This window comes from Medicago sativa, chromosome 4, assembly GCF_051527215.1.
Source record: "Medicago sativa cultivar Bolivia chromosome 4, Bolivia_mono, whole genome shotgun sequence".
NCBI lineage: Eukaryota > Viridiplantae > Streptophyta > Magnoliopsida > Fabales > Fabaceae > Medicago > Medicago sativa.
In genome coordinates this window covers 19590738-19662826 of record NC_140752.1, presented here as the reverse complement: position 1 = coordinate 19662826, position 72089 = coordinate 19590738, and the positions used below count along the sequence as shown (strand labels likewise).

Below are 72089 nucleotides of genomic sequence, written 5' to 3'. Positions count from 1 at the left end.
GGGCGAGCAAAACATGCTCTCTGGAACTCTCAAGATTGCTTGCTCACTGTGGCGAGCGACTTTACTCGCGGTGGCGAGCGGCCTGGTCTTGCTCGCGGTGGCGAGCGATGAATGTCAGCTCAGGCAGAATGCAGATTTTCACGAAAATTCACCTAATCACATGGTTCTAACCTCAAAACTACTTCCAATTATCACCCTATGGATTATCTAAGGTCTGTACACAATTTCTACTTCAATCTAACAACTTTTCATCGTTTAATCATCAAATCTCTCTCAAACCCTAATTCTTATTTCTCACAAAATTCAACCTACAACATGTTAAACCTAATCATCAGAATCATAGACTTAATAATATTGAAAGTTAGTCTCACCCTTACCTTAATAGATGAAAATCGCAGCTCTCTCTCTTGCTTCTCCTCTTCTCTTGACTTTTCTCCCTTTTTCACCAAAAACTGATCGTACGTTTTATGTCTTTCTAACCTAACTTCTCTTATTTATAACCCCTCATCTAATTTATCTTATTTCTTCTTTCTACCACCAACTTTCTAAATTGACAAAACAACCCCACAACTTAATATTTATTTTATTTTCCAATCTTATTTTATTAAATAATAAAATAAGTTACAACATCTCATAAAATCTCTAAAAATCATATATCTCACATAAATCTTATAAATCACATTAAATCACATATAAATCGCATAAATCTCACGAATCACATAAAGCATATAAATATATGCTAAAACGCATTAAAATAATTAAATAATTGAAACGGGCGTTACAGGTAACCTCGGGGGAAACCTACGGTCACCACGTGTCTACAATACAACCTGGCAGTTGATTATACGTGTGTGGTCATGCTTTCCTAGACGGTCATGCACACTAGATCCGTCGTAGGTTCATCTTACTTGTCATAGGTCTTTACTAACATCATACGTGTCATGGCGGTTTAAGGGAACCTAATATCGCTATGCCAAGATTCTCTAAACGCATCGAGGCCTAAACATAACATATTCATGACACGGTCCTAAACTAGACGATCGGGGAATCCTAAATCGTCAATGGTATAACATTCATAACTTATTCATGGATAAAATCATATCATAATCATAATCATCTCATACATAGTCATATTCATTCATTCATTAGGTTAGCGTTGAACAAACAATCATTATATTGATTCATTTTACGGAGAGCCCTGGGTGGAGTAACCCCAAGAACAATCCCATACATACCGATGAAAACCAAGCTAAGGCACATCGGACTCCCTCAGTGACGTGCGGGCCCCCCTTGCAGAGCTTATCCTGTTCTCACGACACCTACGTCTTGCTTACTCAGTGAAATGCGGGCCCCCTTGCAGAGCTTATCCCGTTCCCATTCGAGAACCCCTTGAGATCCCAACCTTGTGTGGACCACAAGAGACATGACACCTACATTATTCATTTTAGTGATAGTCTTAATCATTCATGTAAGGTTAAACCTATACATGCATACTCATATACCTCGGATCCGGGATCGATCCGATTAGCGGTAAACTACATACTTAGTCATTCATGTTCATACTTTTCCATAGTGGAGAGATTAACTTAACAACCCACGGCTTATCATGCGTGCATAATCATTCTTAATCGTGTGCGAAGAGAATATACTTCACGTCTTAACTTACATAGGATTCTAGCTTAACATTCTAGTTCTCGACAAACTATGTCGAGACTCTACATTCATACCCATTCTTAGTTCATTGCTACCCCATCATGCTTAAGATTCTCTAATTCAATCCTTGATCATATGTTAATTTAGCCATGATTTTCATTTCAAGAATCATTCGATGTTATGTGCATTGCATCGATGTTGTTTTGGGGTTATAAAATTGTAAAACGATGAAAGAAAGGCTTCAGATTGAACCACCGGCCCTAAAAGGAGCAAACAAGCCAAACAAAAGTTGGTCTAGGCAGAGGGAGTCGCTATTAGCGACCTGCATTTTCTGGGGAATTTTGCTATTAGCAAAATATTTCGCTAATAGCGAGTTTCTTCGGGTCTGTGGTGCAAATTTTGCAATTTTGACCCAAAACTCGTCCAATTCGATCCTGCAATGCACCGTAAACATCCAGCAACATATAGAGACATTTTTAAACATATTTCATAGCAATTTAACATATAATCAACAAGAATCACTTTGGGGGTATAAAAGTTCATCAAAACTAAACTAACATAAATTATGTTTTCCTTGCCAATTTAAGCACATAATCCCAAAGGTAGGTTCTATCTAAGAACTCACCTTAACATAATCTTTCAATATCTTCAAGTTCCTAGCTCTCCCAAGACCAAACCCTAGTCCAAGAATCCAAGTTCAATCCACTCTCTTTGTTGTTTCTTGTCCTTGAAGCTTCCATGATTCATGCTTGATCACCAATTTCATGTATTGGAAAGCTTTGATGGCTTAAAGAGGGAAGGATGGGGGCGGTCCTAGAGAGAGAAAGAGAAGTGAAGAATGAAGGACGAGAAGAGAAGAGAAGAGAAGTGAAGGAGGATAGAATTTCTCTTCTCAAAAACCTAGAGAGAGAAAGAGAAGTGAAGAATGAAGAATTTGTGCCCAAATAGGATTTTATACTACTTGCGTGCAAATACCCAAAATGCCCTTCGTCTTAATCGTGTTTAGCCTGACACTGATACTTAAACCCAAGTCTGACTGACATCGTTTAATAAATATTCTCTGTCATACTCGCTTCCCATGAGCATTGGTCCTCTGACACGTTCTTAATCTGATAACTCATCTCGCGTAAAACTGACATTGCATAATAATATCTTCCGTCGCACTTAACATTCTTCATCACTTAACCTCTGATACATCCGATGGGTAAAATTCTTATTGCTGAAGAGCGGGATTTTACACAAAGCAAGATTGGTTACCAAAGGCTATAACCAAGTTGAGGGACTGGACTATTTTGATACCTACTCACCAGTTGCTAAACTCACTACAGTCAGAACTGTTATTGCTTTGTCAGCTATAAACAACTGGCACATCCATCAGCTTGATGTGAACAATGCATTTCTCCATGGAGACTTACAGGAAGATGTTTATATGACTGTTCCTCAAGGTGTTATTACTTCTAAACCAAATCAAGTTTGTAAACTGCAGAAATCTCTCTATGGTCTCAAGCAGCCAAGCAGGAAGTGGTATGAGAAACTCACTTCATTACTTCTTGCCCATCAATATACACAATCAACATCTGATCATTCCTTGTTGATCAAGAAATCTGCTACTACCTTCACAGTAATGTTAGTGTATGTTGATGATGTGATAATTGCTGGTAACTCATTGCTTGAATGTCAACACATCAAATCCATCTTACATACTGCATTCAAAATTAAAGATCTTGGGCAATTAAAATACTTTCTTGGTTTGGAGGTGGCACACTCTTCCAAAGGCATCTCATTGTGTCAGAGAAAATATTGTCTTGACCTTCTCACTGATACAGGTCACTTGGCTTGCAAACCTGTATCTACACCATCTGAACCCTCATGTAAGCTTCATCAAGTTAATAGTGCACCTTACAGTGATGTCCCTTCCTACAGAAGATTGATTGGTATGCTGATATATCTCACCAACACCAGACCAGAGCTTCCCAACTGCTCAATCAATTTCTCTCTTCCCCAACTGAGAAACATTTTGCTATAGCTACTAGAGCTTCTTCTCTATGTCTCTCAGGGTTTTCAGATGCTGACTGGGAAGGGTGCATAGATTCCAGAAGATCAATCTCTTGTCAATGCTTCTTTCTTGGCAGCTCTCTCATTTCATGGAGGACTAAGAAGCAATTGACTATTTCCAGATCCTCATCAGAAGCTGAGTATAGAGCTTTGGGTGCAACAACATGTGAACTTCAGTGGCTTTTGTATTTGCTCAAAGAACTTCATGTTTCACTCATTAAACCACATGTGCTTTATTGTGATAATCAGAGTGCCTTACATATAGCTGCCAATCCTGTTTTTCATGAAAGGACAAAGCATCTTGAGATTGACTGTCACTTCGTTAGGGAAAAATTGCAAGCAGGATCCATGAAGTTGCTACCAGTTTCCTCCAAAGATCAATTGGCAGATTTCTTCACCAAACCACTTCTTCCTCAACCATTTCACATTTTACTATCCAAGCTGGGAATGTTTGACATTTACCATGTCCCAGCTTGTGGGGGACTATTAGAGAATAAGGAGAAAGATAATAATGCAGTTGCTTGACATACAAGTAACTGTGTTTAGTTCATTTTAGTTAAGTTTACTTGATTTACCAGTAACTGATTTTGTATGATAATAAGTGTGATTAGCATGTTGATTAGGAGTTGTGTAACACTATATATCCTTGTACATGTTGATTCAACTACGAGAAATGAAAATTATTCATTTTGCACATTTCATAACATGTAGTATCCTGAATTGATACTACCAACTTTTTTTTCTCTACAAGTTCTTCATTGGCTTATGGAACTATTTGTTTTATCCTCGAAAATCACTTTACATCGAGACGAAACTCTCATGGGCTGAATATGTTCATCCTGATGAACTTGATAAAGTGTTTGACACATTTCCAACATCAAGATCACATGATATGGTGAGAATGAGGTATGATAGGATTTGAACGGTTGCATACTTGCAGTAGGATTCAAACTACCGAGGTTTACGTGACTTAATGTTTGCAGACTAAACTCTTAGAGATGTGGTTTTGGTGACAAGTTTGTATGATTTAAAACATACTAGGTTTAGGAACAAACTACCTTCTGTACCAAGTAATTTCTTCAAGAAGCTCCCTTCTAGAACAGAAAGCTTACTGTAAATTTGTTTTACACAGTTTTATTTATTTGTGTGTTGCAATTGCATACACATATTAACAATTTTCAATTTATTCATTTCCTGCTTTTATCTTCTTGCAAATTACGACTTTAATGGAAATTTATAATGTACTAACTAGCAAAAAATTTCTCTTTTCACCATCTTTGCCCCTCAAATGCTCTATCAAATCATTGCAGGGTATATTCAAACCGTGAAGCACCCATGTGAGGGGTACAATTCAATACAATTTCAACTACTCCTAAAGATGAGTCTTACAACAATATCTTTTAAATCAATTATAATTCAATCATAGAAGCAGCTGCAGCAGCATCCAATCCACATAATAAGACTTTTCTTGCTCAAACCCGTCTTATTCTATTTTTGATTTGTGCTATGAATTTGACCTCTCAACTCATGTTGTTTCTGATTCTCATCCCCCAGCTCATTCTGCTTCTGATTCTGAGCATTGTGCTCCATTCCCAACTCATGCTGCATTGAAATATTACCACACTTAGCACCAAACTCCACCCTCAGCTTTCCATTACTTGTCATTTTGAAATTACATCCCAACCTTCCCATTCTTTCCTGTCCTTTGATGATTGCAGTTTCCATCATGTACTTTTCAGAAACAGGTACATCTTATGGAACAATATATGCCTTCAATTTCCCTTGAGATTCATCCAAGCTTATTGGCATTGTATCTTTCTCTATACTCTTCAACAAATCTTCCACTTCAGGATCCAAATACTTTACATTACTTGAGCTTGAAGCTTCCTCTACAAAACAATTTTGGCATTTCAACAGAATAACAATATTTCTCACCCTCTCCCAGAAGGTTTCTTTCCCATTCCAACTTCTCCAAACAAGTGGATCTCCATCTTGTAACTCAACGCTTCCCCAATAGCGACGACTTGGAGCTGAGACTTCATGTTCGGCTCCTTTCCAAAACAAGCTCTCTCTAGTTCCTCTCGGTTTCTCTTGACACATCTCTTCATTGTGTACATCCTCTCTATGTGCTTTCACTCTTATTTTTTTTTTCTGCTTCTGAGGTAGAAGGGTCTGAGAGGATTCCAATTGTTCTACTAAATCTGTACAAAGAAGACACTCACATTCCTCTAGTAAAATTGGTATACTCATATTAATATACAATGCCTCATGGCCTTTTTCCTTCACATGTTGTGCTTTTATTGTCAATAAATCTACAACCAATTGGCCTGCACTTTGAACTTGTGCATCACAAATTAGATTCGCCTCACTCCTCATCAACATCTCCAAAATATGTCTCACATACCACACATGTTCTGCGTGTTCTTGTATTAAACTTGTCCCAATGACACAGGCTGAATGAGGTTCCCCTTTGACATCAGCCATAACATACCTGCACCAACCCAATAGTTCATCTGCAATAGAGGCACATTGTTATGATTTAAAATTATTTAAATAATGGCCAAATGTTTCTACTAGATCAAGATTTTGTATATGTCTCATTTTCTGCTTTGGAGATGATTTTGGAACCAGAAGTGATGATGGCACTGTCATATAGTCTGTTGAATAAGGGAAACTGAAGCGGATATCATTGGTGTTTGTTTTCTGTTTGTACACATGAATTCCAAATGATTAATAATCAAATGTGATTCACATTGAACCTGGATGGTCTTTCAATCATGTCCAAGACATGCATCAAGACTTTTCCACTCTTCATCGTTGATCAAAGTCCTGAGGTCACACATTAATACATGATGTTTCCCGACACTGCAGTAACAGAAATCTTTGCGACATATTTCTTGGCCTTCTATATACAAATGGAGATCGATGATGTAGGACTTATCTGACATCAATTTAGGTAAGAATCTCGAGTTTAATAAAGTGTTCATCTTTATCTCATCACTCTCTTTGACTTCACCGAACTCGAATGCTAATGCAACGATTGGGAAGTACCGACGAGCCCAAAAAATTGGATTATTTTCAATGCAAGCATAATCAAACCAATTTGGAATTTCTGTTTTTGGCATCACTACTTGTATTTTATCCTTCTCTTCACAAACCTGTGATTTTAAAAAGGTAGCATCCCCAAAATCAGTATTAGAATATAAAATATTCATTGTATAATTTATTAATATATTGTATATTAGTTAGAGATAATTGAGGCACAAGTTAAATTATTTCCAAGGTAGACACAATATCTAGATGTAGATCTTCGCGTATCTGGGCACCCGCCCCAATCAGCATCTGCATAACTGATGAGGGTATCAACTGGGGAAGGAAAGAGGTGTAGTCCATGATGAATGATACCCTTAATGTACCTAATAATTCGCTTCAAGGCAGTCATATGTTGCGTGCGAGGATCATGCATAAATAGACACACTTGTTGGACGGCATATGCGATATCAGGTCGTGTGAAAGTTAAATATTGCAATGCACCTGCAAGACTCCAAAATTTAGATGGATTATGATAAGGGTTACCTGAGAGACCACTGAGTTTTGCTTTAGTGTCTACAGGGCTAGAGACCGGTTTACAATATGACATGGAAGCTCTCTCAATTATCTCTTCGACATATTTATGTTGAGAGAAAAAGAGACCACCTGAATGTATAGTAACTGAGATACCAAGAAAATAACTAATAGGGCCTAAATCTTTCATGGGAAATTCACAACTAAGGTGAGACATGATGTAATGACGAAGAGTATCGGATGAAGCAATAAGGATGATGTCATCAACATATAAGAGAATGTATGCTATGTCATTACCATTGTTATAGATGAATAAGGAATGATCACATGCACTATGTGAGAAGCCCAATGTCGCAAAACATTTAGTGAAGCATTGGTACCATGCTCGAGGGGCTTGTTTAAGGCCATATAGTGACTTCGTTAGTAGACAAACATAATCAGGATGGTGAGTATCACGAAATCCGGGAGGTTGATGCATATAAACAGTTTCATTAATGTTACCATGTAAGAATGCATTCTTGACATCCAATTGATGTATACACCATGATTTTGAAATAGCGATACTGAGGACTGTTTGTATAGTTGCTGGTTTTACCACCGGATTAAAAGTGTCTCCATAATCTACACCAATTTGTTGATTTTAACCATTTCCAACTAGGCGAGCTTTGTATCTTTCAAAGGAACCATCTGATTTTTTCTTATGCCTAAAAATCCACAAACTACGAATAACATTAGCATTAGCTGGACGTGGTACTAAATCCCACGTCTTATTTTCAATAAGAGTATCATATTCCTCTTTCATAGCCATTTTCCAGTTATGATCTTGTAATGCATTTATAGGGTTAGTTGGCAAGGGAGAAATGATGGGTGAAGTAGAAGTGTGGAGATTAAAAAGTTGTTGTGGTTTGAAAATGCCATGTTGAGCTCGGGTGGTGATTTGAGGAGATAATGAAGGATTGGCTAGAGACGAAGTAGGTGTGGGGATAGTAGGAGAGGATGTGGTGTTAGAGATAGGGGTTGGTGGATGATTTGTGTTGTTGATGGTATTGTTAGGCATTGAATATGATGGGGGTGAGGGAGGTAGGGGGGAGGCCGAGGGGATGGGTGGTGGAGTAGTGTTGATTTGTGGTGTGTTAGGTGTAACAGTTGGTTGTATTGATTGATGAGTGGTCGAGGTAGGTAACACGTGATAAGGAAAATGATAATTGCTTGGATCCAAAAATTCATAGCATGAGGAGGCGGGTGCAAGTGAAGAGGAGAATGGAAAGACAGTTTCATCAAAAGTAACGTGTCTAGAAATTATTATTTTGCGACTAGACAATTCAAGACACTTATATCCTCTATGATTGGAGGGATAACCTAAGAAGACACATGGTGTTGACCTTGGTTGGAGTTTATTTCTATTGGTGGAAGGGGAATAGGAAGGACGTTTTTGGTAAAGAATTGTAGTTGGTGTTTGAAGAGCTAATTGTTTGGTTGGAAAAATATTTAACAAATAAATAGCCATATGAAGAGCATGATGCCAAAAAGAAGGTGGTAGGGAAGCATGTGCAAGAAGAGTACAGATAATATTGTTAATAGTATGAATTTTTCTTTCGGCTTTTCCATTTTGAAGTGAGATGTGAGGACAAGAAAACAGGAAGCTCATTCCATTTTGTTTACAGAAGTATTGTCATATTCTTTTCCATTATCACATTGAAAACATTTTAAATCTCTTTCAAATTGTGTTTTAATGTGATTGCGAAAATGAAGAAAAATGGAATAAACTTGGGATTTGTGTGCAATAGGAAAAGTCCATAAAAAATTTGTAAAATCATCTAGAAATAAAATATAGTAACGATGACCACCAGAACTAAGAGTTGGTGATGTCCAAAGATCACTATGCACAATATCAAACGGTAATAAAGTGTGAGACAAAGATTCATAAAATGGCATTTTTATTTGTTTTCCAAATTGACAAGACTGACAAACGGAATTGTGCTGAGACTTCTTACAAAAAATAAAATTATTTCTATGAAGAGAATTTAAAATAGATGCTCCCGAATGTCCTAAACGATTATGCCATAAATTATTATTGGATAAAGCAATGAAAGAAGAGGGTGTTGAGAGTTGAGTCGGAGGTCTGGTAGTAAGGGGATATAGGTCACCCGAGCTATCACATCTCATTAGGGGCATTCCTGTCTGAAAATCATTCAAAAAAAATGGTATCAGAAAGCTGCGGTATTGATCTCTAATCCTAGTGTCGGTCCCCATAATCCTAATTTCTCAATCGAAGCTCTTTTCTCTTAACCCTTTACGATTTGCGGTTGCAATTCTTTTTCTTAACCTTGCGATTTCATCCTTGCCTTGTTACGTGGCTGACTTGCCTTGCTTTGTCCCCTTGTGGCTGTGTTCACCTACCTAGTCAAATCACACCTTTCTCCCCTTCTTGTTTTGAAGCAATATTGAAACATATTTCCCCTTGTTATTTATATATTATCCCCTTATTGTTTCTCTCTCCAAACAATTTTGAATCATCATGTCTGAAGTTACATCACCCGAAACCACCATCACCACCACCAATCAGAAGGGTCACACATCCAACCATCGACTTGTTACACGACCGGACAACATCATCAAGATAATCATAGAGGTAAGCTAATATCATCCATCTCCACGACTACTTCCCAATCGCATTCAAGTCCACCATACAATCTAAATATACCGTGTCAATGTGTCTGTTCGTCTTAGTGAACAACACACTCCCGACGAGATATAGAAGAAAACTCCTCACACACCACTGCCTCCTCATATCTCTCTCCACCTGCTCCTCCCTCGTCTTTGTGGCACCTCCATCCGTCTAGCTACTGTAGTGTCAGGTGCTCCTCATAAAGCCGCTTCAATGAGGGATAACTAATATGAGCACCAGACTCAGTCTTCGACACCTGACAGGCAGCAGACTCTAACATGCTTTGTCTAATGGTTTTGCATTAAAACGGTTTACCCGAGGAAAGCACGACGCCACATCTTTATATATCTCAAGTAATTAATACATCAGAATTTCACCATGTCTAAACCAATTGAAGGGGTTTAGCTCATGGTGAGTTGAACCATGAAAATGGAAATAAAGATGAAAACATAAAAAACTAAATTAATAGAATAAATAAAGTTGTCACAATATTACAATCCTTAAAAGGAATAAGGTGAGCCAAAGCATCACCAAGTAACCATACTCGTCAATGGTAGAAGATGAGATGGAATGAGATCCCTAAAGCTGCTAACCCTAGCCGTAACCTAACCTCTCCAATTCTAAGATGAATTTTCGGACCCTTGGCACTAACATATGTGTGTCCTTTTATAGTTGATCAATGTCACCCACTACAAGTTGTACCCTTTGATCATTTTACATGGGTTGTCCCTATCCATCCGTCCTTATCCAATCCTACCTACCTACTGGCATATTCCTTTATTCTTCCTAGGATTCCAATCATTATTGACAACTCATATTCTTCCTCATTAAAAATGGACATACTGGACCAACGCATGCGTACTATGTACGTACCACCCAGCTAGAGTCTCAGGATGCTGCAGCTTTCCACATCTTCAACGATATATCTTCAATCCACGATGCAACTTCCTACATCTTCAGAGCCATTCATTAACCTACATCATCAAACAACATAAACAAGCATTACTAGTTCCAAAGCACTAAAAACACTAAAAACTATAAAATCCTAATATAAACACGGATAAGATGTTAAAGGCTGCAATCACTCAATAACTTGTCCAATATAGGGGTTAAGTGCAGCGTGATAACCAACTTATTTGTCGGTTATCAAATATGTGCAAAAGTTAACAGCGTTTGTATTTGGAAGGAAGGGACTGGCAGGCACTAACTTATTAAAGTCAATATCAAATACTGGTGATGCTGCCTTCAACGCCAACCAACTCAACATCAAATTCAAGCCGTGAATTTATCGTTTGATGGGAGTAACATGCGGGTTCACATACTGTAAAAACTTTATCGTTTACCTAAGACTTTTTAATGATGCCTTGTAATGATTCTTGGACCCAGTTACCTAATCGTAATTAAAGCCTGTAAGGCTTGAACCATGAATTCTCAAACAATGTCTGATGCAAGTATGTACGTATTTATTACTTCATAAATGCAATGCAAAAGAAGGTTACGTTTATGGGTGAGTATAGTTGAACCATGATAAGCTTTAGTAGGGATCATTTAATTAATAGTAGGAAAAAGTGGTCCAGCTTAAACCAATACTCAACAAGTTGTTCAAACTATAATTGCCCTACATTTAAACTATAATATGCCACCCAATAAGTATAAGGTCTTGTTAACCAGTTCCCTAGGACACTGGTTAAGGAATTCAAAAGTAGAAAAATTGTCTCGGAAATATAAACTGTTACTTTTGACTAACTAATTATTACACCACTTTTTAATAAAATTTTACCTCCTTTATCTGCTTAACCAATGCCCCGGGGGCACTGGTTAACATTCTTCATAAGTATATGGTTAAAATATTTAAATAGTTCATAGTCTTTGTAAAAAAAAATAAAATTGAAATCCGTCCTTGCAAATATTTTGTTATTTAAAATAGTTTCTGGATCCATTTAACTGATGATTTGACACATTTTTGCACATGTAAAAGATGTTGATTGTACATAAGTTGTACACGTGGCATCCAGGTGTCATTCCTTTTATTTTAACATTTAAAAAACATTTTAATAAGGGAACTTCTACAGTACATCTGACAAATTGAGGTGTACCGGTACTCTTGCTTCATAAATTTATAAGTTAACGATCATTTTATGAAATAAAAAGCTATTTATCAATATTTATATTTTAAAAAACATCATTTTATTAGAAAAAACATTATTTCATTGCTTAAAAGAATCATATTAAAATTTTATGAGTAATAAAAAATTCAAAAAATGTATATTTTATTTTGTCGACGTTTTTGGTAAATAAGATTTAATTACTATAATTGTCAATGATAGAAAATAATTATTTTCCTTAAAAAAATAAGTCATTTAACAAATTGATGTAATGGTACACTCAAATTTTTTGGTGTACCATAGAATTTGCCTTGTTAATAATTACTTGTTACTTTAATTTTTTTTCAACTTTCATCCGGAGTTCGTGACTATTTTGTTTTATAAATTTGCTCATGATCTCATCGAATTAAACAGCATGTTACTGTAATAAGGGATTAGGAGATAAGGAAATCAGGTGGAGATAATGATAGGTGGATATAATATTTTTCTATTTGTGTGGTTGAGCTTTATTGAAAAATGATATTCGTACGACTATTTTGTATAAATTTTGCGACAATTTTCTCTCTCATATTTATATTATGTTTTTATTTTATTTTGCAATTGTTGATCTTCGTGTCGATACTAATTTATTGTAAATTTATAGTTCTTCTAGAAATTGTTATACACATGAACAAATGATTGTTGAACTTTATTTTAATGGTTGGTTGAATTTGTGGTATAACACTTCGCAACAAAATAAATATCATGTTTTTGTGATCAATCGATTTTTTTTATATAAGCTCACAACCACATGCATATATGTCCATCCAAGTGAGCAAATCAACCTCAAAGTATAGAATAGAAATATTGCTCAAGAAAAAAGTGGGAACCGTACGAGTTCTGTCCACTTATACAATCAAGGCACCAAAATCAAGTGATCAAACTATTGATTTGACTCCATGGGATCTCCAGTTTCTACTTCTTTCAACCAACAAAAGTGGTCTTCTTTATCACCATCCAGTTGAAGCTGACCAAATCCAACGGCTGAGCCACTCTCTGTCCTCTGCCCTTGCCTTTTTCCAACCTCTTGCCGGCCGTCTCAAAATAACGGAACACAATGACAACACCGTCTCGTATTCTGTTATATGCAACAATGCAGGTGTTCTCTTTATCCATGCTGCAGCTGAGAATACTTGTGTTGCTGACATCCTAGAACCTACCTATGTACCTCCAATTGTTGATTCATTTTTCGCTTTAACCGAGGTTGAATGCTATGAAGGAACCTCAAAACCATTGTTGGCAGTTCAAGTAACGGAGCTAGTTGACGGTATTTGCATTGGTTGCTCGTTCAACCATGTTGTCGTTGACGGAAAGTCTGTGTGGCATTTCATCAATTCATGGGCTGAAATATCACGTAGTTGTTGTCATCATCAAATATCTAAACCCCCAACACTAGAGCGTTGGTTTCCAAATGGTGTTCAAAAGCCCATACGATTTCCTTTCACTTTGGAGCAACAAAATAATCACGGTGATGAGTTGAGTTTTTCGTCCTCTAATGAGGAAAAACTTTGTTTATCAAATAGGTTATTTCATTTCACAAAAGAGAAAATTGTACAACTGAAATCGCAAATCAATGATGAGATTGGTACCATCAAAATATCTTCTCTACAAGCGCTTTTAACTCACCTTTGGTGCTCTGTGATGCGTTCCATACAATTTGACCCACAAGAAGAAGTATTTAATATAGTCGTGATAGGAGTTGGACCAAGGTTAGTTCCACCATTACCAGAATATTATTTTGGAAATGCAGTTACAAGATGTATGGTTAAAATGAAAGTTGGGGAGTTGTTGGAGGAAGGTGGACTTTGTAAAGGTGCTTGTGAGATGAACAAGTTAATTGTTTCACACACTGATGAGAAGTTGAAGAATCACTACGAGTCTTGGTTAAGAAATCCAAGCTTGGCTAGGTATCCTAACATGGCAAAAAATAATTTCATAGCCATTAGCAGTTCTCCATGGTTTGATGTTTTTGGTAATGATTTTGGATGGGGAAAGCCTGTGGCCGTTCGTAGTGGATATAAAGGAAATGGACTTGTTACGGTGTTTGCTGGAATAGAAGAAGGTAGTATAGACCTTCAAGTTTGTCTTTCGCATGAGATTTTGGAGGCATTGGGAAATGACCCTGAATTCATGGATGTTGTGTCCAACTAATGCAACGTGTGTAAACCAATTTGGTAGAATTATGGTTCAGAAGCTTCAATAAGCAATTTATTTTATCAAGTACGAGCAAATTAGCGCAAGATGCGCAAAGCCACTCTCAAGACCATAGTACAATAAAAAAAATTAAGCACTCAGTTGATATAGTGCATGTGGTTACTTGTCTTGTGCACTAAGTTGTATAGTACTACTCTTTTTTTTGTCGGTCAAATGTTAATAGTTTGTACTACTCTTATTAAGCACTCAATTATATTTGATTAGAATAACAATAAAAATTAAAGAGTAAATATCAAAATTCGTCATTGAATTTGCATGGACATTTGTTCACCAAATTGTCGAAATAATATTACATTAGTCGCTGAAGGTGTCAAATTTCAATCAAATTAGACCCTCGGTCAAGTTAGAATGTTAAAGGTGTTGATGTGTTACGTTAACATCTCACAAGGTTTGTCATGTCAGATATCACACAAGCAGAGTCTAATTTTTTCGAAAGTGAAAAAATTTCCAAGGACTAAATAGATTGATTTGCAAAAAATTGGAACCCTGATTTGTAGAAAAATGGTCGTTATACAATGGTTCTTTCTTCTCCAAATCTATAAAATTGGAACTAGGGATCTCGTGTAGTATGATATATGTCCCCTCCCCATTGGATAAATATGGTACCCGTGCTCGTTCCCCATATCCGCGAGGGTATCTCTATACGGGTAATCCACGGGTAATTAGATACACACGGATATTTGCGGGTACCTATATATGGATTTTTTAATTAATTTTTTTTGAACAAAAAAAACACTTTTTAAATCACCTACAAATTTCAACATTTAAATATCCATAGATAACAATGCATAAAATTAAAATCGTAAACAAATAAGAGGGTAATTAGTTTGATAATTGATTGATATTATAAACAAAGGTTAGTATAATATATATGACCAATTGAAATATTCAGGTATTCCTCTAAAATTGAAAAGCCCTAAAATTTAAAATCATAAACGAGTAATCATGCTAAAGAGAAGAAGAAGAAAAATAGAGAAGAGATGAAAGAGAAGAAGAAAACCTGGCCGCACAAGATGAGGAAAGGAAGAGAATATATATATATATATATATATATATATATATATATATATATATATATATATATAGACACACACACATGGATATCTTAACAAATTACTTAATTTATTAACAGGTACGATTACGCGCGGAAATGGGTATCATCAAATCCGTACACGTGTCCATAATGTAACGGATAGCTAAAGTACACAACAACTATTTTGTAAAACTTTATGCATGAAGTGCATGATATGCAAGACTCAAATGATCTAGATATCGTCGTGTCAACGCACACATAATGAACCACTCAATGGTTCCTGCAAGGTCCGCCACCCTTTGACAGTAGCCAATAAAACTAGACTATACTAAATGAAAATTATTGTTCACACATTTGATAAGGCTGAAAAAACACCTATAAAAGATGAAAATACCCATCGGCAGTTAATTGTCGCCGGCTTCACTATTCCTCGGCAGTTAACTACCGTCGGTTATTTGAATTCCTCGGTAGTTAAGTGCCGAGGAGCTGTTTGATCAGATGAAACAACCACCTGCTTCCCCTACACACTATTTCATCATCACCTTTTCTTTCCTCTTCCATCTAAACCCCCAAATCCAATATATGTTTCACCAAATCTTGCTCCAAAATCATTGAAGCATCAAACATAGGAGGTATCAACACACTTTTGACGTAAAAAAAACAGGTATTAAGCATTTTAATCGGTTTATTTCTAGCTGTTTTTGGGGTTTTTTACGTCGGTTTACGTTAACATTGTCTTGGGGGGGGGGGGGGGGGGGATCGGCAGTTAACTGCCGAGGCTTGCATGGGGACTTCGGCGGTTGACTACCGAAGTTATTTTGGCAGTTAACTGCCGAGGAAAGCTGCGCAAAAACGTAAGAGAGGCAGCTACTGCCATTTTGCACCATTTTTTTTCTTTGTATTTTTTGTTTTTGTTTTAATTCATTATGCAATTGATGTTTATGCATTAGTTAGTTTTTAATTCATAGTTTTGTGTTGTTTAATTATAGTAATGGTTGAGAACGCGGAAGATGATCCGGGAGAGACAAAACCAAATTTTGTCGAAAAATCCGCAGATGTCAAACCGTCTAAGGTTGAAGCCAAACCAAACATTGATGGAGCTTCCGTCCATGTTGAAACTTCTAAATATGCCGACTCCGGTGTCCTCCCACTTCATGCGAACGAAGTTGACACTGCTAGGTTTTTTTCCGACGACATTAAATGGATCAACATGATTTGTTCCAAAAGCTCATGATTATTGAAAAGGGAGAGAAACCGCCGCAACCAAAAAAGGAGTCAAACAAAGAGGAACCTATTTTGTTGGACACTCCCAAAGAAGCAAAGCAACAATTTGAAGTAATTGTGGAAGATGAAGAAAATTCTATTTCACTTGATCTTCCCCAATCACTTGGTGATCAATGAGTAATTTTTTTGTTGGTGTTAGTCCTTTTTTAAAGTAGAAATTACACCGATGTATATTTTTGGGTCGAAATTGTAACGCCAATTTTTTGTGGCCAATATAAATAACATTATGTAATTTATATAAATATATGATAATATGACTTTTATGTGGTGAAACTAGTGCAATACTTATTTATTCGTTATTAATGTTTACGCATTTGATTTATTCATTATTGCGTTTCATTTAATTTCATTCTAAATTATGATTTTATTTCATAAAGCTTTTGTGAAGTGAAACATTCTGAGGTTGCAAAAATTGGAGGCTGTATTATGTACTCCGCTTGGTTATGATAACGCCAACCAACTCTCTTGATGATTTAAAGGCACAACTTAACACATATTTTGAGCATCTTGGTGAAAATCAATATACTCGTCACTTATTTGGTCAGATGTCATGCATAGACCTAGGAGAAGATAGAGAGGAATACGCATGGAAAACGGCAAGCTATATGCCTTGGCTTATTCGGGACGATAGCGACGTCGGATTTATGTTTCGGAATATGGTGGAAGATAATATATTATATATGTATGATCGTTCCATCTGCAACTGCGTAGAATGTCAGTAGAGATTTAATTTAATGATATGTAATGTGTTGTTTAATTATGGACACTCTTTAACGTTTTGATGAATTTCAAACATTTGGTAATTTTAACGAAATGTCGGTTTGATTGAATTATGGACAACTGTAAAAGATAATGTATTTTTCTTGTCTATGACTGAGTATAAATGTTGTACGACTAATATTGCCTTCGGAAATGCTCTGGCCAAAAATGGTTTGGTTCAATTATGCAGCAGAACCCACTGTCTGCATAATTGTTTTCCTCAGCAGTTAACTGCCGATGGAACCGGCGGTAGTTAACTGCCGATGGAAACCTCGATAGTTAACTGCCGAGGAGTAGTGAAACCAGCGTCAGTTAACTGCTGAGGGGTATTTTCGTCTTTTATAGGTGTTTTTCAGCCTTATCAATAATGTGAACAACAATTTTCATACTAAATAGTCTCTGCAATGCCCACCACCTAGTGACATTAGCCCAAAAACGTTATGCTATGCTATACAACTCAATGTCATCACTAAACCAAAAATAAAATCATGACATGCAACCCACCTACCTCTAATATCATATAAACGACAACCTATTTTTAGGATCATATATAGTTATAGATACGTCAAATCTAATAATCACATTCTTCACAAATCAACACAATATTCAATCACCACAAGAAGTCATTAAATAGAATGAAACATAGAAAACTAACTCTTTTTAATGGACAAGAATTCTACTATCATTTCACAACACTTATCCAGCCTAGTATGATGGTGTGGGGGAAAAGGCCTTTACCTCAAAAGCTTTCCTTCATAGCAGAAGAACTCTAATTGTAACGCCCCGAAATTTCTAATTATTATTTTGTGTGTGTCTCTCAATATCTTAATATTTTTGTGATTAATTTTCTTTCAGTTGTGTTTGCTTTGCATGCTAACTTCTACGCATTTATGCCAATACTTTAATATTAATTTATTAGCTTTAATATATATATTGATACATATATATAGATATCCAAATAGTATTAGGTTTAAGAGTGATAACTAGTTTTATTTTTAACTAGATTTTTGACCCGTGCTCTGCACAGGTTTATTGTAAAGGGATTGACACATAAGGAATTGCTGCAGACCTAACAAAATTAATATAATAAATAAGGATTAGGGTATTCTGTTTGTAAACGTATTAAATAAGTGTAGAAAATATTGTAAAAAAAAGGAAACAGAATAGGAATAAAATTGGTGCGCTGCAATTTTTTAGTATTAAATAAGTGTACAAAATATTTCCTTAAAAAAAAGCACAAAATATTGTAAAAAAAAGGCGCGATGCATTTTTTTAGTATTAAATAAGTGTACAAAATATTGTCAAAAAAAAAAGGCAAGAGGATAGGAATGAAATTGGTGTGATCATTTTTTTAGATGAAATTCGTTAGGTTAAATCCTTATTTACCAATTTTGTTAAGTCTGCAACAACTTAACCTAATTTTTTCCCTCCAATTTGCTGTATTATGTTAGCAGTAATTTAACCTAACAAATTCCATCTAAAAAATGCATCGCACAATTTCATGCCTATCCTCTTGCCTTTTTTTTTTTTGTCAATATTTTGTACACTTATTTGATACTAAAAAAATGCATCGCACAATTTCTTGCCTTTTTTTTTTGACAATATTTTGTACTCTTATTTAATACTAAAAAAATTCATCGCACCAATTTCGCTCCTGTTTTTTTGACAATATTTTGTACACTTATTTAATACTAAAAAAATGCATCGCACCAATTTCAGACATATACTGTTGCCTTTTTTTTTGAAAATATTTTGTATATCCTTTTTTATTAATTTTATTAGGTCTGCAGCAACTTAACCTAATAACTAGATCGCCGACCCGTGCTATCGCACAGGTTATGTCAACTATAAAACACAAAAATAAAATATATCGTAGAAAAAAAAGATGGTTAAATAAATTGTATTATGTAATTTTTTTTATGTTAGTATTATACTTGTCAAAAACTAAATAAATTGATAGTTGTGAATGTGATTCACAAATAATGCACACATAAACACATCATTGTAAAAATAAAGAGCGTTCGAAATAGTTTAAACATAAAACCATCTTTTAAAAAAAATGAAATGGGGAGGACAAAATTCCTTGATGTTGTTTTTTATAACAAGTGAAGTATCATATATGGAAGTATCACCGTCAACATGTTGCACCCTATAGGGGCCTTACTTGTGATATATTGCTTGTTATGAAAATTACATAAGTACTACGTAACATGAATCTTATAAATATATAATTATATATGAGTGCATGAAGGGACTACCTTTCTATCTGTAGCATTTCTAATGCTATGAGTAGTGACTAAGATGATGATCTAAGAGTTTCCACTTGTAGCATTCCTTATGTTATGAGTAGTAACTAATACAATTTTTGCTTGTTTAAAAAAGGATATAACTTCATACAAATATATTTCTGTGAATTTCATCTCACTTGATACACAAATTAATAACTCATTTACATAACTGGATGATCCATGTTTGATCATAATACAACAATAATTTTAGACCACATATAATAGCCTACTAAAAGGTCTAAAATAAGCTTTTTCCTTCAGCAATTGATCCTGTAACGCCCAAATTGAAAGTGTCTAGAATTTTCAACAAGTGCGTTAAAAACTGATATTGGTTACATTAATTATACAATACAGAAATGACATCAGTCAGAAATTCAGTTACATAAGCCAACTTGAGTCTTATGATACATTATTATCACAAAGATAGTCGAACGAAACTAAATTACAAAGTTCATTACAACACATCTTATAATATAACATATGCATCAACTAGATGGACACAAAGTTGGATCCACAAAGCACGATCAATCGAAAGCTTTCTCCTTACCTTTTCCATGAGAAACCTGTGAACCTGAACAAATAAAGGAAGGGATGAGACATAATGTCTCAGTGAGTTCTACCCAATCCTAGGCTATAAGTGTAACATCCCAGACTGCTTTTAGGATTGCCGACTGACAATACAAATCAACACGAGTCTTTTAAGCGTGTTTTGTCCTCACTCGCACGCTTACCAGGAAACTTACCGGTAGGTCACCCATCCCAAAATTGCTCCAAGTCAAGCACGCTTAACTGTGGAGTTCTTATGGAATGAGATACCAAAAAGAAGATGCATCTTGTTGATATAGGTAGTACCAAACAATTCTTATAAGCCTTCCTTCAACCGTGCAGTCCCATACCTACACGGCCTCAGGACTCCTCTCATTCCGATGTGATTCGGTTGATTATACGTGTGTGGTCAAGCTTGCCTAGACGGAAGTGCATGCTAGATCCGTCATAGGTTCATCATATTTGTCATAGCTCTTGCTAATATTATACGAGTCATGGCAGTTTAAGGGAACCTAAGACCGTTATGCAAAGATTCGCTAAACGCATCGAGGCCTAAAATAACATAATCATAACACGGTCCTAAACCGGAAGATTAGGAGTAACCTAAGATCGTCATCGGTATAAAATTCATATCTTGTTCTATTTCCTAACTTGTTCACGACTAACATCATATCATATCATACGTAATCATATTCAAATCGTATGTTACATAGTCGTATATATATATATATATATATATATATATATATATTCATTAAGTTAGAGGTTAGCGTTGAACAACAACATTATCTAAGTTCATTTTATGGAGAGCCCCGGGGTGGAGTAATCCCGAGCACAATCCCATACATAACTGATGAAAACCTATCTAAGGTACATCGGACTCCCTCAGTGACGTGCGGCCCCCTTACGAAGCTTATCCTGTTTCCCTTAGCGGAAACCCCTTGAATCCAACCTAGCGTGGATCACAAGAGACACGACACCTACGTCTTGCTTATACATTCTTAGTGATTAGATTAAACTAATCGTTTCACGTCTTAACATACATAAGTTCATACTTAACATTCTAATTCTCAACAAGCTATGTCGAGTCTCTATGTTCATTTCCTTTCTTAATTCATTTCTACCCCTTTCATGTTTCGAGTAAATCTCTCATAAGCCGTTCTTGCCAATTAAGCTAGAATTGCCACGATTTTCATTTCATGAATCAATTGATGTTATGTGCATTGCCTAGATGTTGTTTTGGGGTTATAAAGTTGTAAAACGATGAAAGAAAAGCTTCGCAATGCACCACCGACCCTAGATTGAGCCAACAAGCCAAAAACATGTTGGCTGGCACAGAGGATTTCGCTAATGACAACTTTTTCTAGGTAAGGGTCTGTTGAATTTCGCTATTAGCTAAATATTTCGCTAATAGCGAGTTTCTTCGGGTCTGTGGTGCAGATTTTGCAATTTTTGACCCAAAACTCGTCCAAATTGATCCTACAATGCACCAAAACATCCAGCAACATATAGAAACAATAATAAACATATTTCATGGCAATTTTAGCATATAATCAACAAAATTTGACTTTGGGTACTAAAGACATAATAAACAATCTTAGCATAAATTCATAACTTCATACTAAGAGAGCTCAACCAAAGGAAGGTTAACTATCTAAGAACTCACCTATTGATTCTGCAACACAAGTATCAATCTCCTAATTCCACTTTACACACCAAACCCTAGCTTCTTGATTCTCTCTTTGATGCTAAAGTTGAAAATTAAGCTCCTACTTGCTCTTAGTTCATATGGGTGCCATAACATAAGCTCAACTCACGAAGGAAAAAAGTTTTGGAGGTTTGATGAAGAGAGGAAGAGTGAACCACGTTTTCTGAGAAGGAAGAGAAAAATATAATTTTCTTGTTTTAGAGAGAGAAAGAGCATGAAAAATGAAGGGAAAATGATTGTTATGGCACCAATTTGTCTCTTCTCTTAAACATGTTTGTTCTGAAACGGATACCTAACTCGTACTTGACTAAAGTCATTTGATAAACATTCTCCGTCATACTTGCTTCCTATGAACATTAGTCCTCTGACTCACTAGACTGATAATATCTCAATACCGACGAGCGGGATATTACACTCTACCCCCTTAAAAGAAATTTCGCCCTCGAAATTTAGAATATACCTGAAAACAAATGCGGGCACTGGTTCATCATCTCCGATTCTAGTTCTCACGTAGCTTCACCATCCGGCGAACCTTTCCATACCACCTTCACTATGGGAATCTCTTTGATCCTGAGGGATTTGACGTCACGGTCCACTATTCTCTCTGGTTCCGGCTGAAATGTCAAATCTGATTTCAACTCAATAGAGTCTAGTTCAACTGGCTGAAAAGGATCCGGAATATACTTCTTCAATTGGGATACACGGAACACATCGTGTAAACCTGACATGGCTGGAGGTAACGCTAACTGATAAGCCACTGGACCGATACGCTTGAGTATTAAAAACGATCCCACATACCTTGGACATAATTTCTTAGTTTTGAAGACACCTCTCAAACCCAATTTAGGTGTAACCTTTAGGAATACATGATCACCTTCGCTAAACTATAAAGGTCTTCATCTCTTATCTGCATAACTCTTCTGATGACTCTGAGCTGTTCTCATTTTTTCCTGAATTGATTTAATTTTCAGAGTTGTTTCTTGAATGATTTCCAGTCCAATAATGCTCTTATCTCCCACTTCGGCCCAACATAAAAGAGTTCTAAACTTCCTACCATACAATGCTGCATAAGGTGCCATACCTATACTCGAGTGATAACTATTGTCGTAGGAAAATTCTATCAAAGGTAAGTGATTATTCCAACTCCCACCATCTTCTAGAATACAAGCACACAACATATCTTCTAAGGTTTGAATAGTTCTCTCTGACTGACCATCAGTCTGTGGATGATGAGACGTGTTCAACTTCAAGCAGGTCCCTAAGGCTCTATGAAAAGCCTTCCAAAAGTGTGAAGTAAAAATTGGATCTCTATCCGACACTATACTCACTGGTACACCGTGTAGCTTAACTATCTCTGAGATGAACAATTGTGCATACTGTGATGTTCTGTAGGTAGATTTAACCGATAAGAAATGAGCTGACTTGGTTAATCTATCCACGATCACCCAAATCGAGTCATGTCCTTTCTGAGTTCAGGGTAAGCCTCCCACAAAGTCCATAGATATATGTTCCCACTTCCACTGTGGAATTTCTAATGGTTGAAGTAAACCTGCTGGTCTCTGATGTTCAATCTTGATTTGTTGGCATACTATGCACCTCGCTACAAACTCTGCAATATCTGATTTCATACAGGGCCACCAATAATCTTTCTTTAAATCTTGGTACATCTTGGTAGCACCAGGGTGAATTGAGAAACTACATTTGGGAGCTTCTTCTAAGATCAACCTTTTAAGTTCTGGATCATTTGGAACACATAACCTTCCTTCGAACAAAATCGCTCCATCCGATGCCGTAGAAAATTCTGGATGACCAATTCTTTTCCGCAATTCATCATCTGCATCCTGTGCTTGTACAATTCTTGACCACAATTCACAGGAGACTTCTAGTTTGTGTAACCAAATAACATCGTCATCCTCCAAGGCTTCGAGGTTAAGGTCTCAGACCTTCTCATACAATTTACAAGTATGCATCATGACTTCATCTTGAGCTAAGGTCTTGCGACTCAAGGCATCTGCTACAACATTGGCTTTCCCTGGATGATATTTCAAATCAAAGTCAAAATCCTTTAGATACTCCATCCAACGTCTTTGCCTCATATTCAGATCCCTCTGATTGAACAAGTATTTCAAACTCTTGTGATCACTGAATAGTTCAAATTGTGCTCCATACAAGTGATGTCTCCATATCTTCAAAGCAAAAACTATAGCCGTCAATTCTAAATCATGTGTGGGATAAGTCTCTTCATGAGTCTTGAGCTGTCTGGATGCATAAGCTATTACACTGTTTTCTTGCATAAGTACACAACCAAGTCCTTTGGACGATGCATCACAAAACACAACATATTTCTTCTCAGGGTCTGGAATAGTTAAAACTGGGGCTTTAGTTAATTTTTTCTTCAGAGTCCTTAAACTATTCTCACATTCTTCATTCCATGCAAATGACACGTCCTTCGTCGTAAGCCGCGTTAATGGCAAAGCAATCTGGGAAAAATTCATAATAAATAGTCGATAGTAACCAGCTAATCCCAAAAAGCTTCGAACCTCTGTAACGTTCTTTGGTCTAATCCAATTCTGAACAGCCTCTACTTTCGACTGATCGACTGCCACACCTCCTTGAGAAATAACATGACCCAGAAACTTGACTTCTGACAACCAAAATTCACACTTACTGAATTTTGCATACAACTACTTCTCCCAAAGAATATCCAACACTATCCTCAAATGTTGAGCATGTTCCTGCGGGTTCTTGGAATAAACCAAAATGTCATCAATGAAAATAATGACAAAATGATCAAGATACAGCTGAAAAATCCGGTTCATATAGTCCATGAAAACTGCTGGGGCATTAGTCACACCAAAAGGCATAACTAAAAATTCATAGTGTCTGTAACGCGTTCTGAAAGCCATTTTGGACACATCTGAAGATTTAATATGAATCTGGTGATAACCCGATCTGAGATCTATTTTTGAGAACACGACCACTCCTTTAAGTTGATCTAGTAGGTCATCAATTCTTGGTAGAGGATACTTGTTCTTGATAGTCACCTTATTCAGCTGGCGATAATCAATACACAATCTCATACTGCCATCTTTCTTCTTAACTAACAATATTGGTGCACCCCAAGAAGATACACTGGGCCTGATAAAATGCTTCTGAATAAGTTCTTCCAGTTGAGATTTCAGTTCTTTGAGTTCCAAGGGTGACATTCTGTAAGGGGCTACAGATACCGGTTCCGCTCCTGGGATCAAATCAATTGAAAATTCAATTTCTCTTTCTGGAGGTAAACTCGTGATATCGAGCGGAAAAACATCCAGATATTCACTGACAATTGGAACATCCCTGGGACTTACATCTGATTCTGAAGTGACAGTGAGCATGACGTAGAAACCCTTATCTTGAGCACAAATAAATTGAACTATCTGATAAGTGTGCTTAAGCAGTTCTGACAAAGTTACTCCTTCCACCGTGTTACTGGTAGGCATGTATATACTCTTCTCTGAACACCCTATATACACATGATTTGCTGAAAGCCAATCCATCCCTAATATTACATCAAGTTGTCTCATAGGAAGACATACTAAATCGATATAATATGTCTTACTAGATACGGTGATAAGACAATTCTCACAAACATAGTCCGCTACAATTCCTCCATCGGTGGCCGTAGTCACCATCATATGGGGATTTGATAATGAGACAAGTAATTGAAGAGCATCAACACATTGGAAAGAAATAAAAGAACATGTTGCACCACAATCAAATAAAACTCTAATAGGATTCTGACCAAGAAAACACATACCGCCAATCAAATCTTCATTAGCTTGAGCTTTCTTCCCATCCAGTGAATACACCCTACCTTTGTCTTTGTTCCCTCTATTATGACAATTTGCTATATAATGTCCTGTCTGACCTCAAGCAAAACAAGAGTCGGTACCTATCTTGCATTCCCCCATATGAGTCTTTCCATATTTCTTACAAGTTGGAAAGGATTTGAATGGACTTGCCTGTTTCCCTTTCTGAGGAGTACCCTTTGGCTTTAATTTTTCGTGATGCCTATCAACGAAGTTACCTCTCTTCCTGTCAAAAGCCATGGAACCCTCTCTAACTGCTTTATCAAAACCCCTTTCAGCTTCTAAACTGTTGTGCACCATTTCATCAAAGCTCGTCAATCTCTGCTGACTAACCACCGCATAAAGTTCACCCCTTAAAGCATGGTTATACTGATTAACCTTCCACATTTCATTACCTGCATACTCGTTGTGAGTAGAGTAATGGGACAACTCTTCAAACTTCCTGGTAAATTCTGTCACTGACATACTACCCTGCTTGAGCTGAAGAAATTCTTGCTCTTTCCTAACTTTGTATGACAAAGAGAGATACTTCTCTAACATTACTTGCTTAAAATTATCCCAGTTTATCTCCATGTCACTGGTTACCATACGACATTGAGCGGTCTCCCACTAGTCTTCCGCTGCACCACGGAATTGATTGGTCGCAAAGATTACCTTTTCTTCATTAGTACAATCAGCAATACAAAAAATCTTCTCCATGTGTTTAATCCACCTCTTAGCTTCTTGTGTTTCACCACGACCATTGAATTCCGGGGGATTATTCCGATTGTACTCTCGGAAAGCTGGATTCCCGACGACTGGGGGTGGTGGATGTTGTTGATGAACTCTTTGACCTTGTTGCATAGTTGTAGCCCACTGCTGCTGAGATTGAGCATTTTGTTGAATCTGTTGTTGCATCAACTGCATCATTTGTTGATTCTGCTGCATCATTTGTTCCCACATGTCAGCTTCAGGGTTGACATCCCCCAAAATTCTGATTACCCCTTGGCCGGCCACGTCCTCTTTGTTCTCCAGACATTTTGCACTAACTGTCATATTTAAGTCAAAGTGATCAATTTCAACCAAATATAACAATGAGACTAAACATCTTAGACTCAAAGAGAACAACTACTTAGATTGTAATCTTAATGACCTAAGGCACGATCTGAAACGACCTGCTCTGATACCAAAATGTAACACCCAAATTGAAAGTATCTAGAATTTACAACAAGTACGTTAAAAAGTGATATTTGATACATTAATTATACAATACAGAAATGACATCAGTCAGAAATTCAGTTACATAAGCCATCTTGAGTCTTATGATACATTATTATCACAAAGATAGTCGAACGAAACTAAATTACAAAGTTCATTACAACACATCTTATAATATAATATATGCATCAACTAGATGGACACAATGTTGGATCCATGAAGCACGATCAATCCAAAGCTTTCTCCTTACCTTTGCCACGAGAAACCTGTGAACCTGAACAAATAAAGGAAGGGATGAGACATAATGTCTCAGTGAGTTCTACCTAATCCTAGGCTATAGGTAACCTCGGGGAAACCTACGGTTACCACGTGTCTACAATACAACTTGGCGGTTGATTATACGTGTGTGGTCAAGCTTGCGTAGACAGAAGTGCATGCTAGATCCGTCATAGGTTCATCATATTTGTCATAGGTCTTGCTAATATTATACGAGTCATGGCGGTTTAAGGGAACCTAAGACCGATATGCCAAGATTCGCTAAACGCATCGAGGCCTAACATAACATAATCATGACACAGTCCTAAACCGGACGATGAAGAGAAACCTAAGATCGTCATCGGTTTAACATTCATATCTTGTTCTATTTCCTAACTTGTTCACGACTAACATCATATCATATTACAAGCCATAAACAAAGTTTCTACTCTTGAAATTCTGTGTGTAATTCATATCTAGGTTGTAGTTCATAGTTAAATGGGAAATTGTAGTTAAAGCATACACTCTTTTCATATTAGTTGTGTTGTGCTTTCTGCAATATACCTAAAGCAAGAAGGTAGGCTTTTTAATATTCTAAATTGCTGTTTTTATTTTTTTCCCCATGGAGATTAAACTCTTTCATAGTTTATTGATTAATTTGCAGAAGGTTGAAAGAGAAGATGATTGGCTCATTCATTAAAAGTTATGGTCATTATCCTCTAGTTTATTTATATAATCCAAATTACTTGCATTTGCTTAAGTTTTCACATTACAATGTATGTACTTAACCGAAAATTGTATGATGATTATAGCAAGATGATAAATTATCTTGAGTCCACCTGTACTATACTATGTCTTATTTGGAGTTTGTTGATAAGAGTTCCAGCCACTAATCCTCAACTAAATTGAAAACAAGACATGGCACTTGGACTTGTGCATATTGTGCTATGAAATTGTAGATTTGTTTTATGTGATCACTAATTACATTAATTAAGTTTTTATTGTCATCCTTCACTACACCATTTATTGTCTCTGGCAACACTTTTTAAGGCAACATGCAAAAATCGTCCCCTAAAAGTAGCTAAGGCAACGATTTATGACTGTTGCCAAAAATATTTTTGCAACACCTCAAAAGCGTTCCCTAAAATACTTATGGGGACGTTTTTGGAGTGTTACTCCGTTAATTGTTTTGGCAACGATCGTTAACTGTCCCTTTAGATACCTCTGGGGACGTTTTTAAAGTGTCACTATGATATTTGTTTGACAATATTTGATAATTGTCCCCTTAAATTCTTTAGGGGGCAATTTTAGGTTGTTGCATTAGTTCTAACAAAAGGCTACACCTCTTCAATGTTGCATAAAAACTTTAACAATTTTTTTTTTTTGGCAATCTTCCCCCCAATTTTTTTCACCAAAAAACAAATCTTCTCTCAAGAAATTATTAAAAATTGTAAAAAAAAAAAAATTAAAATATTTTTTTTGTTGATAAACGAAAAGTCAAATAACCATCGAAAGTCACACATAGAAGTTGAAGGGTTAGGTTCGAACTCCATTCATAGCGTTCCGTCTATCAATTTCGACATTTTTGTCTGATGAACTAGGACATAAAAATTAATTAATAGATAATAATATTTTTTTAAGAACACAAACTACTCCATCAAAATTGACATTGGGAGATTCAAATATAAAATCGTGAGCGGAGCACTTTCTAAAGTCTCAAAACGTCGTCACCATACCAACATAGGAGGGTTAACAACTATACTACATATAAAGAAAATAATTTGTTTTGACTCTTTTTGGCTGGTTTTTTTCATTCCAAAATTACCCTCAACTTTTAATACAAATTGCACATATGACAAATAGATAAGAGTAGATTCAAATATTAAAATAAAAGTGTAACACACACGATGTGCGTATAAATATGTTCAGCTTTTTTTTCATTTAATTATCATTTAAAAAGTGTAACTAACTAATGAATATATCTATATTTACTTTTTAGTTATCCGAATTATACCAATAAATAATATACCAATAAACAATTTTTTTCTATAATAAAGATTGTTTTTGGTGTCATTAAAAAAAGAATTTTAGTTATATACATTTTTTCTTATATTGTTGGTGTTAACCTGAAAGCAACAAACATTTATAATTTTTGTTTGGCTTAATAGCAGTTTTAGGCCCCCTAAGAAAAAAAACTACAAAACTGCCCCCTAAATTTTGCCTCTGTGACAGTTTTGGCCCTCTGGCCAATTTTGACTTAGTCAACGCACACGTGTCCCAATTTTGACTTGGCCCCCTAAGAATTAATTCTTTTGATAAAAATTATAATTAAAGATAATGTTTTTTTTAAATAATTAAAAAAATTTAAAAAATCTTTTTTTATTTTTTTAATAAAAAATTAAAATTTTGATTTTTTAATTACAAAAATAAAAAACTTTTTAAATAATTAAAAAAAATCCACGTGGCGTCCATGTGTGCGTTGACCGAGTCAAAATTGGCCTAATGGACCAAAACTGCCACAGGGGCAAAACTTAGGGGGCGGTTTTGTGGTTTTTTTTTTCTTAGGAGGCCAAAATCGCAACTTCTTGAAACTTATTGGGCTAAAACTTCTATTAAGTCTTTTTATTTTAATCAAAATCAAAATTTTATTAAAAAAACACTATTCATAATTTTCAAATGTTAGCGCAATAAAAAGAGCGGAAAGACCGACATGTGAGTAACTGTCCTTTCACTATTGAAATAGAAATTGATTAGTGACACCAACTTGTACAACTCGGCTGGGGATGACACTATTGAAATAGAAATTGATTAGTGACACCAACTTGTACAGCTCGTCTGGGGATGACACTATTGAAATAGAAATTGATTAGACTAAAAGAACACAACAAGGTTCTGGATGACAAACGTAACCATGCATGAATAATGTGGTAGATATGCTGGCATGAATGAAAGTGTTTAATACATGAATGTATGGATGTGTGAAAATATAAATGTATGAATGTATGGATGTGTGAAAATATAAATGTATGATTGTATGAACTAGATTGGATTGGTTTGTGAATTCGATGAAACGACACAAGATAGGTAAGGTGGGAAGTGGACCAACGCTGTAGCATCGACACTTGTGCATCAAAGTAGTAATTGAAGGAGACATTTCCTGGTGATGGGTCATAGATAGTCTTATTTATTGCCTTATTTAGTTTAGTTTTATTTTAGATTTGATTTTATTTTATTGCATTTTATTTTAGTTTAGAATATTTTACTTCAAATTGTGTTTTATTTTATTTTAGGAATAAATATATGGTGGAAGGTGCCTTGGAGCAAAAGAAAGAGGACTGGAACAAATACAGCGCAAGAATACAAAGATACGGGACAAAAATATGTTCCCCCAAAGTCAGAAGCTTGGCACGGCCCGTGCCAACATGTGGCACGGCCGTGCCCGTCTCCAGGACCTGTTTTGCTGCTTTTCTTCAAGCCCAAGTTACCCTGTTGCAGCTTTACCATTTTATCCTTTTAGTTGCTTAGTTTCTAAGTCAGATGTAAAGCTATAAATAGAGTAGCTCTCCACCATAAACAATAAATCCTTTACTTTGTTTATTTCAATTGCTATTTTAATAAAAGTCTTTATTTTCCCTTTTACTTTCTTTGCAATTTACTTTACTGTTATTTTCTCTCTTCTTCCCCCATGTCTACGATGAACATGAGTGAGTAGACTTCTTCGTCTTGGGATTGTTGGGGAGTCTAATGACTCAATCCTAAACAAAACATGTCTAAACCCTAATTTCTATGTAACCCTAATTTCTAATCTAGATTCACCGTCTTAACGTGGATTAACAATTATCAAACTGTGGAAGCGAAAGCGGAGGGTTTGATAATCATTAATCCATCATCCCAAACATCAATTCATAAAGCGAGAGCGGAGTCTTGATGTTGGAACAAGTGAATCTAGACAATAATTGCAAAACAGTGAAATAGTCTTTGCAATTATTGAGACAAAGAGTAGTTTCAATCCTCTATGCATCTTCTAGTAATCATGTCAGTGAAATAGGCTTGGTTACTAGAAGTAAACTCTCACTGGACTTTCATCGGAAAGGTGAGGGGCTAAGGGAAACTGGTCTTTAGAAATTAGTGTGTAAATCATGAAATTAGATGTTTAGGTTTTGTCTAGTGAAGGATTAGTCATTATGATGAACCAATGATCCTAAGGCCCTTTATTATTATTGTTTTTACCTTCAGCAATCAACTCTCTTTTATTAAATTTCTCTCCTCTGATCATTCACTAAAAGTTAATTAAGTTGAACAACTCCCTAGCGGAACGATAACTCTACTTACTACTATTACTTTGATAGGTCGTGCACTTGCGGTTTGACCTTATCAAGTTTTTGGCGCCGCTGCCGGGGAGTTAACTAATTTAATTAGCTTTTTCTTAGTGATTAGAATTCTCTCTTCTTTCTATTTTCTTTTTATTTTTAACTTTTTATTTTTCTGTTATCGTTAACTTCTTGGGTTCTCAACCTTTTATGCAAAGAACTAGAAATCAAGCGGTATTCATACCCGAGATCGAAAGGTTCTTACATAGAAGAAGGAGAGCAGCACAAAATAACACCGCCATGGCCAATCGCACTCTCAAAGAGTATGCAACGCCGTCTACGGCTGAGCCACAAGCTGTTATTGTGTACCCAACGGTTGAGGATGACAATTTTGAAATTAAGCCTGCCCTACTTAACTTGGTGCAGCAAAACCAATTCTCGGGATCCCCCACTGAGGATCCCAATCTTCACATCTCTGTTTTCCTACGAATTAGTGGAACCATGAAGGAGAACCAAGAAGCCGTAAGACTTCATCTCTTTCCCTTTTCTTTAAGGGATAGAGCTAGCGCTTGGTTCCATTCCCTCGAAGTCGGTTCCATTACTTCATGGGATCAGATGAGGCAAGCATTCCTTGCCCGTTTCTTTCCACCATCTAAAACCGCTAAACTTAGAGACCAAATCACGCGGTTCAACCAGAAAGATGGGGAATCTCTCTATGAGGCGTGTGAGCGTTTCAAAGAAATGCTAAGACTTTGTCCCCACCATGGCCTAGAGAAGTGGCTTATAGTCCACACTTTTTATAATGGCTTGTCTTATACCACTAAGATGTCTGTTGATGCAGCTGCAGGTGGAGCACTTATGAACAAGAATTACACGGAGGCGTATGCCTTGATTGAAGACATGGCTCAAAATCACTACAAGTGGACCGACGAAAGAGCCATCACTAGTTCTTCACCCTCCAAAAAGGAGGCAGGTATACACGAAGTCTCTAACTATGACCACCTTGCTTCTAAAATTGATACACTAACTGAAAAACTCAATGTTAGTGCTATCAATTCTGCTTCTACTCCTTCTTGTGAAATTTGTGGTATAACTGGTCATGCTGGTGTTGATTGCCAACTAGGTAGTGCTATTAATGGTGTTGAGCAAATGAATTATGCTCAATACAACCAAGGGATGAGACAAAATCAAAATTTTTATAAAAACCAAAATCCCTATGGACAAGTAGCACCACCCGGTTATGCAAACAACCAAAGATTCACTCAGAAATCCAATTTGGAAATTTTGTTGGAAAATTCTATTGCCAACCAAAACAAACAACTTCAAGAACTTAAAAACCAAACTGGATTTCTGAATGATTCTCTTTCCAAGCTCAATACCAAGGTTGATTCTATTGCTACTCACTCTAAAATGCTTGAAACTCAAATCGCTCAAATAGCCCAACAAGTGGCTACCTCTTCCCAAACACCGGGAGTCTTTCCTGGTCAAACCGAAGCCAATCCCAAAGCCCAAGTTAATGTTATATCTTTAAGGGGTAGTAAGTTAGGCGAAACTTTTGCTAAGGTTAAAAACATTGGGAAAGAAAATGTCAAGCCCTTAGGTGATAAAGTTGTGATAGAAGAAGCAAAACCACTTGAAGAAAACAAAACTCCATCCCCCTTAAATCCTGAAAAGCTTAAACTAGAGGGTAAGTTTGAAAAATTTGTTAACATACTTAGGAAGATTTGCATTAAACTTCCCTTTGCTGAAGCTCTGTCTAGGATGCCTCTATATGCCAAGTTTTTAAAGGAAATTTTTTCAAAGAAAAGGGCTATAGAGCATAATGGGACAATAGCCTTGGCTAAGGAAACTAGTGCAATCATCCAAGAAGCACCCCCTAAGCTTAGAGATCCAGGTAGCTTTGCCATACCGTGTGAAATTGGGAATGAAACCATAAACAAAGCCTTATGTGACTTAGGAGCTAGTGTTAGTTTGCTGCCTTTGTCTCTTCTTAATAGGATAGGGATAGGAGAGTTGAAACCTACCGAAATGGAATTAAAGTTAGCTGACCGTTCTACCATGAAACTTGTAGGATTTGTCGAGGACATACCTATTAAGATAGAGGGGATATACATCCCCACTGATTTTGTAGTCGTTGACATTGAAGAGGACGATGACGTCCCTATAATCCTAGGTAGACCTTTTCTCGCAACTGCGGGAGCTCTCATTGATGTTAAACTTGGTAGGATAGTCTTTCAAGTGAGTGATAAGATGGTAGGATACGAGTTGGAAAATGTTATGAAGGGTCCCGCTCTTTACTCTTGTTGCATGCTTAACGATCATGTTGTGAAAGAACGTTTTATAGCGTCATCTACACAATATGATATCTTTGATCCATTCTAAGGACTCTTTCTAACCGTCAAGCTAATGACATTAAAAGAGCGCTTCGTGGGAGGCAACCCACGCATTTAATTGCTTTTGTTTTGTTTTTCTTTGTTTTAAGCGTTTTTGTAGGTAATTGTCCAAGTTGATTCGAAGAAAGTGGAAAAATTTTGAAGCCACGAAGTCAGAAAGGTGGCACGGCCCGTGCTAGGTATGGCACGGCCGTGCCAAGTTTTTAAGGCAAAAATCAAGCCCTGAAGTCAGAAAGATGGCACGGCCCGTGCCAATAGGTGGCACGGCCGTGCCCAATCTCTAGCCACTATAACCTTATCTTTCTTCTTCTTCCCCATTCACAAACTTCTTTCATCTTTCAAACTTCTCAACAAACCTCCATAACCATCCATTTTCGAACCTTCATATCTCCTTCAAAACTCAACCAAATCACTCAATTCTTCCACCCAATCAATTCTAAACCTCATTCCAAACACAAACCACCAATCAAAAACATCTTTCACCCACTCAACAACATAATTCACCAAACCCTTCTCTCCATTAACCCCAAAACCACCAAACCTTATCCAATCTCCACATCTAAAACCATAAACCTCACTTAAACATCAACCCCAATCCAAAACCAACCCTTTCTACTCAAATTCTCATCAAAACCCTAACCTTCACCAAAACCGCAAAGTCAAATCAAGGTCAAAGGTCTAATGGCTTCACGAAGGAGTGGCAAGGAACCGGCAACATCTTCCGGAGGACCACCGTCAAAGAAAAGAGCACCGGCAAAGAATCATGGCATTACCTTCAAGGATAACAACCAAAAAGAAAGGTATAAAATCCTTATCTCTAAACCTTTGCATCCTTGTAGGTACCCTCATCCTCATACTATGACTACTTTAGGGATTAGGGACAATGCTTTTGAATTGCTGAATAGATTAGGATGGGGTGAGCTGCTTAGTCCTATGAGGGGGTTTGAAAATTTTACTTATGAGTTTTTAAGTTCTATCCAATTTACGAAAGATAAGTTGAATTTAGATGACCCCGATCATAGAGTCTCCTTCGGGCTTTTGAATATTGATTTCGAGATGTCACTTGAAAATTTTTGCAATGAAATGGGCTTCGCAAATGCGGGGTTCATCCATGACTCTTGGAATCAAGTTCTAAAGCCGGACGACTATAACCCTGCTAGCTTTTGGACACGCATCACCGGTAGAAACCAATATGTTCCACGATCCAACAAGGCTAGTAACATCCACAACCCAGTCCTTAGGTACCTTCAGAGAGTAATGGCTTGTACCATTTGGGGTAGGAAAGAAGTAGGAACATGTAGGACGGATGAAATCTTTATGCTTTGGGCTATGCTTACTAATAATCCCGTGAATACTTGTTTTTACATACTTGACTACCTCGCATCAATAGGAACTAAGCCTAATCTTGTAGCTGACATAGTGGTGGGAGGTGTTATCACGTTTATTGCTAGGAAGTTTGGAGTGAGCGAGGAGGAGGGGATAAATGAAATTCAGGGCAACAATAGGCTTAACATAGAGACATTAATCTCTATGAAATTCATTACACATCATCCACCCATGCAATATGCCCTTAAACTCAATGTGCCTATTCTATTTTTGCTTCCTAACCCATCTCGGACTAACACCGCGGTGGAGGAGAATTGGTTGTATGTTGATAATGAACAGGTACATGAGCAACATGACGAAGGAGAAGGTGTTAACTTGCACCAAGAGGGGCACCATGGCCATGAAACCGGTGAGCTTAATGAAAATCAAAGATGGACATGGATTCACAATGAAATCGAGAGGATGAGCACCGAGCAACAAAGGCAAGGTGTTGAAATCTCCGGCCTTCGCAATGAAGTTCAAAGGGGCAACCGTGTCAATGATGAAAATAATGAGATGCTCCGTCGGATGATGCAACACCTCCAACTTCAAGGTCCTCCTTACGGACCTCAATAAACAAATGTGAGCTTTCCTCTTCCTATCTCTCTCATTCTTCTTCTGCTCATCTCCTTCTTTCTTCTCCTTCTACTTCTTCTTCTTCTTCTTCCTTTAATTTCTTTTTCTTTTGAATCATTGAGGACAATGCTTCCCCTAAGTGTGGGGGGGGGGGGGGGGGGGGGGGCTAATAAAGTGTTTAGAGTCGTAGTGTTCCCAAACTCCCTTGAACTTTATTCTTTTGTTTTGTTTTTATAGTGAAAGGCATGACTAGTAACTTGTTTTTAATGTAAATATGACATGAAATTTTTTGTTTTGTCTCTTCTTTAAAGGTTGCTTCTTGTACATGAAAGTAGTTTCTTGTGTTTCTTATGTTCTTGCTATACCCATGTCTTGTTTTATTGTGAAAAATTCTCCAATGAGAAAAGCACCCGGTTGCAATCCTTGAGCAAATGTATGAATAGGTATTTTAAGGAACACGTTCTATCTTTGGTGTTAACTTAGACCCTTTAAAGTCTTAAGAGTAAAAGTAGTATAAGTTTGTGTGGGAAAATTAATCAAATTGTTCTTAATTGTTATATTCTTTTTAATTTGTTAATGTTAAATGGGGCGGGAGAATGACACCAACATGTGGGGGAAAGGACAATTACATCCTAACTTCCTAATTGTGGTGGTGACTCCTTAATTTGAACTTAAAGTGAAACAAATTCATCAATGCTAGGGGGAAAGGACAATTACATCCAAAAAGACTTCCTACGCGGAGATGAAACAAATAATAATTTTGCAACACTGTTTAGGGTGATTTTGAATCTAGGGGGAAAGGACAATTACATCCGAGAAGACTTCCTACGAGGATAGATAGCCCCTAAGCATCTGCAGCCCCTTGTGCTTAATTGTTAAATTAATCTTAACTTAAATTCCCATCACTCTTATATGAAATGAAGAAAGGATTTTTCTCGGTTACTTTAGCACTAGGGATAGAACCTATTCCTCATAATATCTGTCTTATACAGGAGCAAGAAAAGGGTTGGACTGCACACACACACTCACTTGAGACTTGATGTTGGGTGTAATAGGTTCATGAGAAGTGTTTGAAGTTGTAATTAGTGTACTTGAAGCAAAGCCTTTCTTTTGAGACATTTGTTCTTAATATTGCCATAATCAAATCTTTTGTTGCTGCTATGTTTGCTGCCTTTTGCTTGAGGACAAGCAAAGATTCAAGTGTGGGGGAGTTTGATGAGTCATAGATAGTCTTATTTATTGCCTTATTTAGTTTAGTTTTATTTTAGATTTGATTTGATTTTATTGCATTTTATTTTAGTTTAGAATATTTTACTTCAAATTGTGTTTTATTTTATTTTAGGAATAAATATATGGTGGAAGGTGCCTTGGAGCAAAAGAAAGAGGACTGGAACAAATACAGCGCAAGAATACGAAGATACGAGACAAAAATATGTTCCCCCAAAGTCAGAAGCTTGGCACGGCCCGTGCCAACATGTGGCACGGTCGTGCCCGTCTCCAGGACCTGTTTTGCTGCTTTTCTTCAAGCCCAAGTTACCCTGTTGCAAATTTACCGTTTTATCCTTTTAGTTGCTTAGTTTCTAAGTCAGATGTAAAGCTATAAATAGAGTAGCTCTCCACCATAAACAATAATCCTTTACTTTGTTTATTTCAATTGCTATTTTAATAAAAGTCTTTATTTTCCCTTTTACTTTCTTTGCAATTTACTTTACTGTTATTTTCTCTCTTCTTCCCCCATGTCTACGATGAACATGAGTGAGTAGACTTCTTCGTCTTGGGATTGTTGGGGAGTCTAATGACTCAATCCTAAACAAAACATGTCTAAACCCTAATTTCTATGTAACCCTAATTTCTAATCTAGATTCACCGTCTTAACGTGGATTAACAATTATCAAAATGTGGAAGCGAAAGCGGAGGGTTTGATAATCGTTAATCCATCATCGCAAACATCAATTCATAAAGCGAGAGCGGAGTCTTGATGTTGGAACAAGTGAATCTAGACAATAATTGCAAAACAGTGAAATAGTCTTTGCAATTATTGAGACAAAGAGTAGTTTCAATCCTCTATGCATCTTCTAGTAATCATGTCAGTGAAATAGGCTTGGTTACTAGAAGTAAACTCTTACTGGACTTTCATCGGAAAGGTGAGGGGCTAAGGGAAACCGGTCTTTAGAAATTAGTGTGTAAATCATGAAATTAGATGTTTAGATTTTGTCTAGTGAAGGATTAGTCATTATGATGAACCAATGATCCTAAGGCCCTTTATTATTATTGTTTTTACCTTCAGCAATCAACTATCTTTTATTAACTTTCTCTCCTCTAATCATTCACTAAAAGTTAATTAAGTAGAACAACTCCCTAGCGGAACGATAACTCTACTTACTACTATTACTTCGATAGGCCGTGCACTTGCGGTTTGGCCTTATCACCTGGGGAGAATGATCCGTTGTTTAATCCGGAGTTGGCAGAAATTGCCATTTGTAAACCAGCGCAGAGTGTACTTCCGTCGGTATGCTTCAACAAACATTTTTCTTTGAAAATCCCTAACTTTTTCCTGGACCGCCCTTTCGGGTTTTCAGTCCACCAGGAATAGATTCCTTTTTTATGTCCCTAATTTTTGCCTGGACTGCCCTTTCGGGTTTTCAGTCCACCAGGACGTTCTCTATTGCCTAAACCGCCTTTTCAGGTTTTCAGCTTAGCGAACTTTTATTTTTTTTGTATTTCTTTTTGTATTTTTGAATTATGTCTGCATCTTGCTCAAAGAAGAGGTCCTCTCCATAATGCTTAGCCATGTTTCTTTTCTGCAGTGTAACAGTTCTCGAGGCGGATGCTGATGTACGCTTCACCTACTCGCGAGTTCAAAGAGAGCGTGTTTGTTGTTCACACTAAAAGATGTAAAAAAAAAAGTTTTGTATTTTTTTAGAAAATTTTGCTTCAAGTATTGTCATCAAAAATAGAAGAAATTTTGCAAATAGAATAAATGAGAGTTCCAAATAAATGGGTACAGGCTCAAATTTGATGAATTGAATGGTGGCCTGCCAATGGCATGGCTCCACGGATCTTTGAAATTTTTTTGAAAAATGGTGAATATAATGGGAAGGGTACATTGAACACAATAACCGTTATACTTCCTGACAACTTTGAATTCCCCTGTTCTGAGTCTTTGATCTGCAGATGATTCGAATCGGAGGTCTTTTGATAGTTGGTTACTCCAAGTGGATGGTGCCTGACTGATGCAGTTATTTTTTGTCATGATCCTTAACTTTTGCATAGATCGCCCTCTCGGGCTTTTAATCTATCAGGATAATCATATTTGTTCATGTCTCTAATTTTTGTCTGGACAGCCCTTTCGGGTTTTCAGTTCACCGAGACGCTCATTTTTGGCTAAACCGCCTTATTAGGTTTGCGACTTATCGAGCTTATATTTTTTTGATAGAGTATTTCTTGACTGCATCGGCCTTCATCGGACGTGGAGTTTGTCACCATCCGTAGTCACAAGAGTCATCGCACATAGGCCTTTATAGTTAGACGTCCACTTGCCCCTGGAGTCTGGTTGGGATGATAATACCTCTTTGGGCACAGTCTCTTTCTTGTATTTCACGGTGGCGAACCTTCTCGTTGGAAGTTTGTTTCAACCTCTTTTGACATAGTTGTACAAGGTCGTCCTGTATTTTAAGTTCAATCAAGTTTGGACTTTGGCAGAACTCCTATCGGCGGGACTTCGACCTCCACGGGAAGCACGACCTCCATGTTGTATGATGCCACTATTCAAACTTTAATTTCTCCAAAACATCAATATGGCACTACGACCTGTCAAATATGGTGATACCACCATTTCTCCTCAAATAGAAAAATATTGAAATATTTTATATACCATTAAGATCATTCATTCTTAATTCCGACGGGACATTATTATTTCCAAAAGGGAGTATGATCTTAATAGTACTCTTTATTTTGAAGGGACTTATATTATCGAAGGGACTATGTTTTAAGACCATTCTTAATTCCGAAGGGACATTAAACCGAAAAGGTACTATGCTCTTAAGAACACTCTTAAATCCGAAGGTACAGAAAAAGGAGATGAAGAGAAGAAAGACTCGTCAACACAAGTCAGAAAGGGAGAAGAGAGAAAGAGTTCCCGACAACTCAATGAAACTCTTTGGTGTGTTTTTTTTGAACTAGGTGAGCTCTCCTTTTATAGGGAGAATTTGTAACTAATTTGGAGAAACTTAAGAATTAAGTAAACTTAAAAATTAAGCAACTCACAGATCAGCTCAAGTAACAAACTAATCGGATAAGTTCAAAAAGAAACAAATCCACTAACGAAGGAAAGATAGGAAATTCAGTTGGATTCTCAATCTTATCACAACAAACATAACCTAAAATTATGGGAAGTGATATTCATAAATAAAAAATAATAATTATTATTATTTTCATCATTATCAGGTATTTAAAATTAAATACCGCAATTTAAACACTACTAATCTGTGTGTTCTATTTTATGTGGGACCCCCACATTCTATTTTTTTTAATTCACACAACACTAGATCAAAGGTTAATTATTTAGTGTTTAATCTTCCAACCTTCCAATTTCTTTCCAACTTCACACCAATGTTCCAACAGTACTAGATTGGTGAAGTATAATGACAAAGGACGGTTTTTAGGGCATCACTCCTTCTGTAGCCGTCCATCCGAAGTTGTCGTGTATACAAAGTCTCTACTTTCACTCTCCGATGACGATGAGCATGTTTAGGAAGATGGCACAAACAAGAACAATGAGGTTGTGAAATACACTGCTATGTCATGAAATGTTTATGTTATTGGCGGAAATATTGACAGCTTTGTTTCTTTGTTTGTATGGTTCAATTTTATTTATGCATGTGTAACTGGATTGCATTCTAAATTTATGTTATTGTCACCACTTGAAATTGTTTCATATGGTATATTAATATTATGAGTTTATGCATGTTGAAGGATAAAGAAGGTTTTGCTCTATAATTTTTACTTAAGCTCTTGCCATTTCTCCGTTTTCCACCAGGAATGATTAAGAAAACTAATTTCAAATTAATGAGCAACTATACATGAATTCATAAGACTTTTATATTATAAGAAACATTTAAATCACCCCATGATCCTAAATAGTGTTGCAATTACAAGTTGAAGTCTTAACACTTCATTTAACGTATAATGCAAATATTCACTGGGAAGATTTTTTACTCATGTGCAATCCATGTTTAAATTAACTACTAGAGGAGGCATTCTTTTAAAGCTAGAATAAAACAGTAGTTTAATGCAAATGGTTCATTCTGTCATTGCACAGCTTGTATGGTAAATACTTAAGAGCTTTTCTTTTCTTGATTAAACTAGAAATCTAATAATAAGGCAGCAAAAATTTGAGAAAGTTGGTTATGAATTAGTTGGAATCCTAATTTTATTTCTTCTTTTCATATTATCTTTTGGATGATAAATTATTCATTCATTGCTTGTAAATGGTGAAATGAAATAGACACACATCAGATAACTTCCAATTTTAGTTTTTTGTTGTCTTGTCGCCATATCATTAAATTGTAAAAGCAATCGATGTTTTATAGCTAATGAGAATCACTCAACAGGGTAGCCCTATGACCTATAGACTCCATATTGTGGTTATGGAATTAAAAAGGAATGATATTTTATGCTTTATATTGCTCTAACCTGCATTTAAAACTCACATTTACTGGATGTTTGTTCCATCGGTCCTGTTTGAAAGGATGGTAAAACCTTGTGAGTGATTATCCCTAAGTTTGAGAAAATCAAGAATCTCAAAATTCTAATTGTTAGGAATGCAACATTTTCAACTGGATTGGATGGGGTTCTCATCAAGGTACTTTCTGATCCTGATAATTTTTTTGAATTCAAGTAGTTATATAATATTCATAGTCCTCTTATTTTGGGATAATCAAATACTGAAAATTATACTTTCTATTTGCGTGTATATGTTTTATATAGATAGATAGAGAAAGATATAGATTCTTCTATAGAAATGCATGTAACATTTAGACACCACGGATAATGGCTGCCATGCATGTCAATACCACCATCAAAGCTTCCATACAAACACCACAACTTTATTTATTTTGAATCTTGATATGCGAATGTCATCATCGATTTTGATCACACATAAATTTTGCATCATAATTTGTGAACACAAATAACTGCATCTTATCTGTAATTGCAAGTAAGATTCAGACACAATTGGACTACATAGATATACAAGATGAATTTAATCAGCTAAAGTTTACTCATGAAGATTTATGTGAGTTTTTTTTCGTGACATTACTTTGGTCAAAGCTCAAAGCTCTTTAATTTATTGCAAAACAGTACCCTTAACTATCCACGCTTTTCAATCTGCGAATGTTCTGCTTTAAACAACGTAGATGTGTTAATTTTTTCTCCACAATGAATATATCCTTTATTTGTTGAGTAAAATGTTAAGACTTAAAGTTGTAACTTATTGTAGCACTATTTGGGTCACAAGGTGAATTCATTTTGATGTTTCTTCTGAGGATCTAAAGTCTTAAAACTCATGTGTAACTCATTAATTTTTAATTAGTTTTTTTTTCCTAGTTTGAAACATAGAAATAGAAATGGCCAAAGTTAACATACTCCACTGCTTTTAGAGAACAAAACATTATTTTTCCTTCAGCAATGCTATTTAGATGCAAGACTTATACAAGCATTGTCTCTCTTTTGCATAAAAATGACACCATTTCATACTCTACTACTTTCCTCATATTTAATAAAAAATGTTGCGCAAACATATTAATAGTTTTTGAAATGTACTAATGTAAAATTATTAGTGAGACCCACATTTTTTAAATGTACTAATGTAAAATTATTAGTGTGACCCACTTAATTATTAGTGAGACCCACATATTAGTGAATGGATGCTTATTATACATTACCCTTCAAATTTGATTGAATAAGTGATGTGTACGCATGAGGACTTTAACTACATCTTAATAAAAGAACAACCGAAGATGCTCTTAAGTGATTACTTAAACTTCCTTCCCACCTTTATGAGAATGTTTTATCTCCACTCATTTTCTTGGGAATAAAAGTATAGGAATTCCTATACTTTTGTAGGTTGTTTAGTTTATTTACTGACAAATCCGTGTTGTTGCTATTATTAGGTTGGATAGAGAGGGTGTTGAAGGGTGGTGGTGCTGGATGAGTGTAGGTTTAAGTTGATGATGAGTGGTCTTGGAACAACCTTCATAGAGGTGATGATTCAATTAAGCAAGCTTACCAGTTGTTGTGTGAGGCGATAGTTGATTGCGCAGTGTTACCTCTGTTGCAAGCTTTTATTTTAAATCCTATAATTCTAGTGAAGGTTTCTTTTATAATTTCGGTGAGGGTTTCTTTATTTGATTCTGGATTATTAAACAACCAATTATCTTCTAAGGATAATTTATATTGTCATGGAATTTTAAATATCGACCGTCAGGATTGTGTTTCTTAGATTTATATTTATTTCTTGATTATTTGCTTCGGGCTTATTTCTCTTGATACACCTAGTGTTTTTCCTAATAAGGGATTGGACCATGTCCATTAATTTGATGGTCTTTTCATGACTTGTTGGGTGATTCGTCAAAGAACCAACTTTATATAGTTAGCAACCGTTTAGTCCATTTCGAAATCAATGAATGATATCATTTTTACGCATAAGGAGGCTAATGCGTGTGACATTATTAATGTTACTAAATTTTTATCATGGAGTGGGCTTAATCATCCTTTTCCTGATTCTAAACCGTTCACTTCAGTGTTTGATCCGAATTCTTGATGAATGATTGCAGATTATAAGTTGTAGAATCACAATGTGGATTAACCGAAAACGCAACAACATTAGACATAGATGATGAGGGCGCTATCAAGAAGTGCGGCAACGACGTTCTCAATGGAGTAATCATCAATGAACTGGAGTCTTCCTCACTCTCTTCCAATTCACCTATTCTCAGAATCAGAAAAAAAATCGTAACAACACATCCTCAAGTTGCATATCTATGTATCTAATATGCATATTCATTAATTTGATTTCAGGTTCTTTGTAAGTTGTATCTGTTTTGTTTGTTGGTTGTAAAAATGAAATCTTGCAGGTTGGATCAGAGTTCCAGTGGCTGTGGTGATAAGTGGTTTAATTCATAGTCTCATCATTTAACTTACTTATGACTTCTTCTAAATTTTATATATTAAAAAAAAATATTGGGAAGATACGATTGAGAATTGAAGTTGTTTTAATTTTTAAAATGGATGAACTAACACAATCACTAACTTTAATTTTTTACAAATTCTTATTTTGGATAATAATACATGAACTTACTTTGAGTTTTTAACATTGTATAATTTAGTTGTTAGTTCATACAACAATAAAATTTATTTAGGCCAACATCCATTTTCCAATCATATAGATCAAAATGAAAAGAAGTAGATAGAACTAACAAAAATAATTTGATGCTAATTTAAGTTCTATATTTGCCAATTGCTAATAAGAATTGAGGATTGAGCGGTACTATTGTTTATCTTCTCAAGACAAAAACCAAAGAAGATGGGTTATTTGGGAAGGAAATGAACAATAGGATTTTTAATTAGAAGGGTTTGGATTCAGTTCACATAGCAGACAAGGTTAAACTACTTGTCTTTCTTGTGGTTAAAGGTCAATAAGCACTCTTTCGCCTTCAGTTATCATGATTGGTGGCGGCACCCTTTATCTTGTATGGGTGTTATGGTGTAATCTTCTTTTTATCGTTACTATTTCATGGTGATCTTTAACTTTGTAATGTGTTTGGGTGGTTCTCTTTGCGCGTCTTGTACGAGATGAACCGCTTATGGTGATTTAATATATTCCATTATGACTTCTTGAAAAAAAAAATCAAAATAATGCAACGAAAACTGTTTGAGATGCCTAATTTCTTTTTTACTTCTCTTTTTTTTTTTTTTATAGAAAAACTAAAATCATGTTAAGTTATAGAAATCTATGTTTGCAAAAATTTTATTTTTTTGATCAAGGTTGAATTAATAATTTTTTTTCTTGTTTCTTGCACTTAAAAGTAGAAAACTTAGAAGGAAGAACTCTACTCTGTAACTAAACTAAGAAATTAATTTTTTTAAGAGATCAGTGCACAAAGCCACTCATTTTAAGAGATCTCACCTGACATATAGAAACAAGGTAGTTATGACATAGCAGTTTATATTAACTTGGTTCAAAACATTCCAATAAAGTATTGGAGTTACCTTATAAAGCAAACTAATTAATTAATCCTATTGGTAAAGAAATCTATGGTTTCCTTGTCACGTTTTGTTCCATCCTGCTCTTTCAAAAGGGAAAATTTTGGTTCAAACATAAATAAAAACTTAAAGTAACTACAAGAAAACTTGCTTGGATTTTACCTGCTATCAGGTTTCCATTATCAGGCCACCCACCATTTATGTCCATGCTTTAGATGTCCTGTCCTGAGCGTGAGGGGGTATGTTAAGAGTCCCACATCGGATAGATGAGACTCTTGATGATAGCTGATGACACTCTGTCATCCTAGTTTTTCTTAGGCATTTTTATGTCATTTTGGGTCATATTCATTGCAATGCATGGAGTTACAAGCTACAAAAGGAAAGAAAATGAAGATTTTGAAAATTGAAAATCGGCCACCGATTTTTGCTGCAGTTTTAGGCCATCAGCTTCGAAAAAAATCGGCCACCGATAAGAGAAAATCGGCCACCGATTTTGGCACTTCTGGCACGCGTTTTGGAAAATCGGCCACCGATTTCTGGAGCACGGTGGCCGATTTTTAGCTTCTTATAAATAGAAAAGAGGTGTTTCTGAAGAGGGGATCACGATTTTTGGAGATCAAAAGGCCTAGAAACACATAGGAGAGCGATTTGGAGCAACTTGGAACATCATTGAAGGAGTTTTAACAAGGTTTATTCATGAATTCATCTTGTAATTCTTCTTTTATTGTTTATTGCTCAATTATGTGTAACTAAACCCTCCTTTGTTGGGGATGAATAGACCTAGATGAACATGTTTGTTATGACCTATTTTATATTATTGATTGAAATTCATATGATTGTTTCTCTTATTTCCGTTCTTAATGCTTTTTATTGTGTCGGCCGCCTTTAAATTGATTTACGGTTTATTTTGTGATACGGAAGTGGAATTGATAAACGCTTTGAAATAAGAGATCCTTGCCTTTGTAATCTAGGAATAGATACAAACCCTTGGAATCATTAAGAGAATTCTTGTTCGTTAATGCTTAACCCTAATCTTCAAATTCACTAAGGAATTAGGTCTTTAGTTTAGGTTTAAAGTTTTTGTCACTAAGGAATTAGGGCAAGAATAAATTAGATAATTCGGTAACAATCATATGAGTCGATTCAATAGTTGAGACTAAGTTATTAGCTTTTCATGGTCATCTAGCGAAATTCATCCCTAGCATCTTTTCTCCCATTAATCTTGAATCATTTTACTTTGCTTAATTTTCAATATTGCATAAAACAAACCAACTTCGTAACCTTTTGTTCAATTGAGTTCTAAATACAATTCAAACGTATAACGCGATCCTCGAGTTCGACACTCGGTCTTACCGATTTAAATTTACTACTTGAACGATTTCGTACACTTGCGAAATACGCCATCAAGTTTTTGGCGCCGTTGCCGGGGATCGCCAAATCACTATTGAATTTTATTTTCTTAATTGAAATTTTTTGCTCTGCAACAAAATTATTGTTTTTATTTTTGTTTTTAAAATTATTACTCACTCATTGTCTAACCTTGTATGCGAGGCCAGCCCTCAGCTGAACTTACCTTTATTCCAGAAGTTGAAAAGTACTGCCGAGCAATCCGGAAAGAAACAAAACTCCGAAAACTTCGAGAAAAGGAAGGGACCAGCGGAGTAGAGGTTGACACGGACGAGCAGTTAGACGAAGAGATGGCGGAGGGACAACAGCCACCACCGCCACCACCTGAAGAAAGACTTCTAGGAGACTATGGGGCCCGTGACAGAAACCGAAACAGGCTGACCATCACTAATCAGCCTGTGACGGTAAACAAGTTTGAGATCAATCCCGGTCTGTTGCGGGAGTTGAAGGAGAATCAGTATGCGGGGAAGTACAATGAAGATGCCAACAAGCACTTGAAGAGTTTCTTGATACTTTGTGAGACAGCTAAGGTACAAGGGCACTCTGAGGAAGCAAAAAGATTGAGACTGTTCCCGTTCACTTTAACTGATGATGCATATGAGTGGTTTGATTCCTTACCGGCTGGTAGCATAACAACTTGGAATGAGATGGAAGATAAGTTCTTGGAGCAATTCTTTCCTACAGCTCTATTTGTGAGGAGGCGACAAGACATTTCCAGCTTCCAACAGAAAGAGGGAGAGTCCTTGGGAGAAGCTTATAAAAGGTACAAGAAGTTACTCTCAGCATGTCCCGAGCACAACTATGATACTACAGTTCAAATGCAGATTTTCTGTAATGGTCTACGGCTGGCTACTAGACAAGTCCGCGACACAGCTTCCGGTGGTTCCATAAATTTCAAAACCGCCTCTCAAATAATCAAAATCATTGAAGCTGTTGCACTTAATGAACAAATGGAGATGTATGATAGAATTGGTCGTACAAGGGGAGGACTCATAGATCTGAATCAACTTGAGCTCAAAAATGTTCAAAGCATACTAACTGGTAAGCAGATTCAAGATGCAGTAGCTGCTGAAGTGTCAAAGAAAATGGCAGCACTTAACTTAGCTCAACCCCAAGTTGCTCTGGTGAATCAAATGAACACTGTCAAATGTGATTGGTGCGCTGGCCCTCATTTCACTATGCATTGTGATGTGCCCATGGATGCAACCCAAGTGGAGATGGTGAACTACCTCAGCAGTCAAGGGAACCAGGTTAGAAATAACCCTTTTGCAAATACATATAATCCAGGCTGGAGGAACCATCCAAATTTCTCTTGGAAAAATCAACAAGGTGGTTCTCAAAATCAACAACAAGGGGGTTATCAAGGAGGTTCATCAAACCAAGCACCTAAGAAGGCGGATTGGGAGTTAGCAATTGAAGCAATTGTAACGCCCCATTTTTATTCTAATATTTTAGTAGATGTGTGAATATTTTTATATGACCTTAATTGCTATATATATATATATGATTTTATGTGAAATATATGTTTTATATGATTTTTATATGAAATATGTTATGATGCTATTTATTATATGAATATTGGGGTTGTGTATTATTTAAATGAATGTTGTTATTATTGGATAGAAATAATATGAGAAATAGAAATATTATAGAAATAGTATTTATTTTTGGTTAAGGGGAATTAAGTGGAAATTAATAGAAATTAAGGGAGTTGGGTGAGAAAAGAAAAGAGAGATATTTTTGAAGTAAAAGAAAGAAAAAGGGAGAGAAACATTTTCACGTAAAAACATTAGAAGAAAACTGGTTTTGGAGAGAAAACCTAGAAGAGGCCAAGAGAGAGCTAGGAAGGAATCGATTGCGGTAGCTTGACGTTTGGTGTTGCTGAATTAAGGTAAGGGTGGGATTCCTTTCAATAATCATGGTATATAATTCTGAAATTTGATGAATTGTTGTTCTTGGTTTTAGGGTTAGAAGTTTTATGTTAATTGAAGAAAATATGATGAATGGTGTTGTTTGATGCATGTTTCTATGTTGTTTTAGTTACTATGTTGTATATAGAACCTGTAAACATTGTTCTAATTCATTTTGGGTGATTAAGGGATCAGAAAATGGGTTTTTGGGGTGAAAATGGTGTTAAAATCGTAACAGTAGATGAAAAACTTGCCAGAAATTCGCTATTAGCGAAACCCTCTGGAACAGGTACGCTATTAGCTCAATTTTCGCTATTAGCGAAATTGTCCAGTGACAGCATTTTCTGTTTCGCGTTCTTGTGTCTTTTTCACCCGTTTCTATTTTGAATTAGCTTTAGGTGTAAACATAAAAGTTTTAGATAATTGAGTTAGCTTTCTAATGGCTTTGGAGTGACTAGAAAATTATTTGTAGATTTAGAGTTATGATGAAAATAGTCCAAGTGGGTCTTCAGAAAATTTTAAGAAAACTTAGCATAATTAATCTCTAGTTAGTCCAAAAACTTATGGTTGGTTTCCCAACTTCAAACTTAAGTGTTAGGGATTTAGTTGAGGTGTTTATGGATATTTGACTTATGTTCAATTGATCAAAACTTAATTGCTTTTGGGGGATGTTTTAGACTTTGAGATGAATGTAATTGATTTATATATATGTTATGTTGTTGATTTCCGTTGTTGATGTCGTTGTATCATCTGATGTCGAAGTTGGGGAGTGTGTCATAATTGTTTTAGGCACATATGTTGTTGTTGCAGTCGCTGTTGAAGTTGTATGTTGATATACACAAGTTGAGTCCATTTGCATACTCACAATTGTTGGGGGCTTATGCCCTGGAATGTTCATCATTCAACCCGTTGGGGGCTTATGCCCTGGACTGTTTATCATTCACCTGTTGGGGGCTTATGCCCTGGGATGCTTTAACCATCCAAATTGTTGGGGGCTTATGCCCTGGAATGCTTAGCATTCAACGCGCGTAGATTGGTACCACCTGCATGATGCATTAGTTGTTGTTGTCGTTGTAGCATTGTCGAGTTGTTGTCGTTGTCGGATTGTCGAGTTGTTGTCGTTGTCGAATTGTCGAGTTGTTGTCGTTGTCGAATTGTCGAGTTATCGGTGTCGTTGTGGATAATGTTGTTGTTGTTGTTGTTGTTGTTGTTGTTGTACCTTGTTTCCGAAAATGATTATGTTGTTGTTATATGTATTCTTTATATACATTATTAATGATGCATGTTGTGATATATTGTTATTTTCATTAATTTGATGAATTATATATTATCATTAATGGATAAGTTTCTCACCCCTTCTACGTATATGTTGCCTCGACCGTGGGTAATGTGCAGGTAATGATGGCTTGTAGGTTGATTGGCTCAAGTGTCTAGGGCTCTGATACATATTAGGATGGGGATCGTCGCGAGTGTCTTCTCATTTCTTTTATGTATCACATATTTTGGAAAAGACTTGCTATTAGAATAAAGTTGAATTATGTTGTGGCCTTATGCCAAGACTTTTATTGATGTTGAATTTGGTTGAATTTATATTTTAAAGAATTATTCCGCTGTAGTTTGTAAGAAAATTTAAATGTCGGTTTTTTAAATAAATAGACAATTTTCTATTATGAAATTTTGAAAAGTAGTGTGACACTCCGTTGTGTGATTACTCTGATTTTATTTATTAATATTAATTTGTTGGGAGAACGGGGTGTTACAATTGGTATCAGAGCAGGTCGGTCCGTCTGGCCAATTAGTAGAGTCGTGTCGAGCCTAGTAGTGTTGTGTGACAATTTTGTATTGTCCTTGTTGTCCTGTTTGTTGTTTGTTGTGTAACCCTTAGTATGAACTGGTTGGAGTACAACCATGTGCATATTAATTGTTTTAGGAAGACGGTGTACTTTTCTTCTGCTGAAGAAGAGAGTGGAGCAGAATTTTTATCTACCAAGAAGCTGAAGCAGTTAGAACATGATGGAAGCTTGATGTTTTCTTTGATGGCGTATTTGTCTGTAGAGAATCAGTCGATAATTGGTAGATTGCCCGTTGTGAATGAATTTCCTGAAGTTTTTCCTAATGAGATTCCGGATGTGCCACCGGAGAGGGAGGTTGAATTTTCGATTGAACTAGTGCCGGGTACGAAGCCGGTGTCGATGGCTCCTTACCGTATGTCAGCTTCGGAGTTGGTAGAGTTGAAGAAACAATTAGAAGACTTGCTTGATAAGAAGTTTATAAGGCCAAGTGTGTCACCTTGGGGAGCGCCTGTGTTGCTAGTTAAGAAGAAGGATGGTAGCATGAGATTGTGCATAGATTACCGTCAGCTGAATAAAGTGACGATAAAGAATAGGTATCCACTTCCGAGAATTGACGACTTGATGGATCAATTAGTGGGTGCTCGCGTGTTTAGCAAGATTGACTTAAGGTCAGGTTACCATCAGATCAAGGTGAAGGATGAAGATATGCAGAAGACGGCGTTTAGGATGCGATATGGACACTATGAATATAAGGTGATGCCTTTCGGTGTTACTAATGCACCTGGTGTGTTCATGGAATATATGAACAGAATTTTTCATGCTTTTCTGGATAAGTTTGTTGTTGTGTTTATTGATGATATCTTGATTTATTCTAAGACTGAAGAGGAGCATGCAGAGCATTTGAAGATTGTTTTGCAGGTGCTGAAAGAAAAGAAGTTGTATGCAAAGTTGTCAAAGTGGGAGTTCTGGTTAAGTGAAGTAAGTTTCCTTGGCCATATTATTTCTGGTAGTGGTATTGCAGTTGACCCGTCGAAAGTTGAAGCGGTATCGCAATGGGACACTCCTAAGTCAGTTACAGAGATTAGAAGTTTTCTTGGTTTGGCTGGTTATTAAAGAAGATTTATCGAAGGATTTTCGAAGTTGGCACTTCCATTGACTCAGTTGACCTGTAAAGGTAAAGCATTTGTGTGGGATGCTCAGTGTGAGAGTAATTTCAATGAGTTGAAGCGAAGATTGACGACGGCCCCAATTTTGATTTTACCAAAGCCAGATGAACCTTTTGTTGTATATTGTGATGCGTCCAAGTTGGGCTAAGGTGGTGTGCTTATGCAAGATGGCAAGGTAGTGGTTTATGCTTCGAGGCAGTTGAGAATACATGAGAAGAACTATCCTACGCATGATTTAGAGTTGGCTGCTGTGGTTTCTGTGTTGAAAATTTGGAGACACTATTTGGACGGTTCCAGATTTGAAGTGTTTAGTGATCATAAAAGTCTGAAATATTTATTTGATCAAATGGAGTTGAATATGAGGCAGAGAAGGTGGCTAGAGTTGTTTAAGGATTATGATTTTGGTTTGAATTATCATCCGGGTAAAGCCAATGTGGTTGCAGATGCCTTGAGTAGGAAAACATTGCACATGTCGGCTATGATGGTGAAAGAATTTGAATTGCTGGAACAGTTTAGAGACTTGAGTCTTGTTTGTGAATTGGCACCTCAGAGTGTACAGTTGGGTATGTTAAAAATTAATAGTGATTTCTTGAAGAGCATCAAGGAAGCACAGGAAGTTGATGTGAAATTTGTAGATTTGATGACTGCTAGTAATCAGAATGCAGATGGTGATTTTCAGGTTGATGATCAAGGAGTGTTGAGATTCCGAGGCAGGATTTGTATCCCTGATAATGATGAATTGAAAAAGTTGATTTTAGAAGAGAGTCACAGAAGTAGCTTGAGTATTCATCCGGGAGCTACACAGATGTATCATGACTTGAAGAAACTGTTTTGGTGGTCTGGATTGAAGCGTGATGTCGCACAATTTGTTTATGCATGTTTGACTTGTCAGAAATCGAAAGTTGAACATCAGAAGCCTGCTGGTTTGTTGACACCATTAGATGTGCCGGAATGGAAATGGGATAGCATCTCCATGGACTTTGTGACGAGTTTACCAAACACTCAAAGAGGGCATGATGCCATTTGGGTTATTGTCGATAGATTGACGAAGTCGGCACACTTCATTCCGATTAAGATCACTTATTCAGTAGCTCAGTTGGCGGAGATTTATATTCATAATATTGTGAAGTTGCATGGTGTCCCGTCGAGTATTGTGTCGGATAGAGATCCGAGGTTCACTTCGAGATTTTGGAAAAGCTTGCAAGAAGCTTTGGGCTCTCAGTTGAAGTTGAGTTCAGCGTATCATCCGCAAACGGATGGTCAGTCAGAAAGAACGATTCAATCATTAGAAGATTTGTTGAGGGAGTGTGTGCTTAAGCAAGGTGGATCTTGGGATAGTCATCTACCGCTGATAGAGTTCACGTACAACAATAGTTACCATTCGAGTATTGGTATGGCACCTTTCGAAGCTTTATATGGTCGAAGGTGTATGACTCCTTTATGTTGGTTTGAGTCGGGTGAAAGTGTTGTGTTAGGGCCTGAAATAGTTCAGCAGACTACGGAGAAGGTCAAGATGATAAGAGAGCATATGAAAGCGTCGCGGAGTCGACAGAAGAGTTATCATGACAAGCGTAGGAAGGACCTTGAGTTTCAAGAGGGTGACCATGTGTTCTTGAGAGTCACTCCTATGACTGGTGTGGGTCGTGCATTGAAGTCCAAGAAGCTGACTCCAAAGTTTATTGGTCCTTATCAGATATCTGAGAAAATTGGCACGGTGGCTTATAGAGTTGGTTTGCCACCACATCTTTCGAACTTGCATGATGTGTTTCATGTGTCACAACTTCGGAAGTATGTAGCGGATCCTTCACATGTCATTCCTAGAGATGATGCGCAAGTTAGAGACAACCTTACGGTAGAAACTTTACCTTTGAGGATCGATGATCGTAAGGTGAAGACGTTGAGAGGCAAGGAGATACCTCTAGTGAGAGTTGTTTGGGGAGGAGCAGCTGGTGAAAGTCTTACTTGGGAGTTGGAGAGTAAGATGCAGGAGTCTTATCCTGACTTGTTTACTTGAGGTAATATTTCGAGGACGAAATTCTATAAGTTGGGGAGAGTTGTAACGCCCCATTTTTATTCTAATATTTTAGTAGATGTGTGAATATTTTTATATGACCTTAATTGCTATATATATATGATTTTATGTGAAATATATGTTTTATATGATTTTTATATGAAATATGTTATGATGCTATTTATTATATGAATATTGGGGTTGTGTATTATTTAAATGAATGTTGTTATTATTGGATAGAAATAATATGAGAAATAGAAATATTATAGAAATAGTATTTATTTTTGGTTAAGGGGAATTAAGTGGAAATTAATAGAAATTAAGGGAGTTGGGTGAGAAAAGAAAAGAGAGATATTTTTGAAGTAAAAGAAAGAAAAAGGGAGAGAAACATTTTCACGTAAAAACATTAGAAGAAAACTGGTTTTGGAGAGAAAACCTAGAAGAGGCCAAGAGAGAGCTAGGAAGGAATCGATTGCGGTAGCTTGACGTTTGGTGTTGCTGAATTAAGGTAAGGGTGGGATTCCTTTCAATAATCATGGTATATAATTCTGAAATTTGATGAATTGTTGTTCTTGGTTTTAGGGTTAGAAGTTTTATGTTAATTGAAGAAAATATGATGAATGGTGTTGTTTGATGCATGTTTCTATGTTGTTTTAGTTACTATGTTGTATATAGAACCTGTAAACATTGTTCTAATTCATTTTGGGTGATTAAGGGATCAGAAAATGGGTTTTTGGGGTGAAAATGGTGTTAAAATCGTAACAGTAGATGAAAAACTCGCCAGAAATTCGCTATTAGCGAAACCCTCTGGAACAGGTACGCTATTAGCTCAATTTTCGCTATTAGCGAAATTGTCCAGTGACAGCATTTTCTGTTTCGCGTTCTTGTGTCTTTTTCACCCGTTTCTATTTTGAATTAGCTTTAGGTGTAAACATAAAAGTTTTAGATAATTGAGTTAGCTTTCTAATGGCTTTGGAGTGACTAGAAAATTATTTGTAGATTTAGAGTTATGATGAAAATAGTCCAAGTGGGTCTTCAGAAAATTTTAAGAAAACTTAGCATAATTAATCTCTAGTTAGTCCAAAAACTTATGGTTGGTTTCCCAACTTCAAACTTAAGTGTTAGGGATTTAGTTGAGGTGTTTATGGATATTTGACTTATGTTCAATTGATCAAAACTTAATTGCTTTTGGGGGATGTTTTAGACTTTGAGATGAATGTAATTGATTTATATATATGTTATGTTGTTGATTTCCGTTGTTGATGTCGTTGTATCATCTGATGTCGAAGTTGGGGAGTGTGTCATAATTGTTTTAGGCACATATGTTGTTGTTGCAGTCGCTGTTGAAGTTGTATGTTGATATACACAAGTTGAGTCCATTTGCATACTCACAATTGTTGGGGGCTTATGCCCTGGAATGTTCATCATTCAACCCGTTGGGGGCTTATGCCCTGGAATGTTTATCATTCACCTGTTGGGGGCTTATGCCCTGGGATGCTTTAACCATCCAAATTGTTGGGGGCTTATGCCCTGGAATGCTTAGCATTCAACGCGTGTAGATTGGTACCACCTGCATGATGCATTAGTTGTTGTTGTCGTTGTAGCATTGTCGAGTTGTTGTCGTTGTCGGATTGTCGAGTTGTTGTCGTTGTCGGATTGTCGAGTTGTTGTCGTTGTCGAATTGTCGAGTTATCGGTGTCGTTGTGGATAATGTTGTTGTTGTTGTTGTTGTACCTTGTTTCCGAAAATGATTATGTTGTTGTTATATGTATTCTTTATATACATTATTAATGATGCATGTTGTGATATATTGTTATTTTCATTAATTTGATGAATTATATATTATCATTATTGGATAAGTTTCTCACCCCTTCTGCGTATATGTTGCCTCGACCGTGGGTAATGTGCAGGTAATGATGGCTTGTAGGTTGATTGGCTCAAGTGTCTAGGGCTCTGATACATATTAGGATGGGGATCGTCGCAAGTGTCTTCTCATTTCTTTTATGTATCACATATTTTGGAAAAGACTTGCTATTAGAATAAAGTTGAATTATGTTGTGGCCTTATGCCAAGACTTTTATTGATGTTGAATTTGGTTGAATTTATATTTTAAAGAATTATTCCGCTGCAGTTTGTAAGAAAATTTAAATGTCGGTTTTTAAATAAATAGACAATTTTCTATTATGAAATTTTGAAAAGTAGTGTGACACTCCGTTGTGTGATTACTCTGATTTTATTTATTAATATTAATTTGTTGGGAGAACGGGGTGTTACAGCAATGGCTACCAACATGAATTCCTTGGCTCAAGAAACCAGAGAGGCTCAAAAGAATACAAGGGCTTCAATCAAAAATCTTGAAACTCAAGTTGGGCAAATTGCTCAACAACTCACACAAAGAGCTCCAGGAACCCTTCCAAGCAACACTGTCATCAATCCAAGGGATCATGAAAATGTGAACATGGTTACTACAAGAAGCATGAAGAGGGATGAATCACTATCATCTCAAGCTAAACATGATGAAGGTGACTCATCTCCTGAACTAATTGAAGTGGAGGTTGAAGTGCGTGATGCCGTTAACACTCATGTTGTCGAAGAGCCAGAAAAGAAAAAGAACGATGATCTTCCAAAGCCACAAATCAAGCTGCCTTATCCTCAAAGGTTGAAGAGAGAAAAAGATGAGAAGTGCTTTGCAAAATTCATCGAGATGTTCAAAAAGCTACAAATCAACATCCCATTTGCTGAAGCTCTCCAACAAATGCCTTCATATGCAAAATTCATGAAGGACATCCTTTCAAGGAAGAGAACAATTGATGATGAAGATGTGATGCTCACCGAGCAATGTAGTGCTGTTTTACAAAGAAAAATCCCAAGGAAGCTAAAAGATCCGGGTAGTGTTACGATTCCTTGTACCATTGGAGATAGAACTTTTAAGAAGGCGTTGATTGATCTTGGAGCTAGTGTGAGCTTGATGCCTTTGTCTATTTATAAGAAGTTGGGCATTGGAAGAGTAAGAGACATAAGGATGACTCTACAGTTTGCAGATAAATCTTACAAATTTCCCTATGGCATAGTTGAAGATGTTCTTGTGAAAGTTGATAAATTCATCTTCCCGGTAGATTTTGTTGTTCGTGAGATGGAAGAAGATGATGATATCCCTTTGATACTAGGAAGACCGTTCTTGCAAACCGGAAGGTGTTTAATTGACATGGAAGATGGCACTTTAACTTTGAAATTCTTTGATGAGGTGGTGAAGTTGAATGTTCTTAAAGCTATGAAGCACCCCGAAGAGAAAGAAAAATGTTATAGGGTCGACATGATCAAATCCTTTGTGAAAGGAAAACTCCAAAAAGAGATACCAGCCATACTTGAAAGAGTCTTAAGCTTGCCACCAGAAATTGCACAAGAAAGTGAGGATCCTAAAGAAGGTGAAGTCTTAGCTATGTTGGAGGCCTCTCCATCCCACAACCGTCGCACCCCTACTAGGTGGGAGGAACTTCATCCTCAAGACGAAGTTGTGGAGAAATCAAAAGAAGCACCGGTAGTTGAACTCAAACAATTACCTTCTCACTTGAAGTATGTGTTCCTTGGTGAGAAAGAGAAGTACCCAGCCATTATTAGTTCTAACTTGAGCAAACTTGAAGAAGAAAAATTGTTAAGGGTGCTTAGAATGTACAAGGGTGCTTTGGGTTGGTCTATTGAGGATTTGAAAGGCATAAGTCCTACTTTCTGCATGCATAAAATATTGATGGAGGATAACTTCAAGCCGGTGGTGCAGCCACAGCGAAGACTAAATCCAGCCATGAAAGAGGTGATTAGAAAGGAGGTGGTGAAGTTACTTGAAGCTGGTATCATTTATCCCATTTCTGACAGTTCGTGGGTGAGTCCCGTCCAAGTTGTTCCTAAAAAGGGTGGGACTAGCGTGGTTACAAATGAGAAGAATGAGCTGATCCCAACACGTACAGTCACCGGGTGGAGAGTTTGTATTGACTACAGAAGGCTGAACACTGCAACCAAGAAGGATCACTTCCCACTACCTTTCATTGATCAAATGCTTGAGAGGTTAGCGGGTCATGAGTACTACTGCTTCTTGGACGGTTACTCCGGGTATAATCAGATTGCGGTGGCACCTGAAGATCAAGAGAAAACTGCTTTCACATGTCCTTATGGGATATTTGCTTACAGGAGGATGCCATTTGGGCTATGCAATGCCCCTGCCACGTTTCAAAGGTGTGTTATGTCCATATTCTCCGATATGCTTGAAAAACATATCGAAGTTTTTATGGACGATTTCTCTGTCTTTGGCTCTTCTTTTGATAATTGTTTGCATAATTTATCTCTTGTATTGGAAAGATGTCAAAAAACTAATTTAGTCCTAAACTGGGAAAAATGCCATTTCATGGTGAGAGAAGGAATTGTTTTGGGTCACCGAATCTCCCACAAGGGGATAGAGGTTGACCAAGCAAAACTTGAAGTAATAGAAAAACTTCCTCCTCCCACTAATGAGAAAGGCATTAGGAGCTTTTTAGGCCATGCAGGTTTTTATAGGAGGTTCATTAAAGATTTTTCAAAAATAGCAAAACCCCTCACTAACCTGCTTGTCAAAGACATCCCTTTCCAATTCAATGATGAGTGTTTAAAAGCTTTTAACACTTTGAAGCAAAAATTGATCACTGCCCCTATTGTCATTGCACCTGATTGGTCACTACCTTTTGAAATTATGTGTGATGCAAGTGACATAGCTGTTGGGGCAGTGCTTGGTCAAAGAAAAGATAAGTTGTTGCATGTTATCTATTATGCCAGCCATGTTTTGAATCCGGCACAACTTAATTATGCCACCACTGAAAAAGAACTTCTGGCTGTTGTTTATGCTTTTGATAAATTTAGATCTTATTTGTTAGGGTCTAAAGTTATTGTTTACACTGACCATGCTGCACTAAGGTATTTGTTTTCTAAGCAGGAATCTAAGCCAAGGCTACTTAGGTGGATACTTTTGTTACAGGAATTTGATTTAGAGATCCGTGACAAGAAAGGGTCGGAGAACACGGTGGCTGACCATGTAACGCCCCATTTTCCGTAACGATAGAAATTGGTGTTACGTCTTAATACTTGAGTGTCTAAAGCGAATTAAGTTCATAAATCTTACTTTTACTAGTAAATTAATTTGGTTACTAAAAATTTAATTTAAATAAATATCTTTCTTGCATTTTTTTTTTAAATAAAAGTCTTAGCTCTTGATCGTAAAACATAAAAATAAAACACAAGGATATAAAATATGCATCAATATATTCTACACGACGTTAATTATCTTGCCCTTAGGCTTACATACTCAGGCTTGTCAGGGTTAGTTAGATATTTTACAAACACCTGCAAGTTAAAGTACGTCATACTTAAGTCAAACTAATTAAACATAAGGAGAGATAACTAGTTTTTTTGATTCCTATGGTTGTCCTACTTATTCCTGTGCATATCAGTGTTTGGGACACCATATCCAATTCCCAAACTGCATCTCATATTTCCTCCAGACACTCAATCCTTCAGTTCCCCGAGTGACTCAATGACTTCCCCGACATTATCTGCAAATTGTAAGGGTGAAATACTCGCACACAAGGTTAACTAAATGCTAATAATATTACATGATGATACATAATATTTTATAGTTACATGTAATATTTTTTTAAATAAAGAAATATATAACAAAATTATACATGTAATTTCTTTCACTATAAAATCCTTCAAAAATTAATATAACCACATAGAAATTAAATAATCACAAGAAAATATAAATCAATTGAGAACACAAAAATCTATGGCAACCACACACATCAAAGTTAGTCAAAACAAAGATCACTTAACACTTTATCATAATCAATACAAAGGTTATAGTTTTGACTTGTTAGTAGCATCTTGGTTAAACCTACTCCATGGAGACCTCTATTATGAGTGTAAGGCCGTCTCAACTGCCATAACATGATTGTTTGCAATGAGTAGATATATAATCTCTACTCCAACCATTCTGGCCCGATCGCTGCACCTTATTGTAGATAGTCCTGCACAGTCAGGTATCACTGCGTCGGGTATTATGATTTCCTCCAGTTAGAGAAGCTATCACTAACTATTGGTAGGAGTTCAAAACGCCTGTGACCCCCAGAAGGTCTGTAGTCGACCCAACCGAACCTATCCTCAGTCTTATATACGTTATCGTATTATAAGAAACAACCTGTATTACTCTTTACAAAAATTATTATTTTTGTAAATCTTCAACACAACTGTTTTCATCAACAATCGACTTAACAATTTAATTGTCAAAAGTCCTAAATGTACCTTAAGAGAAATTTCTTCAAATAAAATTAATAATAATAACTGTGAGTTAGTTATAAGATAAATAAATTAAGAAAAATATATTATATATACTTACAATACCACGTTTAACTGATTACTTAATATATGTATATGTATGCATAATATTTAGAATGTTTTCTAGAATTTCTTCTTTCTACTTACTGTCCATTTCAATAAATAATATAAATAATCAAATTTGCTCATTAATAATATATATTTAAAACAGATTAATACTACAATTAAATACACAAATTTTCTTAATCTCATGTGATAATATACATATATATCTTGGGCGTTCTCTAAAGTATATCCCCTTACCTTTGAGCTTTTCAAATCTTGAGTAATCACCTTCTTCAATCACCTAATTACTCATCAAAATAACTATCTCTTAACTAGCTATCATTGTAATAAACACTAATTATTAAATGCTAAATATTTAAGAATTATAGAGTTAACTATATATTTGGAACGTAACAGCATGAACATTGAAAAAAATTCTAAAGACAATTTTTCCAATAGCTACAATGAACTAGTTAATACAAGTGGTGATATCAGTTTATTCTTTCTTTCTTATTCAGTTTATATATATATATATATATCAATAGATGCAACTTAATTAAATTTACATAATTAATATAGTCAAGTGTTTAAACTCCTAAATGTGTAGTAAGAATTTAATAAATAAATTCATGTTACTAATCTTTAAAGAAAATGACTATTCCATTTTAATCAGCTCCATCACTAAAATATGGCTAAGTTAAAACATAACTCATTTCATTTTATTTTATTTGTGAAGATCTAGTGAGATTTATAGTTTTGGTTCTCTATGGCATAGGTAAAATATTAATTTTAACAAAAGTTTATTGAAAGACCAAACTATTTTCTAGTGGTTAGCTAAGTTACAAGAAAGAACTTTTTGGACAAAATAATACAAACAAAACAAAGGAATAAAAGAACTAGTTTGTTTTTGGATTATTAAACAAAGTAGTTTAAAAAAATAAAAGAGAACTAAGAATCACACCTTTGTTTTAGTCCCCTTAGTTCTGCTATTGCTATGCAGGTTTGTGATTTTACAAAGAGTGCAAGTGCCTATTTATAGGAAAACAAGTGAAAGGTTTTGTGGTGCAAAGAGTGCCACGTTTTCTTACTAAAGGATTGTAAGGAATATACTTATGTTTATACTTCTGTAACATTCATGCATAGTGCCACGCCATTCACCAAATGAATAAGCCACGTTACTGATTCTTATCAATATACTGTACATTCTTATCCAATATTGTTTTTAAAAAAAATCATAAATAATATAATTAATAATATAATTCAATCATATATATTTTTCTGGTTTCAAAAATATATTTATTTATTTATTTCGGTAATAAAATTTATACAGTCGAGCAAATCACTGTCCGAAATTTGGTAGAATTTTAAGCCGAAATTTTTAACATAACCTGTTATAATATTATAGTACTAATATATAACATTATTTTTCCTAAATTCACTCTCTAGAAAAGAATTTAATTATCAGTTAATTCAGAGTAAAATACCGCAAAAACACACTAAATAATGCATAAAAAAAATAGGGTGTCACAGACCATCTTTCTCGCCTGGAGAAGATGGATGAAACAGAGGAGGAGAGGCCTATCAAGGACCTCTTTGCTGATGAGCACATCTTAGCTGTTACGATGGTGCCGTGGTTCGCGGACTTTGCGAACTACATGGTGGGTAAGATTATTCCTCTTGACTTTAACTCCCAACAACGTAAGAAATTCCTACATGACTGCAAGTCGTATGTGTGCGATGAACCATTTTTGTATAAAAGGGGGGTTGATGGGTTGTTAAGAAGGTGTGTCCCCGAAGATGAACAAGAAAAGGTGTTGTGGCACTGCCAATACTCCAGCTATGGGGGACACTTTAGTGGGGATAGGACTGCTGCAAAGGTCCTACAATCAGGCCTGTTTTGGCCTACTTTGTTCAAAGATGCCTTCACCTATGTTAAGAAATGTGACCGCTGCCAACGCACAGGAAATATTTCAAAAAGAAACGAGATGCCACAAAATCCTGTGTTAGAAGTGGAAATCTTTGATGTATGGGGAATTGATTTCATGGGACCATTCCCATCCTCATGCTCAAAGATATACATTTTGGTGGCAGTGGACTACGTTTCTAAGTGGGTAGAAGCAATGGCCACGCAAACCAATGATGCTCAAGTAGTGGTTGCCTTTCTTAAGAAAAATATTTTTTCACGCTTTGGGGTACCTAGAGCGTTAATTAGTGATGAAGGCACCCACTTCCTCAATCGAAAGATGGAGGCATTGTTGAAAAAGTACAATGTGCATCATCGGATTGCCACACCGTATCACCCTCAAACAAGTGGCCAGGTGGAAGTATCAAATAGGCAAATCAAGCAAATTCTTGAAAAAACAGTGAACTCGTCCCGAAAGGATTGGTCACTAAAGCTTGATGATGCCTTGTGGGCATATAGAACAGCATTCAAAACTCCGATAGGTATGTCTCCTTTTCAAATTGTCTATGGAAAATCTTGTCACTTACCTTTGGAACTTGAACACAAAGCATTATGGGCCACCAAATTCCTGAATTTTGATCTTACCAAAGCAGGTGAATCCAGAATTCTTCAACTTCATGAGTTGGATGAATTCCGGAATTACGCTTATGAAAATGCCAAAATTTTTAAAGAAAAAACAAAGAAATGGCATGATAAAAAGATTCAAAATAGGGAATTTTGGGAAGGGCAATTGGTTTTACTTTTTAATTCCAGGTTGAGACTGTTTCCTGGGAAGCTGAAATCAAGATGGTCCGGTCCATTTAAAGTGGTGAAAGTTTATCCCTACGGTGCCATTGAGGTGAAGGATCCAGACTCTGATAGAACTTTCAAAGTGAATGGGCAGAGACTCAAACCATACTATGGGGGAGAGTCAGAGCGTCCAACTGAGTCTATCCCGCTGCACTCCACTTGAAGGAAGAAAAGTGGACCGTCAAGCTTAGGACGTTAAACCAGCGCTGAGTGGGAGGCAACCCACTGGATTCGAACAGGTATAATTTTTACATTTCTGTTCTTAAAAAAAAAAAAGGGTCAAAATCGGCGGCCGACCCTTCAAAATCGGTGGCCGATTTTGTATCGAAAAATTCAAAAAAAAAAAAAAAAAAAGAGAGAAAATCGGCGCCCGACCCCCACACAGTCGGCGCCCGATTTCGGGATGCAGGAGAGGCGTTTGCCTTGAAAAACATCGGCGCCCGACCTCCCCAAAGTCGGCGCCCGATTTTGCTTAAGCAAGGCCATATGTTGGCCGATTTTTCCCCTCCTTTACATAAGTTTCAACTCTTTCTTCTTCATTCCCAACTTCCACAAGTAGTGTTACCATGCCAAAATTGCTCTAGGAACCCACAACATCTCTTGGTTCATCTTCATCTTCCTCATTCTCACTTACCCACACCACAAATCTACACTTAAACTTCATCTTCAACCTTTCTCTACACCCACCATCTCTAACTTCACCAATCTTCATCCCTAACCTCACAAACACCATTACCCATTATCCTAAACTTTCATAAACCATTCACAACACAACAAATTCACCACAAAGCATCATCAACATCAAACCCACAAACATTTTACCAACAAATTCAACCCAAATTCCATCAATTTCATCAAACCCTAACTCTATCCCCAATTTCATATCCTAAATTCACATACCCATTTCCCAATTCAAACAACAACTATGGCCAAAAATAAAAACCAAGCTCAAGAACCCACCACAAAGAGAATTAGAGGAAAAAGATCTACCGGAACTTCTTCTCAACAACCACCTAGCCCACCACAACCTCAACCACCCATCCAACCACCATACCAAAGGTTTGTTTCGGAGATTGCGGAGGAAAGATATAATTTGATTAAGAAGATGGGTTTCAACAAAGAAAGGGGTATTGCTATGGATAAGTTAACAAAACACCCTGTTTTTGTGTGGCAAATCGAAGCTAGAAAGTGGGAAGGAATTGTGAACATGGTAACCGAGGAGAGTAATGCGAGCAATGCCTTAGAATTCTTGGCAAATGCATTTGTTCAGAAAAATGGGTACACTTATGTGCATGGGAAGAAGGTTAGTTATTGTAAGAGGAACATTCAGCGAGTGCTGGGTTTGAGGGACGTGGAGAAGTGTGATGTTGAGTATCGGAAGCAGGTCTATGGTACTTTCCGAAGTCGAAGTGATTGGGATGGGTTGCTTGAAGGGTTGATGAGAGACGGGAAGGGATGGATAGGACCGGTGGTTAGACCTCAGAGGATTAACACTATTGATTTGCTGCCAGAGTACAAGGTGTGGGCTTCGTTTATCTTGACTGTCATTGAGCAAACTTCGTCAACAGCTGAGATGATACGAGACCGGGTAATTATTTTACTTGCTATGATTGCTGATGATGAGATAGATGTTGCTGGATTGATGACTGATAGTTTGTGGAAGCTGATTAGCACTAATAAGAATACTTTAGGACATTGTTGTTTGATTAATGGACTATGTCAGGAAGCTCAGGTTCCGGTCGAACCCACTGATGTGTATGTGAGGTCTTTGAGGCCTATATCTGATCCTGTGTTAGAAGGCTTTGAGAAAGAACAGGAAGCTTATGATCGGAAGTTTAGGGAGGCGGAAGAGCATCAGGCTATGGAGCAAGATCACATCCCACAGGTGCCTCCACAACAGGTGCCACTACCACAGATGCAGCAGCAGGGTCTTCCACCTTATTTCATGGAGTATACCTATGCCATGGCCAACTGGGCCCAAGACATTTCTTCCAGAGATAGGATGCCGCCACCAGCATTCCCTCAGCCTTTCTACGAGGCAGCTGAGCATTACCGCCAGAGTGCTACTGCAAGAACTAATGCTTATGACAGGTTTGCTAGCCCACTAGAGATAGAGAACTATTTTGCTGAAGAGAGGCAGCGGGGACTCAGAGCGGAGGAGCGAATTAGAGCGGAGTACTTTCGGATTCAAGCTGAGAGGAATCCGGGGGCAGACTCACAGCCTCTCTACTATCCATTTCCACCTTCAGGACCAGGAGGATCCTCAGGAGCACGACAGTGATTTGGGCACCTTGTCTAGCCCAAACAGTTACTATTTTATCGCTTTCAGTATTTCTATTTTTGTTATGTCATTTAGTACTTTGTTTCAGTTGTATTTTGATTTGAACTTGAGTAGTGTCCCTTATTTGTACTTGTTCTTGAACTTGTTTATTATCAACGAATTTGTTTGTTTCAGGTGACCTATTCCAGTTTAGTAACAGTGAGTTGATGAAATGATATTCTGAAAGTTCAAACGGAGGAGTGACTTGGTTTTTAAAGGCGAAGTGTACGGTGTTGCTAGGTAGTCACAACTCCCAGAAATCTCAGCCATAAGGTTCATTGCCAAACTTTGTTTTTCAATTTACTTATATGATAGATTAGATTTCCATGCAACTACATTTCTAGAACTTGCATTGTTTCTCTACTGTTGATTGGTCTTTGTCATTTACACACTGAGGAAAAAGTGCTTGGTCCTGTGAGCCTTTTTGAAGCCTACCCTATTTTGTTTACTTTTGCTTTATCCATTTGAAGCCAATTTGAGCCAGTAGGTTTAGAACTTTTTGTTCGGTGACAAACTACAAATGAAGCCTAGAGCCTTTTAGGATGATTAACCCGAAATTTTATTTTTGAGTTAGGCTATGTAGAATGTTGCTAAATGATAAGTTTGGGGTTACCTTTGGAATTTGCAACCCAATAAGTTTGGGGTGGGGGTACTAGAGAACAAGAAAGAAAGAAAAAGGATGAAAAAAATACACACAAAATGGTGTATCGAAAAAAGAAAAATTTTGAAAAAAAAAATGAAAAGAAAAAAAGATGAAAAGTGAAAAAGGGACACACAATGCTATATCCGAGTGAACTTCAAACTCGAAGTGTCCCAAGTTTTGAAAATGTTCTCTAGGTACCTAAAATTTTGGGAATTGGGGGATTGAATTTTGTTTATCACTTGTAGGAATGCCTAACTCAAATTTTGTGTAGCCTACTTATCCAAATATATCCCACCTTTTACCTAAGCCCCGTTACAACCCTAAAGACCTCAAAAGTGTGTAATGACTTTGACTTTGATTGATGTTTAGAAACTTTTCAAGCGTATGGTAATATGTAGACCTGCATGTCGACTGGTAGAACCCTATTTCATATGTTTGCGTGGAGTTGTGAATCAGTGGATGCGAACAAGTCAAACTAGCTCATCTTTAGCTAGAGGAGATTGAACTTTTGGGTACTATCATTTCATCAGGTACCTGTTATTTTACTGTTGTTTGTCACTGTTGCAAGTAAATTCCTTGAGGACAAGGAATAGTTCAAGTTTGGGGTTGTGATGACACTCTGTCATCCTAGTTTTTCTTAGGCATTTTTATGTCATTTTGGGTCATATTCATTGCAATGCATGGAGTTACAAGCTACAAAAGGAAAGAAAATGAAGATTTTGAAAACTGAAAATCGGCCACCGATTTGTAAAATCGGCCACCGATTTTTGCTGCAGTTTTAGGCCATCAGCTTCGAAAAAAATCGGCCACCGATAAGAGAAAATCGGCCACCGATTTTGGCACTTCTGGCACGCGTTTTGGAAAATCGGCCACCGATTTCTGGAGCACGGTGGCCGATTTTTAGCTTCTTATAAATAGAAAAGAGGTGTTTCTGAAGAGGGGATCACGATTTTTGGAGATCAAAAGGCCTAGAAACACATAGGAGAGCGATTTGGAGCAACTTGGAACATCATTGAAGGAGTTTTAACAAGGTTTATTCATGAATTCATCTTGTAATTCTTCTTTTATTGTTTATTGCTCAATTATGTGTAACTAAACCCTCCTTTGTTGGGGATGAATAGACCTAGATGAACATGATTGTTATGACCTATTTTATATTATTGATTGAAATTCATATGATTGTTTCTCTTATTTCCGTTCTTAATGCTTTTTATTGTGTCGGCCGCCTTTAAATTGATTTACGGTTTATTTTGTGATACGGAAGTGGAATTGATAAACGCTTTGAAATAAGAGATCCTTGCCTTTGTAATCTAGGAATAGATACAAACCCTTGGAATCATTAAGAGAATTCTTGTTCGTTAATGCTTAACCCTAATCTTCAAATTCACTAAGGAATTAGGTCTTTAGTTTAGGTTTAAAGTTTTTGTCACTAAGGAATTAGGGCAAGAATTGTAACACCCCGTTTTCCCAACTTAAAAATTTCATTTAAATTATCAAAGTTCATCAACATAACGGAGCATCACATACATCAATACGTCACTTTCAGCAAATATAGTAATAGGAAAATACTATTTATTTAGGCAACCTGTCTTTATAAAATTCAATAATCAAATGCAGCGGAAGTTTAGTTCGCAAGTCACATAAAATCTTGGCAAAAAGGCCACAACTTAACATCTCAAATAGTCTTCATAAAATGTTCAACATTTATTAAATAAAATACGTAACAAGGAAAACAAGCATCAGACAATCCCCATCTCGTTACGTATCAGAGCATCCTAGACGACACGATGTGAGGAGTCTACTCACGAACACAGCTATTCTTTATTACCTGCACATTACCCACGGTCGAGGCAACATATACGCAGAAGGGGTGAGATTTCTCAAACAATAATATTAAGCTCATAAATCATAAATTACATTTAACAACATAAACATCTTATAATTTAACAATTATAATTAAATACATAAACATCATCATTTATCTTAGCAAAATATCATCATATAGCAGTCACAGTCATCGTCACATATCATCATACTAAAAGACATCACAAAGTAATTTGTTAAAACATCACAACTTAACAACTTGACAACTCGACAACTTGACATCTTAACATCTTAAATCATCTTAAAAACCTCTTGATATGCAAATGCATTTGGTACCAATACAGAGCATCAAGCTCCCAACCAACTTATATGAGCGTAAATAGGCTCTTCAGGGCATCAAGCCCCCAACATAGTGAGCAAAAGCTCCAGGGCATCAAGCCCTCACCAATCATGTGAATGACTAAGCATTCCAGGGCATCAAGCCCTCAACCAACTTATATGAGTATGCAATGGACTCAACTTTCTACATCTTAAACATCTTGAACATCATGGACATCTTCTATGACTCCAAAAATTTGGACGACATCTTACAACTTTACAACTTAGACCGACATTTACAACTTAAATATGACTCAGCAGCAACATATAAACAATTCATCTCATATCAGCATCATAATACAACAACATCAAATGATAATCAACAACATCTTAAACATCGCATCAACATAAGAATCATAATTAACACATATATTGCATAAATAACAAGATCACATCTTTATATAACCCATCTTTAAAATTAGTATATATTAGTTCAATCCAAGAACAACATCAAATAGCATATTTATTTATTTATCTATTTATTCAGAGAGTATGTCTATAAGCAATATATACATGCAGCGTAACATGCCAATAATATACACAGTATAAAAAGTTTAGCATAAAAATAATAGTGATTGAAAATTAGAAAGAAAAATTTAATTAGAACATGATTCACCTTTTATACCATGTATATCTATATATATATTAATAAAGTGCAGCCATAATCATTGTTCTATAGTCACGTCTCAATTTCACAATTGTTTTCATGATGCACAATTAAAATTAAGAACAGAAACAAGGGATACCGAATTGACTGGGTTTGATATAATTGGCTGGCACCGTGAAAAGAACAAATCATAGGTACATACATATAATACATGCTACACAAATATAAAGTTGAACAAATCGAAAGAGTTGAATTGAGTCATACGATTACGCACAGATCAATATAATGATTTAAACGGAGCATCCACGAGTAACACGAACCATCATAGGAAGAATAATAAAACAAATAGTCATCAAAGGAATTAAGAACGAACACTACAAAAGAACACAAATTTATCGTGAAAATAAACAAAGGCCCTTCACTACTTATAAGTTACAATCCTCATGATGAATAAAGACTCCCCCCTTACATTAATTCAGTAGTTTTCTATCATCTAATCATCAATTCTCACTCAAACCCTAATTTCTCATAATCTCAAAACTCATCCTAAAACATGTTAGATGCAATCTAATGATCTACAGACTTAATATTAGTGAAAGATAATCCCACCCTTACCTTAGATTGTTTTTCTGAAATCAAAAGCAGCGTTCTTCGTTCCTAGGGTTCTCTCTCTCTGAGTTCTCCTCTTTCTCCTCTTTTTCCAAAAAGCGGTTTAACGTCCAAAACTCTTTCTAACCTAAGCTTTCTTATTTATAATATTAATCACTCTTCCTAAATCTATTTAGGCCCAATAACTTATTTTTCTTTCTATTCTAACTTCCAATTCTACTTACACTAATAATTCTTATATTCTAATAAATAATAAAATAATGCCACATAATAAAATACTAACACCTCATATAAATAATTAAATCATATAAATAAATTCTAACTTAATAAAAATAATTAAATAAAAGGAGGGCGTTACAACTCTCCCCAACTTATAGAATTTTCGTCCTCGAAAATTTACCTCAGATCAACGATCCTCACCCTCCGTCTGAGTACCAGATAAAGCAAACACCTTCCCACTAGCTTGAGCCTTCTTAGATTTCTTGCACTGTGAACCCATGTGACCTTCTTCATTGCAATTAAAACACACCACATCATCATGCTTACACTCTATAATAATATGTCCCTTTCTACCACAACGAAAGCATCGTTTCACCTCTCCAGTACAAGCATTACGCTTATGGCCCTTCTCACCACATGTGTAGCAAACAACCTCAGCATTAGTATCTTTCCTTCCCGGTTTCCTTTCATCATTCACCCTTTGACTATCCTTATCAGCAGGGGCATTGTAAGGCTTATAACGATTTTGTTGGTTCTTACTCTTCCGCTCATTCCTGATCTTGTAATGGGTTATAGTATCTTCTTCATAAATTCTGCAACTGCTCACCAGCTCGGAAAAATTACGGATCTGCTGATATCCAATGGCCCGCTTGATCTCAGGACGTAAGCCATTCTCAAACTTAATACACTTAGAAAATTCAGCAGTCTCAGCAGTGTAGTGTGGATAAAACTTAGCTAATTCCACGAACTTAGCAGCATACTCAGTCACCAACATTTCACCTTGCTTCAACTCAAGAAACTCAATCTCTTTCTTCCCGCGAACATCCTCCGGAAAGTACCTGTTTAGGAACTCCCTCCTAAACACAGCCCAAGTAACGACCGTATCATCTTGCTCTAAGTTAGGTAGAAGACTAACCCACCAGTCATCAGCTTCCTCAGGTAGCATGTGCGTACCAAAACGCACCTTCTGATCATCAGTACATTGCATAACTCTGAAAATTCTTTCAACCTCCTTGAGCCACGTCTATGCTCCATCAGGGTCGTACCTTCCTTTGAAAGTAGGAGGATGATTCCTCAGAAAAGTCTCCAACATTCTCACATCAGCATTAACACCAGCACCAGCATTTGGTTGTTGTCCTATAGCTTGGGCCACGGCTTCCAAGGCAGCAGCCATCGCAGCATCATTTCTTCCAGCCATTCTAGTTCTCTTATAACAGATAAGATTTGCAGCTTCCAGTTTTCTTCACTGCGCAACACACAACAATTAGAATAACACAATAAGGGTATCCTAACTGTTAAAACGACACAACTTGACTCACTACTTGGCCGGACGGACCGACCTGCTCTGATACCAATTGTAACACCCCGTTTTCCCAACTTAAAAATTTCATTTAAATTATCAAAGTTCATCAACATAACGGAGCATCACATACATCAATACGTCACTTTCAGCAAATATAGTAATAGGAAAATACTATTTATTTAGGCAACCTGTCTTTATAAAATTCAATAATCAAATGCAGCGGAAGTTTAGTTCGCAAGTCACATAAAATCTTGGCAAAAAGGCCACAACTTAACATCTCAAATAGTCTTCATAAAATGTTCAACATTTATTAAATAAAATACGTAACAAGGAAAACAAGCATCAGACAATCCCCATCCCGTTACGTATCAGAGCATCCTAGACGACACGATGTGAGGAGTCTACTCACGAACACAGCTATTCTTTATTACCTGCACATTACCCACGGTCGAGGCAACATATACGCAGAAGGGGTGAGATTTCTCAAACAATAATATTAAGCTCATAAATCATAAATTACATTTAACAACATAAACATCTTATAATTTAACAATTATAATTAAATACATAAACATCATCATTTATCTTAGCAAAATATCATCATATAGCAGTCACAGTCATCGTCACATATCATCATACTAAAAGACATCACAAAGTAATTTGTTAAAACATCACAACTTAACAACTTGACAACTCGACAACTTGACATCTTAACATCTTAAATCATCTTAAAAACCTCTTGATATGCAAATGCATTTGGTACCAATACAGAGCATCAAGCTCCCAACCAACTTATATGAGCGTAAATAGGCTCTTCAGGGCATCAAGCCCCCAACATACTGAGCAAAAGCTCCAGGGCATCAAGCCCTCACCAATCATGTGAATGACTAAGCATTCCAGGGCATCAAGCCCTCAACCAACTTATATGAGTATGCAATGGACTCAACTTTCTACATCTTAAACATCTTGAACATCATGGACATCTTCTATGACTCCAAAAATTTGGACGACATCTTACAACTTTACAACTTAGACCGACATTTACAACTTAAATATGACTCAGCAGCAACATATAAACAATTCATCTCATATCAGCATCATAATACAACAACATCAAATGATAATCAACAACATCTTAAACATCGCATCAACATAAGAATCATAATTAACACATATATTGCATAAATAACAAGATCACATCTTTATATAACCCATCTTTAAAATTAGTATATATTAGTTCAATCCAAGAACAACATCAAATAGCATATTTATTTATTTATCTATTTATTCAGAGAGTATGTCTATAAGCAATATATACATGCAGCGTAACATGCCAATAATATACACAGTATAAAAAGTTTAGCATAAAAATAATAGTGATTGAAAATTAGAAAGAAAAATTTAATTAGAACATGATTCACCTTTTATACCATGTATATCTATATATATATATTAATAAAGTGCAGCCATAATCATTGTTCTATAGTCACGTCTCAATTTCACAATTGTTTTCATGATGCACAATTAAAATTAAGAACAGAAACAAGGGATACCGAATTGACTGGGTTTGATATAATTGGCTGGCACCGTGAAAAGAACAAATCATAGGTACATACATATA

General features: G+C 36.3%; 2 protein-coding genes, 2 long non-coding RNA genes, 1 other non-coding gene and 3 pseudogenes across 6 annotated transcripts; 4 read left to right on the top strand and 4 right to left on the bottom strand.

Annotated features, from left to right (window-relative positions):
• The window catches only part of LOC146927032 (FT-interacting protein 1-like), an 11713-nt pseudogene extending 6888 nt beyond the window's left edge, over positions 1–4825 (top strand).
• Positions 4826–5460: 635 nt separating this feature from the next.
• LOC146927031 (uncharacterized) lies at positions 5461–7750 on the bottom strand (annotated as a pseudogene).
• Positions 7751–12691: 4941 nt separating this feature from the next.
• On the top strand, positions 12692–14536 carry LOC146927030 (uncharacterized). The gene has a single exon (XM_085700439.1). The coding sequence runs from the start codon at positions 12844–12846 to the stop codon at positions 14233–14235; it is 1392 nt and encodes a 463-aa protein (XP_085556565.1). The 5' UTR covers positions 12692–12843; the 3' UTR covers positions 14236–14536.
• Positions 14537–32192: 17656 nt separating this feature from the next.
• LOC146927029 (small nucleolar RNA R71) lies at positions 32193–32299 on the bottom strand. Its single transcript, XR_015009092.1, has one exon. It is a non-coding gene; the product is annotated as a small nucleolar RNA R71 (small nucleolar RNA).
• A 2679-nt stretch (positions 32300–34978) lies between these two features.
• On the top strand, positions 34979–62831 carry LOC146927026 (uncharacterized). Its single transcript, XM_085707005.1, has 7 exons — positions 34979–35587; positions 46684–47958; positions 51954–52071; positions 55676–58470; positions 61334–61624; positions 61751–62157; positions 62530–62831. Exons 1-7 carry the CDS (start codon positions 34979–34981, stop codon positions 62726–62728), a joined length of 5694 nt encoding a protein of 1897 aa, XP_085563131.1. The 3' UTR covers positions 62729–62831.
• Positions 53571–55623, top strand: LOC146927028 (uncharacterized). The gene is made up of 2 exons (XR_015005578.1): positions 53571–53922; positions 55325–55623. It is a non-coding gene; the product is annotated as an uncharacterized LOC146927028 (long non-coding RNA).
• LOC146927027 (uncharacterized) lies at positions 58679–61310 on the bottom strand. Its single transcript, XR_015005577.1, has 2 exons — positions 60775–61310; positions 58679–60114 (listed from the first exon to the last, which is right to left on the bottom strand). It is a non-coding gene; the product is annotated as an uncharacterized LOC146927027 (long non-coding RNA).
• A 4169-nt stretch (positions 62832–67000) lies between the features above and the next one.
• On the bottom strand, positions 67001–71298 carry LOC146927025 (uncharacterized; annotated as a pseudogene). The gene is made up of 2 exons (XR_015008157.1): positions 69347–71298; positions 67001–67356 (listed from the first exon to the last, which is right to left on the bottom strand). The product of XR_015008157.1 is annotated as an uncharacterized LOC146927025 (transcript).
• Between the last annotated feature and the right edge of the window lie 791 nt (positions 71299–72089).

What these genes read in the sequence shown, in the direction of transcription:
- LOC146927026 (XM_085707005.1), top strand. Translation starts at nt 34,979, where the DNA reads ATGTCACTTGAAAATTTTTGCAATGAAATGGGCTTCGCAAATGCGGGG. An exon ending in AGTTAGCAATTGAAGCAATT is followed by an intron (nt 47,959 to 51,953) that starts GTAACGCCCCAT and finishes TTGGCACCTCAG; the next exon opens with AGTGTACAGTTGGGTATGTT. An exon ending in AGAACACGGTGGCTGACCAT is followed by an intron (nt 58,471 to 61,333) that starts GTAACGCCCCAT and finishes TAAAAAAAATAG; the next exon opens with GGTGTCACAGACCATCTTTC.
- LOC146927030 (XM_085700439.1), top strand. Translation starts at nt 12,844, where the DNA reads ATGTCCATCCAAGTGAGCAAATCAACCTCAAAGTATAGAATAGAAATA.